The sequence below is a fragment of the Leptonychotes weddellii genome, chromosome X (genome assembly GCF_054177405.1).
Source record: "Leptonychotes weddellii isolate Sample4059 chromosome X, ASM5417740v2, whole genome shotgun sequence".
Classification (NCBI taxonomy): domain Eukaryota; kingdom Metazoa; phylum Chordata; class Mammalia; order Carnivora; family Phocidae; genus Leptonychotes; species Leptonychotes weddellii.
In genome coordinates, this window is record NC_138385.1 from 76305306 (window position 1) to 76376937 (window position 71632).

The 71632-nt window shown below is 48.6% G+C and overlaps 1 long non-coding RNA gene across 2 annotated transcripts; it reads left to right on the forward strand.

Annotated features, from left to right (window-relative positions):
- Window positions 1–23515: 23515 nt before the first annotated feature.
- Window positions 23516–50825, forward strand: LOC145717873 (uncharacterized). 2 transcript variants are annotated; one of them, XR_014141361.1, is made up of 4 exons: window positions 23516–23837; window positions 33076–33241; window positions 36547–36626; window positions 50518–50825. It is a non-coding gene; the product is annotated as an uncharacterized LOC145717873 (long non-coding RNA). The 2 variants fall into 2 exon arrangements; XR_014141360.1 differs by lacking the exon at window positions 50518–50825 and adding an exon at window positions 39505–40434.
- The last annotated feature ends 20807 nt before the right edge of the window (window positions 50826–71632 follow it).

A 71632-nucleotide genomic window follows, 5' to 3' on the forward strand; every position in this document is an offset into this window, starting at 1 on the left:
CTCAATTCAGGGGGTACAATTCACCAATGGCTGAGAGGAGATACCCGAGATGGATCTCCTGGGTCCTGTTTTCAACGAGAAGAGGGTTTCTGCTTTGGGTGTCCTGTTCTGCTCTCTTATTCGGGGATAAGCTGGGATTTCCATTCCTTATGGAAGAGGGGGCGAGGAAAACAGGTAAGGGGGTTAGGAAGAATCTGAGAGACTCCCACTGAAGAAGCCATCAGCAACCACAGAAATGACGGACTCCTGCAGAGAAGAGTTTTTCCCCTGGGGTGCCCCTGTGTAGACAAGGATGTCCCGTCATCAGAATGAGGAAGTTGGTCTAAGAGGTTACTGGAGACGGGAGGAAGACCTGGCCTTCACAAACCCTTGAATACCTTTTGTACTGGCTGAGCTTTGGTTTCACCATTTAAGGGAAACAAAATGTAATGCCTGTCTAAGCTCCTTCCCTCAGGGATGTGTCATGAGTAAAAGCGTGATAAGCTTCAATGTTTGTAGAATTTTACACTCAGCTAAAGGCTGTCATGTGTTTCTGTCCTGCCAGACCCATTGCCCTGAGATCTCTTCTTCAAGGAAGTCTTACCCTCCACCATCCCATAGGCCACTGCCAACTGGGGCAGAATTTGTGGTCCCTAAGTGGCAGGCTAAGTACAGAAATGGAATAAGCATTTAGAAACTTAATATGACAGAGTAATTTTTACTTTGATCAAATCCAATACTCTAACTTTGGGCTCGTAAAATTTTATTTTTTTCCCCTCAGGAATTCATTTTTCTTGTATTTGACCTAAGATTTGTCTGTGGCAGATTGGAAAAATGAAAAAAATCAACAACAGGTCCCTCACCACAGGAAGTCTGAGAAGCACTGCTCTGTGGGGTCCCATGGCCACCCTCCCACGGCATCCTCCTGCTGGAAGCTTTCTCAGTAAATTAAATTATGGATTCTCCGCACAGAGCCCTGCTCGGCGTCGCGGGTAGCTTGCTTAGGCCATCCATAGGGCTGCTGGTGCCGAACGTCAGGCCGCCCCGCTCTCTCGCTGTGCCAGGCCACACCTGGCTCCCCAGGGCCCCTCGGGACCCCTCCTCCCCATCCACCTCCCCATGCTTGGAAAGTGCAAAAAATGAGCCTTTCTCAGCCCCTCTTTTCTTTCTGTCCTAAGCGAACCTCAGCACATTGTGGAAGCTCTGGAACAGGCAAATGATATTTCATGATCGAGTTCATGAGGCTGTGAATTGACCTCACCTCCAAGATTGCCTAGAGCCAGTTTATTTTTAAAGTCCATGGACGGTCACTTTTACTCCCCGGGCCCCGCCATCCGCAGAGTCGCTGCTTCGGCTCGTGTCTCCTTGGGGACGCACTCGCTGCATTATACCGGTTAATACCATCCGCGCCCCCCAGGTACCCGGGCCCTGCACGGTCTCACTTACACCGTGGGTGCAGCCCTCCTACCTCTTGGGGCCGAAAACGGCCTCACGCTTCTTATCTGCACAGTGTGTGCCCTACTCTCCACGCAATGCGAGTGAACTTGGCGGGAGTACTTCCTGAGACTGTGTGAGCCCCCCCCAAAAAGATCAGTTATTGACGTCTGATTATTACTGTTTTCTAATTTTGATTATTATTGTCTTCTGATTATATATTGATTTTTGTGGTCTTGGGAAATTCGACCTAAAACTTCTCATTTTCTTTCTCGGCTGTAATACGGAGATTAGAAAGATCTCCTTCAAATGTTCCCAGGACTGGATGAGATGATTCCCCCCCCCCGGGGGGGGCGGGGTGGTCAGGAGAACATCCAGAGGAGAGTTTCTTCCCCCTCCTCCTCCAGAGTTGACCGCGTCCGGTTTTTCCCGTCCTGTTATCTTTCCAGATTTGCCCTCTTGGGGGAAGGAATCATTCCCCGGTGCACTCTTGCTCTCACCCCAGTCCTGCCCCATTGACTCACTTTATTGGGTCTAGGCAAGAGGGGTGTGTCCTTGCGGGGCAGGATGGGAAGGGAGTTCGCCCCTGGTGGGTGACTGCGGATCGGCAGGTCCCTGCCCGTCACCGCCCCCCCCCCCCCACGCCACGTGCGCCGGAGAAGCCAAAAACGTCTTTCTTTCCTCTGCGTGATGTCAGGCTTTTTAGCAAATGCAGGCCCCAGCTACCAGTTCTTACCTAAGAACACACCATCTGACCACCGACGTAATTCGGCCTTCGGTTTCTTGCATGTTTTTTTTTTTTTTTTTTTAATTGACCTCACCTCCAAGATTGCCTAGAGCCAGTTTATTTTTAAAGTCCATGGACGGTCACTTTTACTTAATGTCACTAATTTCATAAATTATGTTTTTCTCATTTTTTAATCTGGCAGAGCGTTCCCCACCATCCTTCACCTTAGCCAGCCTGCCTGGATGATTCAAACATGCTAAAATAATGAAATAAATATGATCCCGAGGAAGAGTAGCAGTAAATCAAGCCATTATATTAATTATTATCATGATTGGAATTCTCTAGAGCCGAAAGGCAATAGAGATGACACATATTTTAACACCTGTTTAATGTCAAACTTAGTGCTTTTAAATCTGCTCTGCATTTCATTTGACTCCTTCCTCTACAAAGTTGCCCATGCCACGGGTAGTTCTAGAACACGTAATTAAGAACTATCTACCAGTTGCTAAATGCTAGGCTCGGAGCATGTTACCAGCTGGTGTGTGCCCGGCAGTGCGCTAGAGGCTGGTAGCAAGTGGCTCTGGCTTAGCCCCGCCCCCATGCCCCAGCATGCATTGCAGCTCGGCCTCCTTTTCCTAAAGCTTGGATGCTTTGGGCCACGTTCTGTATATTGCAGGTATCATGGCTGCCAAACAAATTACCTTCAAACTTAGTGGCCTAAAACAACCATTTATTATGCTCACAAATTCTGTGGATCAGGAATTTGGACAGAGCACAGCGGAAATAACTTGTCTCCACTTCATAATGTCTGGAGTCTCAGCTGGAAGACTCAAAAGCTGGGGCCGGAATCCTCTGGAAGCTTGTGCACTCACATATCTGGTGGTCGATGCTGGCTGTTGGCTGAGAGATCAGCTGGCCCTGGCCTCTGCACGTGGCCTGGGCTGCCTCAGAGCATGGTGACTGAATTCCAAGGATGAGTGTCCCGAGAGAGAGCCAGGTGGAAGCTGTGTCCTTTTTATGACCTAGCCTGGAAGTCATGTACCATCACCCCTGCCGGACGCTATTGGGGAGAGCAGTCGTGGGACCGTAATATGGGCATCGTTTGGGAACATACAGTTGGCCACACCGGGGCTGTCCTTGGTGAGGTCCTGTTCTCTCCCTGGGTGGAGAGCTGTTGGTCATTGTCTTCTGGCTGGAAGGAAAAGACCCTTGAGCAATTGCCCTGGTTACATCCCATAGTGGCAGAAATACAGATCTTGATCACACAGCCAGACTTAAGGGAACTACCAGAACGATGGTTTACAAACTCAATTCGGACGAGAGCACTTTCCTGCTGTCTTAGTTTGGGCTACTATAACTGTACCATAGATGGGTGGCTCCTAAACCACAGAAATTTATTTCTCACAGTTCTGAGGGCTGGAAGTCCGAGGTCAGGGTGCCAACATGGTTGGGTTCTGGTGAGGGCTCCCACTGACTTCTTGTGTCCTCACCTGGTGGAGAGAGGATGAGAACTCTCTCAGGCCCCTCTTATAAGGCACCAACCCCACCGCGAGGGCTCCATCCTCATGACCTCATCACCTCCCTAAGTCCCCCTATTCCTAATACTATCACACTGAGGGTTAGGATTTCAACATATGAATTGGTGGGGGCACAAACATTCAGTCCATAGCACCTGCTTAAAATGCTTTTGATGCTTTCCCATTGGGCTTAGGAAAAAATGCAAGCTTCTTGGTGGGGCTTATGAGGCCTATATCTCCAACCCTCTCTCTTCCCACCCACTGTCCCCCCACTCTGAGCTCCACTTTGCATCTCAAACCCACCATCTTTCGCCTGTGGGCTTTGAGTAAAACATCGCTTCTACAGAATGGTGCCTAAATGAATCTTTCTCCACCAACTCCCTCCCTTGCCTAGATGTTCAATTCTCAGGCTCTTAAGCATCCAGGTCCTTGGATCCATTATTTCCCGAGAGTATTCCCCATGCCAGAAGAGCTGGGCCAGGAGAAGCTCGCAGCCTCAGCCACAGGCCAAGTCAGAACCAGCCCATCTTCCATGATTTCCTTTCTTTTTAAACATTTTTATTTAAATTCAATTAATTAATATATAGTGAATTATTAGTTTCAGAGGTAGAATTTAGTGATTTATCAGTTGCATATAACACCCAGTGCTCATTACATCAAGTGCACTCCTTAATGCCTATCACCCAGTTACCCCACCCTTCACCCTCCTCCCCTCCAGCAACCCTCAATTTGTTTCCTAGAGTTAAGAGTCTCTTATGGTTTGTCCTTCCTTGACTTTCTAGAACAGTGGTGTCCAATAGAAATATAAGGTGAGCCACAAATGTGAGCCAGGGAAGTGATTTAAAATTTCCTAATAGCCACATTAGAAAGAGAAAAATGAAACAGGTGAAATTTATTTTATTAATATCTTTAACCTAATGTATCCAAAATATTTGCCATTCTTTTTTCCACACCAAGTCTTTGAAATCTGATGTGTATTTTGTGCTTACAGCACATCTGCGTGAGGACTAGGCTCATTTCAAATGCTCAGTAGCCACACAGGGCCACTGGCTGTGGTATTGGACGGTGCCGATATAAGACATTTCTACCATCACAGAAACTTCCATTGAACAGTCCTGGTCTAGGGTGTATTTGCTATATATCAAAGATGGAAGGAATATAATCTCAGATGTGCTTGAATTTCAGGTATCAGAGTGATCCCTGAAAAGGTGAGTGTAAACGGAGTTTTGCAGGATTAAATGATGCTCAAACACTGGGAGGGATGACTGTTTGAAGAGAACTGAAGCCAATTTTGGAGGGCCACCTGGGTGGCTCAGTCGGTTGAGTGTCTGACTCTTGGTTTAGGCTCAGGTCATGATCTTGGGGTCGTGGGATTGAGCCCCACAGCGGGCGGCTGCTCTGTGCTCAGCAGGGAGTCTGCTTGAGATTCTCTCCCTCTCCCTCTACCCCTCCCTCCACTCTCGTGCTCGCTCAGGCTCTCTCTCAAATAAATAAATAAATAAATAAATAAATCTTTAAAAAAAAACTTAATTGGGAAGGATGTAAAACGGCAGAAATGTTGCAAGAATGATCACAGTACAAATAACAACCATATACTGTTTATCCGCTTCACCCATTTTTAACATTTCACATGCTACCACATTTGCCCTATTGCTTATGCTCCCTTTCTCTGCATCTACACGCCCATATATAGTTTTTCCTGTACTGGGAAAGTAGGTTGCACACGTCATGACCCTTTATTCTAAAATGCATCAGTATTTCTTAAGAATATTGTCTCATATAACCACAGTATAGTTATCAACAATATTGTACCAATTTCAGTAAATTTATCAATATGATATTTTGATCTAATTGACCATTCATATTCCCATTTTGTCGATTACTCCAGTAGCCTTTCCTCCCTAGTCTAGGATCTAGTATAGCATCAGACACTGTATTTGGTTGACATGTCTCTTTTTTCTCCTTTGTGGGACATTTCCAGGCCAATTACAGTTGACCCTTGAATAACACAGGTTTGAAGAGCGTGGGTCCACTTACATGTGGATTTTTTCGATAAATACAGTACAGTACTTAAATGTGCTTTCCTTAGGATTTTCTTTTTTTCAGATTTTATTATTTTTTAAGTAATCTCTACACGCAATGTGGGGCTCAAACTCACGACCCCGAGATCAAGTGTTGCATGGTCTTCCAACTGAGCCAGCCAGGCGCCCTTCCTTATGATTTTCTTAATAACATTTCCTTTCTCTAGCTTACTTTATTGTAAGAATACTGTAAATAATACACATAGCATACTAAATATGTGCTCATTGACCGTTTATGTTATGGCAGGGCTCCTGGTCAACAGTAAGCTCTTAGTAGTTACATTTTGGAGGAAGTCAAAAGTCACGCATGGATTTTCAGCTGTGCATGAGGGGTCGGTGCCCCTCACGCCCACATTGTCCAAGGGTCGACTCTACTTTAAAGTGAAGAATTCTTTATGAAGTGGATCTCCCTTTCCTGCTGCCTCCATCTAATTTACCTTGTAAATTCGGCTTTTCAGTATATTGGATTTTCTTAAAGGCAGAGCACTGCTGTCTTAGGTGGATATGACGTAAGAGACTCCACCAAAGCCCTCAGCTGCCCTTTCCCATTTGGGGGAAGGCCTCACACTCCAGTTCTGAGAAGGGACCTCAGATTCCAGCCCTTTCGAGTCTGGGAGACCGTCCCCGGAGCAGCTCACCTGCCAGAGGCGTCCGGCTCCTGCGTCACGTCTTGCACCAGCCACTGAGACCACAGGGCTGGCCGATCGATCCTCTCCTCTTTCCTTGCCTTCTTGGGCGCTTTCATGTGTATGCCAGTGAGCCCACCAGGAAGGCAGGCAGTGGCTGGCTGGAAAGCTGACTTTCCCACCCTGTGATTTGAAACCTGGCCTCTCCCCAAGTTCACATAACCTCTCTTGACTGTCTAGATTGCAAAACCAGGCCAGATTTCCCCGAACTCCCAGGAGACCCACAGGAGTCCTCTCGTTTGCTCCATTACAGCGATAGACAGATCACAATGGAAGGAAGCACTAAATTAACTGTGACAGCCATTAATATGACCTGCCTGGTGACAGTGACTGCGTTGGGGGATCACAGATCCGATGTCTATAACATATTGGTGATGGGGCCGCCCGCATTGGCTCCTTGGCGGGCCTTGAACTTGCTGGAAAAGACCAGGCCTGCACACAGGGCCCCGTAGCCATGGCAACGGGCTCTCGCTCAGCAAAACACATAAAGATGATTCATTTTGTTTTCCTTTCCTTTCTTTCCACCCAAATTTTCATGTGGGTTGGAATCTATTTTTAATTTCTTTCCTTGGAGGAGAGGCTATTTTTAATTTTGTTACCTCCCTCCTGGGGGCTTGCCAGGCCTGGATTTGAATGACCCAGGGAGGTGGGCCATACCAGGCCTGAAGTTCTGGAACTTTCCTGGGTTTTTCTGGAGTCGGGGGAAGGGGTGGGAAGGTACAGGCTGGGGTGGAAATGATGCTGGCGTGGCCTTGATATTAAAGGCTGGAACCTCGTGTCTTGGAATTTGCCTAAACTCTTTCTCCCATCCAGCTCTCTGCTGGAGGAAGGCGTGCCCTGTCATATCACTTCCATTTCTCATGAGTTGGCCATCAGAGAACCAAACTCTCTTCTGGTTTGGCAGGGTGCTTTCACCGCCATGTTCTTATTTGGTCTCGGAGGTAGCTAGGTGGGTGCTAGCTAGGTGCTCATGTGTCCCCCCATATCGGAGGGCCCTCCCTCTGGGCACAGTGCTGATGCTACTTCTCAGCCCCCTGGCGATGGCCCCACGGAGCGAGGGCCGAAGTACCATGCACACCACCACTTTCAGACCCGGCCCCTAAAACGTGCCTTGACACCCACTCCCCCCCCACTCATTCTGTGTTTGCTTGCTGCCTGGACCAGCAGGGTGAGGAGATCCCTGGGAGGGTGGGAGGCCCGGAGGCCCTCAGGAAACAGTGGAGCCACCCCACTCCACCAGAGGTTGCAAGCCTGTCAGGCTGTAAACTGGGATAGGGAAAAAAAAAAAATTGATCTTTATCTCCACTAACTTTCTAATGAGATTTAGCATTTCCTTCAATTATGAATGTAGGCAACAAACCACGGTGATATTAACAGTTCCTGAGACCTTGTCTCCCAAAGAAATCACAGACATTTCATATCACATTACCGTTGTTATGCATATCTCAAAATATCATTTCCACTTATCACTTCTTTGAAATTGCAAGTTATTAGACTTGCCACTCTATCTTATTAATTACTGCATTAATAAAGAAGCATATATATTATAATATCACAACTGTTTTTTTTTATTTTGGTAACTACATTTCGGTATAATTGGTTTTCTTTGTAATTTTATTTTATGCATTTATAAACCTTCTTGTGAGAAGCAGCCCACTGACATCACAGCCTGCCAAAAGAGTCCATGGCACAAAAGGACAGAAATCCTGGCACCGTGGCCCTGACTCGTCATATACAACTATGATGTGAATGAGTGATGACCTTTTATAGGGCTACACCAGAGGCATTTAGAGAATGTTTGTTAAAGCAACTAGTATTCCTTACTCTGACTGATACATCAGGACAGGGACAGCATACTACCCAATTGTATAGATGGGGAACTAAAGCTCACATGAGGCAGGTGGCTTACCCAGTGTCACACATTCATCAAAATGACACTGAGGTTCAAATCTCACCCTCCCGACCTCAGTCCAGCATTCTTTGAGATGCCCTATGTGGTCCCATCTTTTTCATACCTCAGCCTCAGAACGCTTCTATGTAGAAGCGAATGTGGTAAGAAAACTTCTTCTCCAGCCTACATGCTTGTTGGCTTTCTCTGTCCATGAGACAAGTTTCTGAACAAAGTTCTAGAACTTTCTGTAGTGATAGGAATGTTCTATGTCTGCACTGTCCAATATGGCAGCCCCTAGTCATAGGTGGCTACTGAGCACTTGCAATTGCTTTGTTGGAGTGAGGAACTGAATTTTAAATTTTATTTCATTTTACTTAATTTAAATAACTACATATTCATGAATACTGTACTGGATAGTGTAGCTCTAGAGCAGAGTTTCATAGCCTTTAGCGGGCATCAGAATCACGTGGAGGGATTGTGAAAGCATAGGGTGCTGGGCCTTACATGCAGAGCGTCTGATTCAGCGCGTCTTGGGGGGGGGTGGCCCACAAATCTGCCGTTCTAACTAGGTCCCAGCTGATGCTAATGCTGTTGGTCAATTCTAACCCTCAACATGGCTGCCACTGGGGGTCAGATACATTTTTGTTGTGGGGACCGTCCTGCATTTTATAGATTGTTTAGCAGCATCCTGGCCTCTACCTAGTTGATACCAATAACACCCCAACACTCCTCCCCCTCAGTTGTGACAACCACAGATGTCTCCGGACATGGCCAAAGTCTGCTGGGGAGAAAACTCCACTCCCAGGTGATAACCACTGGTCTAAACATACACAAAGACATTTTTTTTTAACATCAGAATTTGAACAGATCACACTTAAAAAATACAGTTGACCCTTGAGTAATGGGGGACTTAGGGGTGTCAACTCCCTGTGCAGTGGAAAATCCATGTATAACTTTGGATTCCCCCAAAACTTTACTAATAGCCTACAGTCAACCAGAAGCCTTAACGAGAACATAAACAATCAACGACCATATATTTTGTGTGTTCTATGTATTATATATTGTATTCTTACAATAAAGGAAGCTGGAGAAAAGAAAATGTTGTTAAGAAAACCATAAGGAAGAGAAAATACGTTTACAATACTGTATTGTTTTCACTGAAAAAAATCCACATGTAAGTGGTCCCGCACAGTTCAAGTCTATGTTGTTCAAGGGTCCACTGTAGCTTGAATTGAAATCTGAACTTAATTTCTTCTTACATCTGCCCTAAAAGTGCCAAAAACTTATTGTATTCCAACAACACACCAGACTAGGTTGGAATTTTTTTTTTTTTCCTTCAAAAATAAATCAATCGTGTCTACGGCTGGCATTCATTGGGCCCCAACTTCTCATGCCACCCTCTGTGCTGGCCGCTGCGCCTCGCGGCCCCCACCTTTCCCTTCCTCTTCCCTCCCCTCCTCTAGCTTCTCCCACACAGTCTTCCCCCTTGCCTTCCCTCATCTCCCTTTTTGATTTCCCAGGCTTCCCTATTTCCATATCTTTCTCTTCTTCTTCCCTCCACAGCCCTGGCTTCTCAGCCTCCCTCCCTGCTTCCCCTCCTCCCCGCATCCCCTCTCCCTGCAGCACAGACTTGCACTCCCAGTGCTCTGTGCTGTTTATTCTCCATTGCTGTTGTCTCTGCCGGCCCTGGCTGTGTTTCCCGCTTTCTTCCTTTTATCTCTAGTTTGTGTTTGTCTTGGGTTGGCCAAGTTTGGCCTCTGGCCCCAGACAGTCTTGGCTCCAACTCTGCACCCACTCCCTGCCCCCTTCCAGTCCCCTGCTCCCTCACAAAGCAGTAGCCCCCTAGTACCACCAAGGGTAACAGGCAGCTTGCAGACCGTATAGTAAGGAAAGCAAACGGGATAGGCTTTCTCGGCTTGATGCCAGAATCATGTTATGCCACTGATCAAGAGAGAGCCAAGGATTTAGTTGGTGCTTCTTTTAAAAAAGCATTTAGAAATTGTTGTCACCATCGTGGTTAAGAAGGGTAAGGAATAATCTGTGTCAGTGGGACAACTGCACGTGGCTTGGCATTTGTCCTGTGGAGAAGTCAAACATGTCAGAGGCTGACATTCTCGTATGGAGGTGACATTAAACAAACAAGGTGGCAGGGAACTCTTTAAATCACCTGCAATATTGCGAGCAGTCAATCAATAGAGCTGTGACAAGCTGGGGCCACAGACTTGCCCATGACCACTGAGTTTTGCTTCTCACAGAAGCATGCTTGACAGGAGCCATGCTGCTAATTTGGGGCTGTATGTCTGTCTCTTTACCTTGACTTTGTCCTACCGTTAGTGCATTTTTTAAAAATGACCTTTGAAAAGACACAGGCTGAAGATTATTTCTACTGACCACTCACTCACACTAGGTGGGATTACTTGGAAATATCAGATTGTTGACTAATGCTTTCTGTTTTCAGCTGCCTCTCTGGGCCCGTGCCTCACACATGGAGGGTACCAGTTACTTAAATACTTATTTATGAACATAAAGCTGGGAGCTGGAGGATCCCAAGCGAGGCTGGCTTCAAAGGAAAACCATGAGGCTACCGTAAATGCCTTGAACAAGACGCGAGGTTGACCATGCTTCAGTCTACAGCAAGAGATAACATTTCAAACTCAGGTGCTCCTGGGAGAGGGGAAAGTCTTGGGCTTGAATTCATGGTAACTTGGAAATCACTAATATTAGAAAGTCATTCTCAGCTAGTTTTTTATTGAGGAAAGCAGGCCTACCTGAGGGTTCTGACTGACCAAGGGTGGGGAGTGACATGAGAGGAGAGAGCATCACACCACTGACAATGGGAGAGGGGCTCACACAAAACGGGGATCCTCTGTGGTGTGAATCCAGGCCCGGGGAAAATCACAGGGGCCTCCCCCCCCAACGTGTGCCCCAGTGTGGTGAGTAACACTCTGCTGTCATCATGGCAACTGAGAACATAAATGTCAGGTGTGGCGGTGGGGAGGGCTGTTGGGGAGGAACTAAAACCACCCAAGGGTGGGGGTAGGGGTGCTGGGTGGCAGAGGCAGGAAGCCAGGGAGAGTGACAGGGGTATGAACACTTTAGTGAGACCAGTAGTGAGACAAAGGTTCTCGGGGTCAGGCGGTGGTCTCTCAAAGCATCGAAAAGTTGGAAGGCCCCTCCAGGTCTCTCTATTGTCCATTGTCCTCCACAATAAACCTGCCAAGGGGTCCTGTTGCCTCTACTTGAGTAACTCTAGCAAAGAGGAACTCGCAACTTCTGAAAACTTGTTCCTGTGCTAGGCAGATTTAATGATGGGATCTCCCTTTCTCTCAACAGGTCTTTGGACTCCAAGTGTTATGAAGAATTAATCCAGCTTCTCTTTTATAGGACAGCTTTTCAGCTGTTTGGTGACCATGTTCATGGTCTCCATGAGTCTCCTTCAGCATAAATAGTATCGCTGTCATCAACTGTTCCTTATATCCTGCGGCCTTGTGACCCTTCATGGTTCCCATTGCCCTCCCGTGGATGCATTTTAGTTTGTCATTGTCTCTCATCAGGTGTCACTCCGAACAGCATACAGTTCTTGTTTCGGTTAGCTAGTGCCGCAGAACAACCAGCCACAAAAAATCCCAACAGTGTGCAAAAATAAGCTCATGATTCTCTGGATTGGCTGGGATGCAGCTCATCTAGGCCAGGCTTACCTGGGCAATCTTGCTGATCTTGACTAGACTTGCTTACATTTCTGGGGCCAGCTGATCTAGGCCAGGCTTGGCTGGGCGGTTCATGTGTCTCTCATCCCCTGCTGGGACCAGTGGGCTAGCCCCAGAATGTTCTTCTCATGGAGATGGCAGATGTGTAAGAGAACAAGCCCAGTCATACAAGTGTTTTTCAAACCTTTGGTCATGTCCAGCTGGTTAACAGAACAAGTCACATGACCAAACCTAAAACCAAGAGAGGAGGGGAACTCTGGCTCCTTTGTGGGAGGAAATTCAAAGTGACATGGGAAAGGGCAGGGACAAGGGGAGGGCTGAAGAATTGGGGGCCACTGATACAGCCTACCGTAGATTTGATCTGGTCAGATCAAAGCGGAGCTAGATTATTCCCTCTCTTTTCCCAGATACCATGTTTCTATCAGTTCAAGTTAAGATTTAGTAACCTTTTCAGGTAGCCACACTGATAGCTTACACTGAACTCGCTGTCAAGTAGAAACTGAAAATGTTTTTACATATGCTTGCTGAGCTCTGGACCTGTGTGACTGACCTTTTAGACCCCCAGTGCAGGACAGTATATGTATTCCTATTAAATTTTTATCTTGACAGAATTGGGCCCCAAAATATTTAAGTAAGATGGAATCCATACCTCCTTTACTTTCAAGTCTCATGTCTGCACATTTCATCATGGCACCACCAGGGTTCTTATTGGTGTCAATGAATTGACCTGTCAAAGATAGATAGAGCTCTATGTCTCATTGCTAGAGACTGCCTTCTGGGTTGCCAGTGGTCCAGTGTTCTGCATTCTTTGGGTCTGGTATTTTAAACAGTAGGAATTCATCTGATTTCACCATCATCTGGCCTCCTTCCTCTGTCTTGTCTCAGGGATGTGAAGAGACTTTGTGGAATGCCTGTTATGATCATGTAAAGGTCGGGTAGGATTTAGAGAGGAGATGCCATCTCAGTCTGAGGGAGCAGGATGAGCTAGATCCCTCGATGGGAGTGAGCGGGCTATATTGGTGGGTATAGAGTCTTCAGACAGGCATGGAAGGCTCATGAGTGGGGCCGTTGGAGATGAGACCAGAAAGGGAAGTTGGCTTCATGGGTTGAGAAGTCTTGAGTACCAGGATAATGATATTGGAATTTTACCTCTGGGCACTGGTTTTCAAAAGCTTGCAGAGTATAATGGCTCCTTAGAGGTGCCCCTTAGGGCTGCCTTGCCTTGGTGGGTATGACAAAGACTGCTTGTCCCCAACGTCTGTTCTCTTCTTCTTCCTCAGTCGTAGCACCCATGATTTTTAGCAGGGCACACGGCTCTCCCAGAATAAAGACTGCATTTCCCAGCTTCCCTCACGTCTAGGTGTGGCCATGTGACCATGTTTTAGCCAATAGGGTTTACGTAGGAGCAGCATGAGTAACTTCTGGGAAATGTCCTCAAGGGATGAGGTGCAAGCTTCTTCATCCCTTCTAGCTGGCCAGATGCACATCTTTGGCCCTGAAGTGACATTGGAAGCCATGCATGGCAAAGTAATAAAATAGAAGTAACCCGAGTCCCTGACCACATGGAGTTCTACACCAATCATGTAATGACTATTAAGGATTTCTTTTATGTTAGGAAGAAATAAAAAATTTTATCTATGTATTATGTTGAATTTCACTTAAAGTAAACCCAATCCTGATCCTCCTAACTAATACAGAGGGACAGGAGACCGAGTAAATCTGGCTGTGATGTACACAAGAGAGCCAATGGTGCTGTGAGAACAGTTGGCTCCTGACTGTCCCTGTGCATGCTGGGAAGACAGCCATGATATAAATGATTGAGAACCGCAAATATCCCTCCTCCACCAACAAACCAGTTACACTTGGATTTATGGGCACGTGGAGCTCTGTGGCACTGTTCCTCTTTCCCTGCTCCACCCCTGAGTCACTGCTCTGCTTCAGCCACCTGGTCTCTGGGGTCCTGCTGCGGGGATCATCACCCCAGGTTAGGAGATGCAAGATTAAGCCTGGAGTACAAGGATATTGTCTGCATGAGCATTCTTCTTGAGGCAATGGCCAAACATGCCCACCATGTTAGTAATCAGAATGACTTTTATTTCCATTGCTTATAATGGCAATTATAGGTAGTAAATACCTATTTATCCCCCAAGGAGTAGCAAATGGTCCCTCTCCCAAGTCTAACAGTGAAGAGGGGATTAGGGAATGAGGCCAATTTTAGTATAAATTTCACAATCACTAAATTTAAGTGTATAACAGTTTTGATGTCTATGAAATTGAACTGAAATGGGCCTGGCACTCCATTTGACCAAATTACAGAAAACTTGACCTAGGCCTCCACATAATCGGAGCCACTTAGAGACTGTTAAAAACCTCAGTGAGTTCAGGCTGCTGCCCCCAACTTCCAGTGCTTCTAAGCTCTGGTGGGCTGACCATTTGTCTTGGCATGGGAGTGAGGCCTCTGGTATGAGGCTGGTTTCTGTCTTGTCCTGGTTGTTGGCCAGGCTGCGGGCTCCGTGTGTATTTGATCACCAACACCCACCCCACCACCTGTGCGTGGAAAACACCTGTATCCGTTCTGCACCTGCTGTCTGTACATGCTTCCTTGTCAGGCAGGGGAAGCTCTCCATGCCTTTCTGACTGCCTCTCAAGCATTCTGGGCCAAGCTGAGCTGGGAGCGCCTCTCTGAGATCATTCTCATTTCAAGCCCCAAGATGCGCGACCCACACATGCGCTGTAGCCCCTGGGCACTGTCTTGGCTCCACCGAGTGCTGCCCTGAAAGACTCCTCTGCTCAGGGATTCAGTGAAACTCATCTACCCTTTCCCCTGGAGTTCCTCTGATGCCAGCGCCAGGGGTCATCAGCCAGGCTTAGTTGGGGAGGAACTAGGGGTGCCTTTTAGATGATGGGCTCACCGGTATCTAAGTGTGAATCTCCTCCCCTCCAGTTCTCTCCTCTGGCCAGCTGGCTTAGCCTTGATCTACTTTGAGGCAGGAACACACCTTCCTTCCTGGTCTGCTGCTTGCAGCTCCAGTGTCTGTTCCAGGCCCCTTAGGCTCTTATTCTCTCGGCACACAGACACCTTTGCTCTCTCTTTCTCTCTCTCTCTCTCTCTCTCTCTCTCTCTCTCTCTCTCTCGAGCTCTGTGCTTGTCACCGGAAGTCCTGTCTTTCCAACTTTGGCCTCTGCTCTGAGTTTTCTAAAAGTCTATGCGGGAATGCCAATGGCTTTGTTTTCAGCTGTATTCTCACCACACACACACACACACACACACACACACACACACGCACGCACACACACACATGCCATGAATGCCACTGCCATCATGCACAAAGGCTTCTAGAGGCAAGGGCAAAAATGTAAGGAAAAAAATCTCGTTATTATTATTGTGATATTATACCATCACAATGGCTTTCTTTTCTATTATCAACCAAATGACCAAACCTCAAAAGAAAGCGGCTTGTGGGTGCTGTTTCTAGGTAGGCTCTGTGTGTTTATTGTACCTCCCTTTCTCCGTGGACATCAGCAGGAAGAATCTGCTAGAAGACTTCAGTGCTTTGGGTGGGGGGGGGGGGCTCCAGTGCTTTGCTGCCTTTCTTGCTTCTAATATGTGTATCACCCAGGATTGCTAGCATCCACTAGGCACAGCTCAGGGCCACAACTCGGGCCACATTGGACCAGCTCTGTATAACACATGGCATTCTTTTTTTTTTTTTTTTTAAGATTTTATTTATTTGCGAGAGAGAGAATGAGAGACAGAGAGCATGAGAGGGAGGAGGGTCAGAGGGAGGAGAAGAAGACTCCCCGCCGAGCAGGGAGCCCGATGCAGGACTCGATCCCGGGACTCCAGGATCATGACCTGAGCCGAAGGCAGTCGCTTAACCAACTGAACCACCCAGGCGCCCAACACATGGCATTCTTGTTTCTACTTGTCATATAACACTAGAACCATTCAAAAAATCTAGGGTGGGGTAAGATTTTGGCTAATTTGAATTTCTTTTTAAATGAGGTCCTTCCCCCCCATATATATATAGATTGCAAGAATCACCACAAATTCTTCCCCTCCCTTCAAGAGGAGGTAGAGATGCTTTCTTTCTTTCTTTCTTTCTTTCTTTCTTTCTTTCTTTCTTTCTTTCTTTCTTTCTTTCTTTTTAAGATTTTATTTATTTATTTGACAGAGAGAGAAAGAGAACACAAGCAGGCAGAGCAGCAGGGACAGAGGGAGAGAAAGAAACAGGCTCCCCGCCGAGCAGGGAGCCCGATGTGGGGCTCGATCCCAGGACCCTGGGATCAGGGCCTGAGCTGAAGGCAGACGCTTAACCAACTGAGCCACCCAGGTGCCCCTAGAGACACTTTCTCTGCCTCTCGACTCTGACCTTGATTGTGTGATTTGCTGTGACCAATGGGATCTTAGCAAACGTGACACAGTAGAAGCTTATAAAATGCTTCTGTGCTGGGGCTCATCCTCTCATGCTCTTGGGGTGGGGGGGGGGCTGCCACCACCACTGCGTAAATAAGCCCTGGACTAGCCTTCTGAGTGATGGGAGACCTGTGGCCTAGTCACCCCTGTGACCTCAGCTGTCTTGGCAGCTGACCACAGATGTGTGAGTGAGCCTGCCCAAGATCAGTGGAACTCCCCGGCCAAGCACAGCACAGACCACCAGCCCACTGATTCCTGAGCTAAATGAACTGTTATTGTTTTAAGCTCCTGAGTTATGGGGTAATTTGTTACTCAGAAAAAGCTAACTGCTACAGGATGCTAAACATAACTGAATGTTTGGTGAATCGGCATTTTGTAATTCTGGGGGTTATAGACCGAATATTAATTCTTTCCACACAGGAGTATAGATTTAAAGCACAGAGGCTGAATTTATACCGAGTCCAGGATGTACCTTATTTTTTTTTAAAAGCTAATCTACATATTATTATGTTTAAAATGCAAATGTTAGAAGAGTATGCTAAGCATGACTATTAGATTAATTAAGTTTATGCTGTATATATGCTTGTATGTCCATGGAAAATTCTAGAAGAACACAGAAGAAACTGTTAATAAGGCTATCTCTGGGCCTTGGACTAGAGGTGGGATACAGGTAAGAAGAACTTTAATTTATTGTTTATACCAGGTTTCTATCATGATTATCTGTTAATTTTATAATTAAAATAGTACTAAAATCTAAAAAATTAAGCCCATCACCAAATGGTTCAAGAGTACCAGCCTGGCCCCAGGAACTGTGCTGTTTATTTCATTTGTACTCTTTTTTTCTTAAAAGCTCAGTGTCCAAAATATATCGCATTACTTCAGGATTTTCATCAGCGTAGGCGCCAGTGAATTGAGTTTTTAATCTGGTAAGCATTTGCTGCATGTCAAAAATACTGGCTTTAGGGCGCCTGGGTGGCTCAGTTGGTTAAGCGACTGCCTTCGGCTCAGGTCATGATCCTGGAGTCCCGGGATCGAGTCCCGCATCGGGCTCCCTGCTCGGCAGGGAGTCTGCTTCTCCCTCTGACCCTCCCCCCTCTCATGTGCTCTCTCTCGTTCTCTCTCTCTCAAATAAATAAATAAAATCTTTAAAAAAAAAATACTGGCTTTAAAGAAAGAAAATGCTTATTTATTTAGTTTTGTATTAATTTCCCACCTACTTCCAAGAAATATTTGAAACTCCTAAGGTAATGCATTAATTAAACGCTGCTAAGGCAGAATTTCTGGCCAAATAAAAGACCTTGTATTACCATGGTGCTACATTTGCAAGTTGGAAAAATAAAACACGGCAAAAATCTGACTTCGTCGAGGACTCCTAGATCCACTGAGCACGGTCTGAATCGAGACTAGGATCAGGGTGTCTCAACGGGGAGATGAAGATCTTTAACAGGGGTTGTTGGCATTCACTGCTGTCCAAGCACGTGGCTGCCAGGGCCCGAGAAGCCAGACCACGGGCCGCAGGGTCCCCTTTGATTTGAGTCCCAGGACCCATCAAAGCAACGCAGTAAAGAGCCTATGGGAAAGTATAACTCAGCTCTGATGACCTTCTCCAGTTCTCCTGCGGGCTGGTTAACCACATGACCAAATGGCATCTAAAGATCATGCCATCAGCCTGCCCTATCACAGACTCACTGCAGAGAGGCAGTAGGAAACTGACCCTCGGTTTAGGCTGTGGAAAACATTCCAGGATCAGAGTTGGTGGTGGATTTCTCATATATGATGCATTGTATGGTGAATATCTTGGCTTGAGGTGCTTCGGATATTGTGAGTTATAAGCAATATATTTTGGTCATTTGAGTGACCAGAGAGAGAGAGCGCGCGAGAGCGATCACAGAAGGAGGGGGGAGGGAGAAGCAGACTCCCCGCTGAGCAGGGAGCCCCACACAAGGGCTCGATCCCAAGACTCTGAGATCATGACCTGAGCTGAAGGCAGGTGCTTAACAGACTGAGCCACCCAGGCGCCCCCAAAATATGTTTCTCATAGATATTTGGTCTTCATCCACGGTTCCTGGCTTACAGCTCCTAAAACCCTTGGCCTTTCCTGAGTGATAAGAGCAACTGGAGCACCTTTTGTCATATTTGGTCTTTTGTCCTCAGTTCCTGAAAATGCTTCAGAGCCATAAAAGTGAATGGGTGTCTTGTTATTCATAGCAAATCCCTTTCCACCACTGCTGGGTTTATGTTAAGGGGTGACTATTGGAAAGGGCCTAAGGATGGGGGCTGTTGCCAGGGAAACCAACCATGAATAGAGGGTTTGAACTTTCAGTGCTACCCCCTGATTTCTGGGCAGGGGAGAGGGGATGCGGGCTGAATCAATCCCCAATGGCCAATGATTTCATCAATCACGCTCATTTCATGAAACCTCCATAAAACCCCAAAAAGACAGGGTTGGGAGAGTTTCCGGGTTGGTGAGCACGCGGAGATGTGGGCAGAGTGGCGGGCCTGGAGAGGGCAGGGAAGCTTCTCATCCTTTCCCCAGACCTCGCCCTGTGCATCTCTTCCGTCTGGAGTTTCCTGAGTTATGTCCTTTTATGATAAACCAGTGATCTAGTAAGTAAAATGTTTCTCTGAGTTCTGTGAGCCGCTCTAACAAATGAATCAAACTTAAGGAGGAGGTAATGGAAACCTCTGATTCATGGCCAGTTGGTCAGGAGCACAGGTGACAATCTGGACTTTCAACTGGCCTCTGAAGTGTGTGTGTGTTGGGGAGACAGGGAGCAGTCTTGTAGGACTGAGCCCTTTCCCTGCGGGTCTGACGCTCTCTCCATGTGGATAGTGTCAGAATTGAGTTAAATTGTAGGACACCCAGCTGGTGTCCGGAGCATTGCTTGATGGTGTGGGGGGGAAATGCCCCCCCATCCGAATTGGTACCAGAACCCCTCTTGTGAGCTGTCACGGTGGGCTGCAGGTACCCAGGCAATGCTTCTCATAAGGACAGAGAAGAAGTACATTTGCAGTGAAACCTGTTGATCGGAGTCAAAAGGAAATGAACGGTTTTAGGAACAGCCCTACTGCCTTAGAAATCCATACACCTGTGTGCAGAGCATGAGCCCAAACAATAAATTTGAGATGTTGACAGAAGACTGCATATGTAGCCTTAGTCAAAGCTTTTTGGTTGGGCCGAACATAAGCCTAATTACGTTGGCTCAACTAAAGAGATCTGTTTTTTTTTTTTTTAAGATTTATTTATTTATTTTAGAGAGAGAGAGAGAAAAGAGAGAGGGGGAGAGAGAGAGTGCGAGCGGGTGGAGGTGCAGAGGGAGAGGGAGAGAGAGAGAATCTCAAGCAGGCTCCCCGCCAAGTACAGAGCGCCACCTGGGACTTGATACCACGACCCTGAGATCACGACCTGAGCTGAAATCAAGAGTCGGACGCTTAACCGACAGCCCCCCAGGCACCCCTAAAGAGATCTTTAATAAAGAGATGCAGGGCATCTTATGGAACCACGAACAGTGGTTTGGGGGCTGGCATTGCGAACAAGCTGATAGGGTCCAAGTTAGCCAGGCTCTTTTTCTCCTTGGGGGCCTCACGTTCTCTAATTTCTTCTTTTCTCCACTTATCTTCTCCATACGTTTGTAGGTAGATTTTTCTTTTTACTCATCAGCGTGCATATAGCTGAAAAAGGTTGCTCCGTCCCAGTTTGATGGGACCCGTCTTAATCCAAACAGACACGCTAAAGGACTATATCCAGTTTGGTGTCTCTTGGTTCAGGTTTTTGGTGACTCTGACACAGCTGTGTGTTTCCTTCAGCCAGAAGGCTCATGCCTGGTTAAATCAGATGTTGGCAGTGCCCCACCTGTGGTCTTTACCATCTCAGTGCATGCTGGCTGCATTTCCAACTGTCAGCCCCCACGTCTGTCTGGGGGCTTCTCTGGCCTTGGCAGGTGCGGCTGGCCAGCAGTGGCTAAACCCATGAATATGCCCTGGGACAGATGAGAGTGAGTGTGGAAAGACCCTGATTTCTTTGCCCCCTTGGTGGGATAACTCCAAGGCCTGTCTTCTAGACCATTCTCCAGCGGGACTGAGCTCCAGTTACCCACAGTGGTAACTTGCATGACAGTGGCCTCTTCCCTCTCTCACTTCTCCCCTCCACTCCTGGCGCATCTTGGAATCACCCCCTAAATAAACGACTTGCACATGAATCCTTGCCTCAGAGCCCACTTCTGGGGGAACCCAAGCTAACACACTCATTCAGTTAGGTGTGGCCAGAGTCACTTAAAGCACGAGGAGAGCAGAACAGTCTGTGGCGCAGACCTGGGAAGGTTTACCTTGTTAAAAAGAAACCATTATAAGGAGAGGGGGAGCATCAGCACATGATAAAAAGATTTACACCCACATGGCAATCCGCAGTGCTGAGGGTGGGGCTGTGCTGGAAACCATGTGGGTGGAGATCAAAGGCAAGGGGAACAGAAGTCATATTGTTGTAGGAGCGTATTACAGGCTGCCAAACCAGATGGGGGACGTTGATGATGGGTTCCTGACGGAGACCACACAACGGGCCTGAAGGCGAGACACCCACCGATGGGGGGCGCCACCAGCTGGACTGCGGCGCAGAGTCCCCGTCAGCTGGATGCAGAGCCTCTGAACAAACTCTTGGTTTGCCTTGCTGGCAGTTTCACCTCTTGTAAGATTGAACAGGAACAGGAAGGATCGCTACTCATGAGTTAATTCAAACCAGGAAGGAGGAGCTGTTGGTGAGGGAGCGGGACAGGAACTTGGGAGGTGAGTCTGTTCTCTTAGAAGAGGGGTCATGAAGAGTGGGCTGCTCAGACTTCAGAACGCCCGGAGCAGTGGTCCTCGGGCTTCAGAGCCATGCACATCCCATCCTCAAGGGCTGATACAGATCCCACCCCCGACCCTGGGCTCTGCTTCCAAGGTTCTGATTGGGTCATTTGGGAGGAGGGCCAGGGATCTCAGGGGTTCTTACTGCAAGGGGGGGGGGTGCCCAGAGGACCCTTTGAAGAATAGTGCTTTAGAGAAAACAGAGGTAGGGAGTCACGGCTTAAGATGTTTATAGGGACCATCCCAAAGGTTGGAAGAAGGCAAAAAATGAAATTCCAAGTCCACCACGACCAAGGAGTCCAAGGAGGAAGAAACGATGAATCTGACCAAGAGCTGGGGCTATGCTGGGAGCCCTGATGAGGATAATTTTTAGGAATCACACGGAAGAGTTGGCGTAGAGCCAATGACAAACACAAAAACAGTTGCAAGAACAGTAAGAGTGGTGGCAGGCAGGCTACAGAGTGGACTGGTGCTTCAACAATCCCAGGGCATCCGTGAGGGCTTTTTAAGTTAAATTCTGAGTCGGAAGGTGAACTAGAAAAGCGTCTGCTCACTGCTGGGGGGTCTGATGAGCCAAGGTTCACACACGATAAGGAAGCGGCCATTACTAGACGCTCTCTGTGCGGACACTACCTCATTTAGTCCTCGAAACAACACTGCAAGGTAGGCATTCCTTGTACCTGGTGGCTTTCTGCTCTTTTCAAGTGGGAGAAATCCAGCTCACACCAACTTAGACGCAAAGAGAATGTATTGGCCCCTGTACCTGGGAAGCTGGGCAATGGAGTTGATGGGAGGCATGAATGGGTCTAGGGCCACAAAGGATATGGGCCAGATTCTTCCTCATTCTCTCTCTCTCTTTTCTTGGCATGCGCCTCCCTTTTCGCTAGCAGACAGACATCCTACACATGGTGGGGAACATGGCCACAGCCAGGCATCTGCCTCACATCCTTCTAACTCCACAGATCTCAGGCAATGGACCTTCCCTGCTAGTTCCAGAAGGCCTCTGATTGGCCTGATTGTCTCAGTGCTGTTCCTGAGTGGGCATATTATCCTGAATAGGATATTCTGATCGGCTACCCTGTGTCACATGCCCCATGGCTGAGTCAGAAGTGGGTGGAGCCTGTTACCAGAAGAAGGGAGTGAGGAGTGGAGAGTCCTGGTTAATCCCAAACAATCACAACCCACGTTTCCATTCCCATTTTATCGATGTGGAAACTGAGTCTGAGAGAGATAAACGAAGACGCCCAGATGATATTACCTGGTATGCCCCGGAGCCAGGATTTGGCCCCCAACACTGTCACTTCTGCCAAACAGAGGTGTCTCTTATCCATGTGTGCAGGACTGGAGAAAGGAGACAGAGACCAGAGCTGGTTTTCTAGAAGGGTGTTAGAGAAGAAGCTACTCAAGGCCCAGGATCCCTTTCCAGGGCTGGTGCACCCGTCCCCCTAGGGGCTGTGAGGGTTGCCTGCTGACAGCTCATTCCCACCCCTTCTTCTGACAGTTGCCCCCAGCTGGATGGGGGCCACCCATAAGAAATGCCTGGGAGGTCCCCACATCCTGGGGTGGCCAGCAGCCAATGGCAGACTAAGGTAAGCAAGTCCTGTTGGTCCCCTCATAACGCAGAGGTCCCTGTAGGGCCAAGCCCAGGCAAGACTTCAGCTGAATCCACGGCTCTGTTCTCCCGCTTCTCTTACTCCCCTAGAGACTGTCCTCATTCATTCCCTTGCGTAAACCCCTGTCTCAGCTTCCGCCTCAAGGGAACCTGACCCAAGACAGGTATTAAAAGTCAAAATCCCAATCGCCAACTGGCTGTCAATCCACAGGTGCCAGGAGAGGAGTGGGAAACCGGCTGCCCTCAAGCAATCAGGAACACCATCCTCTAGGAGAGGTGGGAGGGATGCTGGAGGCATTTATTTAAATTCTGGCAGGTTGGGGGGCGCTGGGCCCCTCTCTGCCTTCGTGACGGCCATCAACACTGTGGGGGGTGAGGTGCTTTATTGGTTCAGGGTTTTAGATTTTCCTCACTCGTTCTCTAAATCCTTTTGCCTGTGGGTGCAGACAGAACCCCTCTGGGCTGGGGAAGAGGATTTTAGTGACAGATTGCTCTGTCCTCAGATACAGCTCTGTGCTCTGGCTCAGGGCCAGGTTGTTGCTTGTCAGTTCTCTCTTCTCCAAGGTTGACTCTCTCCAGAAGCACCGGAGACTTGGGGGTGGGGGTGGGCGGGAGTTCTCCAACCCCCTGGGGCTGCCCAGGCACCAGGAACCACAGCATGGACCCCGCCAAGCCCGCTGTGATTTCCCTCCGCCTGTTGCTCATGGTCTTAGGTTGAGTTCCCCTAAAAGCAGACCCCAAGAGCAGGATTTCAGTACCAGTCGTTGACGCGGGAAGTGAGCCCAAGAGGCACAGCGAGAGGAAGTGAGACGAGGCAGGAAGGAAGGCCAACGAAGGGCGCTTCATTGAGCGCGTTTCCACTGTGGCCAGTTCAGTGGGAGTTCAGTGCCGCAGGGCACCTTCTCAGAGACTGTCTGGAATACGGCTCAGAACTGCCCCATGGAGAGGTAAGGAAGCTGGACATTTGTCCCGGCCCTCATTCGGAGGGCTGTTCCGGAAGGTGCTTCCAGCCTGCCTGGACCTGGTGACAGCATGCCCCCGCAGCCAGAGATTGCCCTCAGACAGAGAGACAGAGAAAGCAGCTGGTGTGTGACCCCCGGGGTAGACTGAGGGGATAAAGGCAAGGCGCTGACAGCATCTGTGACATTTTCCTTGACATTAAAGGGTGTTGAGGAAGGCGCTGATGTCAACCTGGCAGCAGGTGGTAAGATCAGGATGGAGGGTGCGTTCCTCAGCCTGAAAGGGGTGAACAATTTCAGACTCTTAATTTTGAGTAGTAGTTACTGGGTCCCTACTTCATGCCAGGCACCAAACTAGGAGTTTTCCTCTATAGTATCGTAGTTAATCTTCATGACAACCTTGTGAAAGAAGAGATGAGTTGCGTGCAATTTTTTTTTTTTTAAATTAATTTAGAGAGAGCGCGAGTATACGAGGTGGGGGAGAGGGGCAGAGAGAAAATGTCAAGCCAACTCTCTGATGAGCATGGAGTCCGACTTGGGGCTCAATCTCACAATCCTGAGATCGTGACCTGAGCCGAAACCAAGAGTCAGCTGCTTAACCGACTGAGCCACGCAGGCTCCCCAGCTGCATGCGAATTTTTGCAGATGAAGAAAGACTCAGAGAGGTTAAGAATTTTCCAGAGGGTCACACAGGCCTGTCTTGGTATGTCTGATGTTCCACTGCTCCCCCCAACAAAGTTACCTTTACCGACTCTGAGGATGGCTTGGAACTGGGAGGGCTGGGAGTTCTGCTGGCTGATTTGGGATCCCCAAGTCGCGTCGCTCCTGTGTAGATGGGCAGCGCTGGCTGTGGTCAAAAGGATACTGCCCCGGGGGTAGGAAATTGGTGCAACCACTATGGAAAACAGTATAAAGCCTCCTCAAAATACTAAAAATAGAACTACCAGCAATCCCACTTTTGGGTATATATCTGAAGGAGATGAAATCAGTATCTTGAAGAGATATCTGCATGTTCCTGTTCATTGCAGCCTTATTCACAATAGCCAAGATATGGAAACAACCCGTGTCCATCAGCAGGTGAACAGGTAAAGGAGATGTGGTATATATACAATGGAATATTATCCAGCCAATAGAAAGAAGGAAATTCTGCCATTTGTGACAACCTGGATGGACCTTGAAGGCATTATGCTAAACGAGATAAATCAGACGGGAAGAGATAAATACTACATGGTATCATTTATATGCGGAATCTAAAAAAAAAAAAAAGAAGGCAAACTCATAGAAACAGAGAGTAGGAAAAGGGTTTGCGTGGGGGTGAGGCAGATAGGGAGGGGCTGGTAAAGGGTCCCGACTTTCAGCTGTAAGATGAATAGGTTCGGAGGATCTGATATATAACACGATAACTCTGTGTTGTGTGGTTGAAGTTTGCCCAAAAAAGGAAAAAAAAAGAAGGGGATAGATATGTCAGGCGATGCAAATGTTAATGAACTAGATGGGCGAGGGACCGTTTCACAACGTGTATATCTACACATGTGTGGGGTCACCAGCATGTGCATTAAAGATCTAACAATTTTGTTTGTCAATTGTTAAACTCAATAAAGCTGAAATTAAAAAACCAAACCGGACCCAGCCCTGGGGGAGCTTGTCATGAGCCATCCACTCTCTGAACACCCCTGGGCCACATAATTATCCAGCCTCTCTGAGCTCCAGCCCTCTCTCCCTTCAACTGAGGAGTCTGGACCAGGCTGCCTTGCGTCTAAGGCTCCATCCAGCTCTGTGAGTCGTGATGCTATGCGATGTCAAGGTGTGGCTCTGAGCTTTGCAGACTCAGAAACCCAGTCTCACGTTGGTCAGCGTGAGTCGGCTCTGGAACCGAGTTCACACGAGGATGCTGGAAGGAGCCAGAAGGTTAATGCCGTCTTTGACAAACAGAAACTGGTTGACTGGCTGCTGCCATTAGCTGGCCTCTGGCCCTGGACATTAGTCACAGGGCTGTCCAGTTGTCTGGGGCTAGGTACAGACTCTGAGCAGGCTCAGATGGTCCCTTCATAACCCCTGAGTGGGCCACATCTGTCAAAGGTGTGACTATTTGAGGCAGCCTGATGGAGGGCGGCATCTTCCCTGAACTGTGCTTCCATTGACACTCCCAACTCCTGTTTCTGCCTCGGTTTCCCCCAGGGTTCAAACAGCAAGCGGCGGGCGCACTCACATTAAGATGTTTTGAGGAAGGCTTATTTCAAAGGCTGTGTTCACAGAGGAGTGACTCAGAGCATTCGTAAGCCCAAAGCAGCGAGGGGGCTGAGGGGGTAGCCGAACCCAGCTGGAGAAGGAGCCTTCTGAGGGGCAGGGAGTGACTTTTGGTGGAGGGGTGTGGCCAGCCGGAGGTGTCCCTGAAGTAGGGGAAAAAGTAAGTTTACCCCACTCGCCTTCCTTCTGATCACCTTTGGGGGCTTCCATTGGCTCAACTCCCCACAGCCCGATGGAAACCATGGAGGTCAGCCTGCCCGGGACCAGCGCAGGTAGGGAGGGAGGAAGTGATTCTGGAGCGGAAAACGCAAGGTGTCCAGCCCGACCCTCCCAGCTCACCATCTGATGGGCACATTCTAATTTCCTAACAACTTAAATCAGGCTGCTGCCAAGTCTCGCTGGCCGGGGCACGCCATCCCTCCAAGGTCACTTTGCTGTCACATGCACAGTGTTGATGGCCTAGTTCACTTCTCAGGGGCAAGCTTACTTCCCTTATTTCCGACTTTGGGGTGAGGAGCCACTTTCCCGTCCCGGATGGAGAGATGAGTCTGACTGAGAGGGTATTTGCAAAGGACCCTGGGGAGGACATCAGGTACCTTTTTAAAAGATTTTATTTATTTATTTGTCAGAGAGAGAGAGCACAAGCAGGGGGAGTGGCAGGCAGAGGGAGAAGCAGGCTCCCCGCTGAGCAGGGAGCCCGATGCGGGACTCGATCCCAGGACCCTGGGATCCTGACCTGAGCCGAAGGCAGCCATTTCACCAACCGAGCCACCCAGGTGCCCCAGTTTTGCCCATTCTCAAACTTTATATAAGTGGAATCATAGAGTAAATACTCAAATATCTGACTTCTTTTGCTCAACAGCCTATCTGTGAGATTCACCATATCGTTGCTAAGAGCTTGATCTTTTTCATTGCTGGATAGTAGTCCATTATATGACCAACACCAGAATTCTCCCCTTCTCTGACTGATGGACACTTGGGTTGTTTCCAGTTTGGGGCTATCATGACTAAAGCTTCCATGAACATCCTTGTGTGTGTCTCTTGTTGGAACAGGACCTGATTTCTCTCACGACTCCCTACTTTAATGTGAAAGTAAGGCTATTAGGGAAGAACGCATTTTCTTTTCTCACTGCCTACAGGGTGACCTTCTGTCTCCTGTTCTTTCCTCTTTACCTGAAGGCTGGTGAGGAGATTACCCTCTTACACCAAGCCACCCCTCCCCCAGAGACCCACCTCACCCAACTCTCCTCTCACCTGTCCTTCCAATGCATTCTCTCTAGGATGGCTTTCCTGTCAACCCACTTCCATCTTAAATAAAAAACAAAGCAAAACAAGATAATACAAACAAAACAGCCTCCCTTGACTCTACATCACACTCTAGCTAAGAACCTCTATCTCTCTTATCCCTCAGTGTCAAGAGTCTTCAAAGTGTAGTCTGTCCCTGGCGATTCTACTTCCTTCTCTTTTATTCATTTCTTATCTCGCTGACATGCAGCTTTAGTCACCACCACATCTCAGAAACTGCTCAGTTCGAGGTCATTGTTGACCCCCTTTGCCAAAGCTGAGCCTGCACTTGTCTGTGCTTCTCTCATGTATTTAGACCTCTGTGCTGGGTCAGCCCACACAGTCCGGTCCTAGTTTAGGGATGGGTGAAAGTGATGATTGGGACCTGGTTCGAGGTTGCTTTTAGTTTGGTTGACTTCTAAAGCAACGCCTAAACCATGCAAAGGATTGAAACAAGACGTTGATACCAGTATTAGGTGGCTCCCCATGACCCCCGGGGTCAACTGAGGTGTGCCCACTCTTCAACTGGCCTAGCACTCCATGGGGACTGAGAGAATCTTCAGGACGATGAATGGTGAGCTCACTGCCTTCTATATCCACGGTCATGCCAACACCCTGAAACAGCTTAAACTACCCCATAAGGCAATTCTGCTCCCCAGAGAGCCAGAGCGTCTCCTCTGGACCCCAGGTCCTACCATTCTTGCTGTGCCTGCTCTGAGCCATTCTCCCTTTGTGGTCACCCGTACTGTGGGATCCAGGAGGTTTTATGATGTCTACAGGAGGGCTTTCTGCGGCCAGACCTGGCCCTGGCCTTCCCTGGCCGTCCTGCTCCATTTGGTGCTGTTTCTGAAGCAGACTGGGAGACGGGGACTCGGAGCAGGTAGCAGATACGGGAGGCGGCACCAGGAAGCCCAGGGGAGCACTCAGGATGGCAGCTGGTGGGGTGCACAGGAAGGAAGGCCGCCCAGGTGGGGGTGAGCGCAGGTGCCCAGGTGCAGGAGGTTCCCAGCTGTGGGAGGGCTGAAGGGCTAGGGGGAGGAGGGGCGAGCTGTCTCTTCTTCCCTCCTTGGAAGTCTGTCTTCCCACAGCCTCTGGGAACCATTCTGTCATGGTGTCCCGCTTGCTTGTCTGGCTGTTTGTTCTCAGCACACATTTTCAGACTCCCCTCTTTCCACCAACTTCATGCCGAAACGCCAAACTCGTACCTTCCTCAAGCCCACCTAGACCTCACTCTGCACTTCCTCCCTGAGGGACCTCACCTACGCCCAGCCCTTGGATCCCCACTGCTTTGCTGGCGACTCCTAAATCCATGTCCGAAGCACAGAGCCCTCAGGGGCAAGCCAGACCCTCACGTTTAATTTCTCCACTTAACATCTCTGTCTTTACATACTCTGCAAGCTTTTCAACTTAACATGTCCAAGACTGAACTCATCAACTGCCACCCCCCACAAAGCAAACCTGTTCCTCCTCTGTATTTCTTAGCAACGAAGATGGTGAGCCACTATCCCTTCAAACCCCAAAGCTTGAAAAACCCATCTATGGGAGACACCGTTGGTTGGCTGACCCAACCCCCCCTCTCCTGCTAATGAACCACATTGTGAAACCATGGGTCACAGTTCTGGCCAATGAACTGTAAGCAAACATCTGCTGTGGGTTCCTGGGAAAGCTTTTGTGTTCCTGATACAGGTTGTTGCCCCTTCCCTTTCTTCCTGCTTCCTGCTGGAATGCAGACATGAAGGCAAGAGCAGTGGCAGCCATCTTGTAACCATGAGGGCAGAGCCAAGAGAATTGCAGGCTAAGGTGCTGACATTCTCAGACCCATATTTGCCTACCCCCTCTCTTCTTGTCCTGTGAGCAAAATACATCTTACTTGTTTAAGCCACCGGAATGAGATTTTTTGATACATGTAGCACGAAGAGGATGCACTGCTCAGATTCTCCCTTTAAGATGGAGACACTCATTTCCCCAGCTGCAGACAGTGTTGAGTGCTGGATGTCACCCAGTCCAAAATATTTCATAATTTCCATCACTATTTCCAAGATTCCACATCCTGATTTAGCCTCCTCTCTTTCTCTGGTTTATGTGCTTATCTGATTTGCTTACTGGGTCGAAAGTTTCTGAAGGGCAGGACCATGTCTTCTGTGATTTTTGTCCTTTTGGTGCCCAATCCAGGGACTGGCCCATAGCCTACTATGTATGTTTCAGGCTTCACGATCTTTGACTCTCTTCTGAATGTGTCCAGTTTGCCAATGACCTCTCAAAGTCTGTCTTTCAGGGCTAAGCTGAATGTACCAGGAGTGAGGCAGAATGAGACTGTCCTTTCCCTCGTTATAGACATCTACATCTGTGACTATAGTCTAGGGCAGGATGCTTTTAGATTTGTTTGGCCACCATATTCCACTCTTTATTCAGTGTGAGTTTACTGCCCACTACATTTTCTTTTGCTAAAGCCGCATTTCTCACACCCTACACCAGGGCTCCTGCTTTCTAGGTCCAGGACAGAACTTTATGTTTTTTTTTTTTCCCCCTATGAAATGGCCCCATTTGCCCAGGCCTTGACTTGCAGTCCTAATTTATACTAGAACGGAACCTGATTCTCACCATTTCATTTTAATATTTGAATGGAGCCTTCTTTGAGTTCGGCATATCCCAGAAACCCTTTATGGAAGAGGATGAAGGGACATACAAATAAGTAAGTGAAGAGCATTTTGACAGACTCACTCTCTTGCAACAGTCTGTCGAAACATGATTGGAATCCAAGTGGATTATCCAGTCTTTAAATTACTGCACCAGCTTGGGGGCAACCTGGAATTGGATAGGTGTGTGCCTTTCACTGGTCCACCTGCTCCCCGCATAAAACTGTTGAAGGGGCCTGGAGGGGAGTGTGAAAGTGTATCACCTACTTCGGAGTTTATGAGATTGAACTCCAGCCTTCTTCCATCACCGCGCCGCCTGGCTCGAGCACGGCTGACAGTAGGCAAGGGCGAGGGATGGTCAGTTGGGGGCCAAAGAAGGCTTGTCTGTTATCGGTCCCTGCCCTTACACCAAATCCAAATCACTGGCCTACTCTTTAGCACGCTCAGTACCTCTTCTTCCCTCCACTAGTGCAGAAAATGGACAGCAGGCTGGTTCTGGGGTCCAGAAACAAGTTGCCGCTAGGCCTTCCCGGGGATGGCACCAGCCTTGCCCCTGCCAGCTCCGCGGGTGCTCCCTGCCAGGCGTGCCCTCTTGGTCCCGATGCATGGAGGACGGGTGCGCTTTTTTATGACTGTGCATTTTCTCTTTCTTCCAGCATTAAAATTTTATTCACCACATGTCAGCCTGCTTATTAAGAATCTCCCAGGTCCTCCTACCTCGGTGCCACGATGGCCTTCAGCTCGGGCCACTGCTGCTTTCTCGTGGACCCTGGCCACGTGCTAAAATGCCTTGCTCGGGTGTTGGAACAGGCCCAGCCGGCGGAGGAAGAGGTCCCAGCATGCAACAGACCCAACTTGCGTTGGAGTGTGGGTGGCACCCACTTACCCCGTCCCCTCTCTTTCCACCCTCCCCGCCAGACAAATTGAGCTATCCGCCCCCCCACCCGTGTTTACACCCAGCTTCTGAGACCTCCCCACTAACTCAAGCCATATGGTAATTTCTCTGTCCTGTAGTCCAGAGGCAAACGTCAGGGTTGACCCTCCACTCCCCCTTACAAATGGGCCTAAACTTCTCGGCCTTCGCTTTCCTTAACTGAGAGCAAGAGCTCTTAACCTTTTCTGTGCCATGGACCCCTGTGTCCTACTTCTCAAACTTCAACGTAAACAGGGAATTACCCCCAGAATCTCATTAAAAAGCAGATTCTGATTCAGTAGGTCTGGGTGGGGCGTGAGATTTGCATTTCTAACCAGCTCCCGGGTGATGTTGTTGGTCCAGAGACCACATTTTGAGTAGCAGAGGTTTTCAAACTGGGGGGGGGAGGCGGGCGGGGCGAGGGCTGGGCTCAAGCCTTCCTTCCTCCTCACCCGCCCTTCCCAAGCACCAGGGAAAATCTGTGGCCACATTGGACCCATAAACAGTCTCAGAGCATTACAGGTGCGCTTCCGGCCCGGCCCCAGCCCCGCCGCAATTCATCAGCTCCCAACAAATGCTTCTTTATCGTCGGGAAATAGAAACCCGCTCTGCCCGAGCTGGGAGCGCTGCCTGCGCTCCTCCCACCTTTCCGGGCCGCTGCGCAAGGGGCGGACTTTAGGCGGGGCGGCTTCATAAACCAGAAAAAAAGAGACGAAACAATTAAACCTAGCGAGCCAGGATTGCTCCAAGGAACAGGCTTTCAAAGGCAGCGGAGTCTGGCTTTTTTCCAGGCTGTGGGATCAGCCAAAGGGCGCGGGCCTCCTTCTCTTGGCGTGACAGGTGCGCCCCGGGGCAGGCACTGAGCTCGCCCTTTGCCCATACCCCTGCGTGGGTGAAGAATGACTCGCTGTTGGTAGGGTAACCGACCCCATGTAATAGGAAAACACAGAGAAAAGCCATATTCCTTTTTAGTCCAGCGGGGCTGTGCCCACTCCCAGACTTTTCAGAGCATAGATTTAGAATCACAGCTTCCAGAGATGTTCTGGAAGCTGCCCGTTCTAACCACGTTCCTTCCTTCCTTTCCTCCCTCCTTTCCCTCCCACTTTGAGGCCCTTACCTTTAACTTGAATAGTTATTTTGCTCATTGAATCCAGGGCTGGACGCCGGACAGAAATTTGTAAAATCAAATAAACAAATGCCATTAGGTTCCACTTTCCAACCTGAGACAGGCACTAATCGCAGCATTCAATTTGCGAATTTTTAAAAAAGAAAACATTGTCTTAGAGCAGCGTTTGTTCAAAGTGTGGTCCTGGGATCAGCAGGATCAGCATGGTCTGGGACCTTGTTAGAAATGCAGATTCTCTGACCCCACCCCAGATTTGCCCAATCCGACATTCTGAGGGTGGGGCCTGGCAATCTCTGTTTTAAATAAGCTCTCCAGGCTGCAGTTTGAGAAGCATTCCTCTAGAGCAAGAAATGCAGAGCCCATACCCCAAGGCCTATAGAATGTACAAGGCAGAGTGGGAGAGAAAACATGCTCTGTCTCCTGGGATGGAAGGAAGGAGGGACAATGATCTAGAAGATGCCATAAGGTTCTGGCTCCATATGCAGACTAGCCCGGGCCACCGCAAGGGAGAACAGAAGCTGCAGTGAGGTCATTGCTTCATTGGAGAGGTTTGAGGGGAAGCAAATTATGTGACCTTAAGTTTGCCACTTTGGCATGGAGATTATTTTGAGCTGAAGGCAATCAAGACCCAGCAGACTCAAGAAAAACTTTTATCTTTTCCTTAACTACCTAAAAGAATTTAGATAGGGGTCCTGGCCCAGAAAAGAGAGCTATTACCAAAGGTAACTTTTATCTGAAAGACCTATCTTTATGGCAGGGCAAACATCTAATTACCAAACATCTGCTCTTCTCATTGTTGTGTGAATTACCTTCCTCCCCTCTGAAGCCCCCAGGCTCCTATTCCATTCCTTAGGATGGCGTGTGAGACCCAACTGACCGACTTGTCCTTGGCTCTAATATTCTTATGCGGCTCCTGTACTTACATAATTAAATTAGTTTTTATCCTGTTAGTCTGTTGTATATCAGTTTACCAGCCAAAGAATCTAGAAGAGTAGAGAAAAAATTTTTCCTCCCCTACAGGGTTGGCAAGCCAGCCAGGAGGCTTTGCTGTCTGGACATCGCTGGCTCAGGGGCTACTACAGCTGAGAGATCCTGGGGCCTCTGACAAGAGCCAGCAGAAGGCAAGAATTCTTACCACGCCCGTCTCCTGGGTCTCTACCTGTAGGGTCTGGTGAAAATGAGAGTGGTGAGAGTTTTTTTTTTTTTTTTTTTAATTTTAAATTTAAATTAGCAAGAGAAAATATTTGTGTGAATTATTTCCTCGGGTATAGCAACTTTGGTAAAGATTTATTATGAATACTCTTAATTTCTACTGATCCTCTTCCTCCCAGAAATAGCCATTGTTTTCTTTTGCCTCTGTCTTTTGAGTCCTTTTATCATGGGAAAGAAAACCATAGGGCAGAACGCAGGAATAGACCCAATAAACCTGCTGTTTGAACTCACCTCACAGCCTGGTGAATTCTCGGTTCTCACCAGTCCAGCGTCTGTTTGGACAGACTTTGCTTTAGGCCCCCTGTGTAAAAACTGGGTGAGGTTTTCGGAAGGTGCATCTGGTAGCCAGTGGAATAGCCTGGGGTTTGAAGACACGAATCAGCATTCTCTTCGTCCAGCTGTACCAGCTCTCAGGGGAGTTTGTCAGAAGGGGTCCCAGTCCATAAGGAACCTTTGTTGTGTCAACCTTCATTGTCTCATTAGTGCTGGAAAAGTCCCATTCACGCAGTGCCTGCCCGGTGTTACAGATTAGCAGGTCTATGATGGGACGTGTCTCATGTTCCCACGAGAGAATGGATCTTGTGAGGGCCCCATCTTTTGCACTCTTCTGTGGGACACCTCTTATGTCTGTGGTTAAGCCATAAAAAAACATATTGGTTTGAGTTGCTTTTGAGATGGATAGGTCCTACTCATTAATTTCCACATGATGGATCTTTTGCATTGGAAAAACTTCTATATTTGAGCACTGTTTTTTTGTTTTGTTTTGTTTTTTTAGGGAGCTCCTATCCTAAACAATTGTCTTATTGGTACTTATGGAAAGACCTAATTGAAAAGTGGATACAAAGAAGTGTAACAGCTAACCTCAGGGACTCCCATAGCAAGATGAAAGAAGAGAAATTAAACTAAGAACAAAATTAAAGTTCATATCCAATGTAAATTCCCCTTCTTAAAATCCAGCCCCTCCTTAGCAAATTCCCTTGGCTCCCCAAACTCCTCCACTTTCCCCAGAAAATCCCTTACAAACTCAGCTGCTTGTTTTAACTTCCCTTTCCCTACAAGATTTACAGAGAGCACTCCAGCCTAATCTCGAGGCCCAGGGTGTACAGATTACTCATGGAAATGTTAAAAGCCAGGAAATAAATTTAAACAGAAGCACCCAGGATGGACAATAAGGTTCATTTTGCTGGGCTCTATAATCAGGCTCTGCCAGCTTCAGGTCTTCTTATGCAACATCCTTTGCAGATATATCCTAAACCCCCACCCGAAGAATTCATGTCCCCTGGACAGCAGCATATTTTTAAAATTATAAAGTCCTCTTTACCTTTCAGAGTATCCAATCAAATTTAGAGAAGAATTTAAAAAGATGAATTGTCACAGCCCCATTCATGGGGACCTCATTTGGCTGCTAAGGGTATTCTTCTCACCCATGATTATATTGTAGTTATCAGACAAGCCAAACAATCCCCTGAAAACCCCCCCATTCACAGAGGAAAAGACCAGAATTTTTCCTAGGCCCTTCTACAAATGATCAGCTGAGGGCTGATTGTCAGGGACTGATTGATAGAGGGGCTTTCCCCCTTAAGGTAAATTGGTCCAAAGTTGAATTGCATACTCAGAAAGAAGGCTTTTATCAGAAAGCTTGATACAGACTTTACAGAGACATATTGCATTAAACCCTGAAAATGTTTGCTGTTTGTCCCATCTGAGAACTGACAAGATATTTACAAGAATGTTCAATAGCTCTGAGGTCAGAGATTGGTTGGATTGGAAGCTGATATTCAGAGCCTGATAAGGAATTGTTTTGGAGGACTCCTCCCCTATAAAATGAAACTATGTACCCAGAGGGAAAGAAAAAAAATCTGAATTTTTGTAAAAGTATTCATATACACACGCACACACACACACACACACACACAAACGTGTGTGTGTGTGATGGGTGGATCAACCTATGATGTCATTTTGGCTGTGACCCAATTCTTTCAGGAATTGAGAGCAACTGTCCTTATCTTACAAATCTTTACAAAACTAAACACGCAGCTCGGGAGGCAGGTCAGAGTTCACCTATTCTTGTGTGTGTGTGTGTTTTTTTAATCAATCCCAAAAGGCTTGTAACTTGCATTCTTCCCTGTGCTTTTGACATGTAAATATTAAAGTACAAATTTCAGGAAAGCAATTCTTATCAGAAGAAAAACAAAACGGGAGCTAGGGCATTTGAAATTTAGGCTCATGAAAAATCATGTGTCTTCCGCACAAATATTTGTGCCAAAAGCTTTTGCTGTCTGAGCAGATAAACTGAACTTATTCCAACTGTTCCTTTATAACTAGTGAACTTCCCATTGTCATACCTATCTCATGGCTTAAATTGTAAGATGAAACCAGAAGGTCTCTGTGTCCGTCTGGATGTTTATCTGTGTCTGTATAAGTATATTATGCGTGTGCAGTATTTTCTGCCACCGGATAGAATCACTGAAATTAATTCATAAGAGGGTTCTCTTTCATTGGCTTAAAAATTAAGTGCTTAAAAAAAAATTAAGTGCTTATATATACCGAATACTCAGAAATAGAATCAAAACTAACCCAACTACTTTTTAGGTTCACATGACATAGGATAATCTTTGGCAAATAAAAGCTAGTTTAAGGTTGGTTTAAGTAAAATAAGCATGTCTTCGGAGTCACCAACACTAAATGGGATGCACACATACAACTTTTATTCTACCTAGGTTTACTAAAGTCAACTAAGCTCGTGTTACATCTGTTACAGACTTTGTCAGCAAGAAAGAGAACTTAAGATGATGGTTAGATATTTAATGCCTCGTGAAATTTTCATGACTAATCTAAACACAACTATTGAGACCAAACGAATTAAATGGATGCAAGTAAGATAAAAGCTTATAAATGAACTTTTCAACAATATTTATGCTTTATGTTATGTCTACCTAAACAGTTTCTCCAAATCCTTTTGGTGACTTAAAACCTTAGAGTTTTGCTAAGTTGAATTAGGTGTTGGGTAGTCATTAAATATCTAGATCACTTCCAAATAAGAGACAATATTGAAGCATCAATTACTGAACATAGGTTTATCTACTTTTGGCTTCTTATTGCAGAGAACCTGAAAGACACTTGGATGCGTCAGTGCTGCATTGATTGGAAAATTGAAAAAGGCATATGCTTCTAGAAAGTTGTGAAATGTATTTATTAATTTGCCAATCTAAAGGATGTGGATGTAACAGGTTACAATTGTTCACTTTTAAAAAAAAAGTTTCTTTGTTTGTTTTTCAGTAATCTCTACCCCCAACGTGGGGCTTGAACTCACGACCCCCAGATCGAGAGTCGCATGCTCTTCCAACTGCGTCAGCCAGGTATCCCTTTTTCCTTTTTAGTTTTCACTAGAAATTAATGTTTCCAAGAGTTAAGAATTCTAATCAGTGAAATTAAAAGGGTAACAATTCTGTATGCAAGAAATAATAAGGGTAACAATTCTGTACTCAAGGAAAGTAAGATGTGTTTTGGTACAAAAGGGTATGAGATATGAATGGTACAAAAGGGTATGAGATATGCATTTTTGTTAAGGGAAAAAAGTAAATTTGCCCTAAAGTAAAAATGGTATAGAAGTTTGGGCAGCGAAAGAGAATTTTACCTTGTGCAATCAAGCTGGCTAAAATTGAATTGTTTATTATGTAAAATAAACTTAATTTGCCTTCATCTGCTGAAAGGACAAGTTTTCTTGGATTGTTGGTCTGCTCTTAGTAAGAAATTATAAACAAAATTTTGGTTTATCTTTTACATAATGTGCCTAGAAAAGAAAGATTTTGTGTCTTGTCAAAATAATTTCCTATGTTTCATATCAGGTCTTTGATTACTTAAGAAAGCTGGGTCTTCTCTATCAAAAGAACCAACATTTTTTATCTTGTTTTTTTTTTTTTTTTACAACTATGTAACTTTCTGTATTTGCCTGGGAAATCTTTAATTGTCACTATGGCTACATGAATAACAATAGTTTCACAATGACCCAAGATCCTATTTGACTAAGTGTTTTAAAACCTCTTGGCATTTTTGACAAGTTTCCCCCAAATCAAATTCTAAGCAAAGTCTTTTCACCTCATACTAATACTGGAATTTTCCAGAGGTCCCTGGAAAATTGCCAAAGATTTGTTCTCTCTCCTTATATATAAAATATGGGAGATGTTAAACTAATTAGGCTTATTTGATAGGTTAAATTACATGGGAAGCATTGTCAAATAAGAAGTAATACCAAGCCTTCTTCACGTTGTACTGCATAGGTATACGATGGATGTAAATGTTCTACAAATTCCTAAAAATCTGGTATGTCTTGGTATAATGTTATCAATCATAATTCTAGTTACTATCTTAAAATCTATGTCACAAAGGGGCCCCTGGGTAGCTCAGGTTAAGCGTCCAACTCTTGATCTCAGCTCAGGTCTTGATTTCAGGGTCCTGAGTTCAAGCCCCTCGTTGGGCTCAACGCTGGGCATGGAACCCAGCATGGGTTCCTTGTATCTTAAAAACAAACAAACAAAAAAGGTGTCATCTAGTCACCTGTGCTAGATGTCATCAGCACAAAGATAACCAAATTTCCCTGTCAACTGCATTATGATGAGTTCCCATCACATCTTTAACCATGGCCATTTTTAAGTCTTTAGTCATTTACAGTTATTGTTTCACTGAATGCTTTTGCAAAAGTGTTTGTAGGAGTGCTTCATCTTCAAGGAGATTCATGGCAAATGCTGTCGAATACAGATTTCTGATAACTTTAAGATAAAAAAAAAACCAAAAACCTGAACTGGGTAAGAATTTCCAGAACTAATGAAAAAACTGGATTCAAGCAGAGCAAGAATTAAGCATGGAACTGAATGAACTGATGAGGATGACTGCACCTTTTATGACTTTTTGTTTAAAATATTGCTTGTTCTATTTTGTATTTCCAGATTTAAGGAAGTCTTTTCGTCTTCACTTAAGCTATCAATAATTTGGTAAGATATACCTTTGTGAACAAGGATGAAACAATTACTTTTTCTCCCTACCTGATTCCTCCAGGATTGGGAAACCCAGTGAGCATTCTTACTTTCATGGCAATATAGTTATTTGCATTAAGTACAATAAGAATCTGTTCTCCTCCTTGTAACAGGACACAATTGGACACATTGCTTATATTGCCAAGGCTTTGACTGGAATGTCATATTTGAGAGTGTGCACAGACTCAGATATGACCAGACAGCTTTTAAAAACTAAGGTTGACTTAATGGAGCCATTAAAGCCCCTTGGAAATCGCAGCCTGGTACCTGGGTCTACAGGTTTCCTGGCAGCCTTACCCAGTGAGTAAGAAAGGTCACTTCCTGGCAGGCTCAAGAACTTCAGGATATTTTGGGAATCTTGAGAAGAGAGGAATTTACCCAAATCTATAGATACTGCAGGCAAAGTCTGTTGGCAAGTCCTTGGCGTGGCTTCTTAGCCTCGAGAGGCTTTTGAAAGTTCAATCTGAGATTCTTTATGAAAAAGTCCAGCAACGCAGACTTAAAAGAGCCTATATGGTCGATCACTATTCTTGCTGCACTTAGGTAAATAAGCAGGCCAACTTTGTTGAAGCTAGACTTGGTTTTCAGGCAAATTAATCTTGCTGTGGTTTTCTTTGGAAAAAATGGGGTGACCATAGAGAGAAAAATAATGTCTCAGTAATATACTTTTGTGGATATCAAATTCCAGTGTTGTGTGCTTTTGAGGTTTTGTTTTTTACAATTATAAAATATTGTAACCTGGGCTAGATCCTGAATTCTTCTAGTTTCCTCCAGTATTTGGCTATAACTCTTCAAGGTAACATTTCTAATTTTCTCCCACCCTTCCAACTTGGAATCATTGAGAACTAAAACTTCCCTTCTTTTGAAGCCATGTAAGCTAACATTAGACAACTTGATATAAGCTTGAGTGAAATCACCACAACAGCTCATGTATATGGGCAGTCTTTTTACCTGTTGCTGTTTGGGCCATGAAGAAAGATCTCTAGAGACATTCACACTGCAGAGCAGGAAATCCTTTCAGATTGCCATGGCCTGCCCTCACTCTAAATGAAGAAGCTTCAAACTGGACATCTACGTATCTTCTTGACTGTCTGCCTTCACAGCTCAGAAACTGGGATTATAGTCTGCTCCAATCATTAACCATTGTTTTTCTTTGTTTCCATAAAAATGCTTTTTATTGAATATCTGATTGCTTGCACTATAGGCCTGACTTTGAGAGCCCACCTGCATCACCACCTCCTGAAGCAAGACACAACTGTTTAACTGAACTGATCTATTCTCAGTACTACATGACTGGTTCAATGAGATGGAGAAATCCACCAACTCGGCTTCTGGGCCATGAAACTTCTTAGGAAAGTTTCAAAGGTGGGACTGAGGGGGAGCAAAATACATGACCCCAAAATATGTGACTTTGGTATGTGGATTATTTTGAGCCAGAGGCAGTGAAGACCCAGCAGACTCAAGAAAAACTTTTACCTCTCCCTTAACTACCTGAAATAATTTAGGGGGCCTGACTCAGAGAGAGAGAGAGAGAGAGTTATTACCAGAGACAACTTATATCTGAATGACCCATCTGTATGGCAGGGTAAACATCTAATTACCAAACATCTGCTCTTCTTATCATCTTGTGAATTACCTTCTTCCCGTTTGAAGCTCCCAGGCCCCTACCCCATTCCTTGGCTCAGGATGGAATAGAAATATCAACTGTCCTTGGGTCTCATATTCTTAGGAGGTTCCCATATGTACATAATTAAATTTGTTTTCCTCCTGTCAATCTATTTTGTATCAATTTACCAGCCGAAGAACTTAGAAGGGTAGAGAAAAAATTTTTCCTCCCCTACAGGTTCCTAGTGCTCCATTTGGCAACCCACCTTCTCACACTCACTGGCCGGAAACAGGACCATCTACTTTGTGCTAATAAGTGGCCTCGGTTCTAATAGGTCGAAAACGATAAGAGTGTGGAGGGATGAAATATCTGGAGTAGTTAAGTAATCAAGGCAGGAATAATTAGGTAGACTAAATCCCAACAGAAATAATCCATCTTTTGGAAAGAAATGACATTTTGAAAAATTTAGAAATCTTCATCAAGCTATTATGTTGCTGAAATACATAAGCACTTCGCATTATGTTTTCTTTCCCCGAAACACACAACACATGCGAGAGTAATTAAGGGATTTCACTCTGTCCTGAGCACTTCATCTTCAAGATGGCAGCACTGGACACTGGAGACTAATATAAATAACCCATCAATTCTCTTTCCTAAATAAATTGTCTATCCTTTAAAGAGAATATTATTTTGTATCCAGGTATTGAAAAGAATTTTGCCAAATGTTACAAGCCTTTGGGAGGTTTTTATTTTTGCGTGAGCAGGGGAGGCAAAACAGGCCCCATTTCAAAAGTTTCCCCGGGGCCAAGACTTCCTTCTCGTCTCTGCCCTTCTTCCCACCTCATCAATTGATATTTGTGATTAACCCACTCTGTGAAATATGGGAGCTCTTACCCTGGAATGCAGGAGAAGATTTTAGCAGATTATATCCTCCCATGAAAAATGGCCTTTGTCATCAGTGACTCAGAGAGGATACTGTGGTGTGCACAGATACATGGATTAGCAAGGGGCACCGTGTTGTGATAGAAGAAAGAGAGTGCTGGGCTGTGCATGGGGAGTCCAGCGTTGTGCCCTTGAACCCAGCACGGAAGAAACGTGAACCTCGGTTTTCTCATCCGTAGAGCAAGCGGGGGTGGGGGGGGGGTTTGCTCAAAGTCCTCCCACTGCCTTTCACTCTTGATTCTACAGGGATGAATTTCAGGCATTCGAAATATCTCCAAAATGGCCCCAGAGGAAAAAATCGCAGGAATGAGGTCTCATGTTTCTACGGGGAGGGTGGGTGTGGGTGTATCGGGAGCCGACACTGCCGTGTCTGCTGTGGCACACCTTCTAGAAGTTTCACTATGCCTTTTCTTGGCTCCGGCCTCGCTCTTCCTGCCGGGAGTTTGAAATCACTGTGCAATGATCCACCTGGCCTTAGGAAGCCACTGTGCGCTGGAGCACATTTATTCCCAGTCATTGCTTGGAACAACTGGAGCACAGAGTTTAAATGACTTCCCCTAAGCTGCTGTAGGAATGTGGAGCGGAACAAGCAAGAGGACTGTGGACCTGGATTCTCCACTCTGGGAGGCCACCTGCTGCCTCCAGTCCCTGGCCCCCTCCCCTGCTCCATCTCCCCCCCCCCCCCAGCTCCCTGCAGCTCTGGGGCATCACCTGAGGTCAGAGATTCTCCCCCCTGAGGTGCCTCGTGGTGACTGGCTCTCCCTGGTGACCGGGGCGGAGGCATCTTGCTAAATCCCACACCAGCCGTCCACAAGTCGGGTAATTCTCACAAGAGACCTAGTGGTCTCAGCCCACCTTTCAGCAAGATTTAATAGCACAAGACTGTTGTGGGGCCTCAAGCTACCGGGAAGAGAAGTGTTTGCAAATCTGTGGTTTGGAGAAAGCTGCGCTCAAAACAACAATTCAGATCTTAATTTACAGCCTGCGGATTTGCAGGGAAGAGGATTTCTGGTAAGATGGCAATTAATGGGGCTTTATCCCAAAGCCTAGTTCATTTCCTGCCTTTTAACTCCTTTGCTGCTGTCTCTAGGAGCCACTGCTTCGGCTGGCAAAATCATTTCACGAATGAGCGAGAGCACTTATGCATTCATTCATTGAACAAACATGTGCAAAACAAAGACCACGGACAAGGGTGGTACTAGGTTCCTGGAATGACAGATGAATATCACTTCGGTCCCTTGAAGACCCTTTCAGTCCTTGAGGAATGGTGAGCCCAGTGGGAAGAGGCGGGCGGTGTAAACACAGGTTCCTGCTACGTACGTAGCATGACAGATGCTACGAAAGAATTGGACAAAGGAATACTGGTTTTGCAAACAACTGAGTGTTCAAGGACCAAATCTCAGCCCGAAGACTGGCTTTCCTTGGCCTGCAGGACATTTAAAAAAAAAATGTATCCAACATTTAGACACTGAAGGATTTCACAAAATAAGTCATGCTTCTTGGCTTCTCCGGAATCATTTGAACACCAGGCAATTTGGGGACAACAGTCTAGCAGCTCATGCTGAGTAGTGGCTGCCCCCTTTCGATGGGACTCGTACTGTCCGGCCGGACGCAGTGCCTCAGACGGCCGTGACGTGCATCCGTGTCCTTTCTCACCCCATCTCCCCTGGCAGCTGGCTGCATTTGGGCTTGCAACTCTTGGAATCGAGAACAGTGGGGCGAGGGGCGGAGATGAGACGAGTTGACTTCACTGCGGGGAGGGGGGTGTCTATGTGTCACTGTGAGGGTGAGTGACCCAGCCATGCTCGCGAGCTTCTCTGCGAGCTGGTCTCTCTTTTTTTTTTTTTTTCCTGGCTGTTTCCAGTAGCCGCTTCCGGTACCCCAAGCTTCTGCTTCCACTGGCACTTCTGGGAATAGGCCCTGTTGTTTTGTGCCTCAGGAGCTGTGCTGTTCCACTCCAGTAGCCGCTAGCCACGTGTGCATATTCAAGTTTCCGTTAGAATGACTCAAAATGAAATAAAACTTAAAATCCTGTTTCTCAGTTGCACCAGCCACATTTCAAGTGCTCATTAGGAATCGACTACCGTCTTGGACAGTGCAGATGCAGAGCATTATCATCGTCACAGAAAGTCCTGGTGGACAGCGCTGCTCCGGGGTTTTGCTGAAATCGACCCTCTCTTCTGCGGAGGAAATCTCACACCTTGCCTGCAAGCAGCCACCCTTCTTTTTAGAGACCATGGAAGCATCCCCCCTTCTTTGGAAGCCTCCCCAGACATTTCCTTCTAGGTGAACTGGTCCAAAGCCATCTTTCTGTCCCCAGTGTTTCTCCCTTACGAACCCGTCACGGCACAGAGCACACCTGCTTTTGACATCTGCGAGCTCCTTTCGGTTGGGACTACGTTATTCATGGCTTGTTTCAGCCGGAACTTACACCAGAGGTAGTTCCATTGGCACATGGTAGATGCTCAGCCAAGGTCTGGGGAATGAATGAGGGCATGGCATTCCGGGCAGTGGGAAGGGCGTGGTACTGGGGCTGGGACCTTGATTGAAGAAGCAAGAGCTAGGGGAGACAGGGAGCGAGACAGGACCATTCACTGATGATCAGTCTAGTGGTCAGGAGCTTGGGGGGGGGGGGCTGCTGGGGCTCAGACTCAGCCACCCCTCAGCGGAGCACCTGCTGTCCCAGACCTGTCAGCGAGGCAAGGATGCCAGAGAACTCTTTTTACAAGCTCAGCCTCGGGTAGAATGCACATTCACAGCCATTTCCAGCTCGAGCGAGCTGTTACTGCAAACCTCTAAGAAGTCAGTGTCTCGCAACATTGAGCAATGAGCAGCCAGCCTTGTGGGGATGAACTCGGAGTCCTTATTTATCAACTCGCTTTTTTTTTCCCTTTCCCTTCTCTGTTTCCTGGTCTGTCTCACGGGCTCGTTCCTGCCAACCCGCTGACCCTCGCTCCCCACCAAACACAGGCAAATGATACCACCGGTGTCTCTACCTCAAGGTATCTGGGCTTGTCAGGCGAAAGAATTATGAAAAATAGCACAGAGCAGAAACATCTATTAACAGAGGAACTTATAATTAAAAATGATGAGAAATGGTAGGATGTGCCTCTGTAACTCTGCTTCATGTGGGCAGGGATTCAGGCACTTTTCCTTATGAGAAGGAGTTCTAGTCAGTGCTGGGTCCTAGAACCCATGTTGGTGAAGGTGTTGGTGGTGATGGCTGGGGTATAAAGGGGGAGAACTTGGAAGGGGTATGTTTGTGTGTGTGTCCACTTGGGCACACTTTGGGGCTTTTCATCTTGAAACTGCCATTTCCCCAAATTTGGCTAGGGACAAAAAGTAATAGGCATTTCTGTTCAAATGCAGTGTGTGTTGCCTTTGATTGGGTTTCATGGAAACACAGCTTGAGATGGAGATACGTAGCAGAAGGTTTTTTATTAAATAAGCTTTATTGAACTATGATTTACATTCTGTAAAGTTCACCTGCTTCAAGCATACAGTTCAAAGATTCTTAGTCAATTCGCCAAGTTGTGCAACCATCACCACAATCCAACTTTAAAACATTTCCATCACCCCAAGAAACACCTTGCGTCCATTAGCAGGTACTGCCCATTTCTGCCTCCAACCCCAGACTATCATTAATCTGCTTCCTGTCTCTATAGAATTTTCCTTTTCTGGATATTTCATGTAAGTGGAATTATACAGTATGTGGTCTTTGTGTCTGGTTTCTTTTAAGCTTCATCCACGCTGTGACACATATCAGGGTTTTTTTCCTTTTTATGGCTGGATAATATTCCATCATATGGATATACCACAGTGTATTTATCTATTTATCTGTTGCTAGGTATTTGGGTTATTTTCCCTGTGTGGCTGTTACAAATAATGCTGTTACAGACAACTCATGTGTAAGTCTTTGTGTAGGCGTATGTTTTCATTTCTCTTGGGAGTGAATTGTTTGGTTGCGGGTTTGATTTGCACTTCCCTAGTGACTAATGATGTTGGACATCTTTCCATGTGCTTACTAGCCATTTATATATCCTCTCTGATGAAATGGCTTTTTAAAATTGTTTACCTATTTTTTAAAAATTGCATTGTCTGTATTCTAATATATATTATTAACTTTTCAGAGTTTTTTAAAAAGATATTTTCTGGAGGCAAGACCTTTATCAGATATAGGATTTGCAAATATTTTCTCCTAGTCTGTAGTTGGTCTTTTCATTCTCTTAATGGTGGTTTTTGAAGTGCAACAGTTTTGAAATTTGGTGTTGTTTAATTGAAAAGTTTTTTATTTCATGGATTGCGCTTTTGGTGTCCTATCTAAGACTAAACCAAGTGCACAAAGATTTTATCATATCTTTTCCCCTGGAAGTTTATAGTTTTAGCTCTAGCATTTGGAACTATGATCCATTTTGAGTTAATTTTTGTGTATGGTGAAAGGTAAAGATCCAAATTAGTTTGTTTTTGCATGTGTGTATCCAGTCGTCCCAGCATCATTTATTGAGAAGATAGATTATCCTCTCCCACTGAATAGTCTGAGCACCACTGTTGAAAATTAATTAGCCATAAATGTAAGGGTTTCTTTCTGGACTCTGAATTCTGTTTCATTGGTCTGTATGTCTATGGTTATGCTAGTAACACATGATCCTGATTACGATAGCTTTGTAGTATGTTTTAAATCAGGGAGTATGAGTCTTCCACTTTTATTCTTCTTTTCAAAATTGTCTTGGCTCTTTTGGTTCCTGCGCATCTTCATATAAATACAAAGATCAGCTTGTCAGCTTCTGTGTGCAGAAGGTCGATTGGGAGTGTCTCGAAAGATACGCCTGTTGGGGGGTGCAGAGGGGGAGGCGGGATGGGAAGCTGGCCTATAAAGCGGTTGCACTTGAGGCTCCAGCAGATATGGGGAATGTTGGAGCTGGGATGGCCCATCAGAATTGTGCCCAGTTGAAGTGAGGGGCCAGGCCCCTGTAGTTTGTATCAGCCAGGGGTGTCTGAGGGCCATTTCCTGGGAGGGGAACAAAAACTGTGGCAGGGCAGTTTCTTGTGACTGAGGGCAGTGCCCAGTGAGAGACACGGCCATGAGCGGTCAGCAGCTGACATTCCCAGCCGCTGAGGGGTGGGTGTGTTGGCCCTGACATGGACTGTCCCACGTCCACCATGTCCACTAAGTCTATCCTTACACTGCTCCTATTCATTTGCTTCTTAGGTAAGCGTGCTTCCCCATTTGGGAAGACCCTCTCCAGGCTTTTGAATGGTCTTATTTCCTGGGAAACTTATAGAAGAAGGGTCAGTTGATCTTGTGGCCTCAACTGATATTCATCATTCCCCGCCCCTATCATTTACTTGAGACTCCCCTCCCGCTTAGCTACCGCCCCTGCTGGTCTAGGCAGTTTCCTGGTCGGGGGAGCCACACTCTCATTATCTATGGGCCCAGGCCTCTGGTTACCACATTCTTCTCAGGCTATGGCTGCCATATTCATCCGTTTACCATTAAAACTGGACGTGGGAGCACCAAGATGAGATTGTAGGGGAGGGACTTAAGTGCTAGATGGGCCAACCCCCGAGTTCTAGGACATGACGGTGCTGGTCCTTCTGCACGCCTGGGCTGTCCACAGTCAGCACTGTCCCTGCTGGTGCACTGGACCTTCCCGATCTCTCCCACCGACTTCTGCTCCCACTGGTGACAGAGGTGGGAGACAGGAGGTCCAGGGGCATGCGGAGCTGCAGCCAGCCGTCTCCAGTGGGAACTCATAAGGAACCCGCCGCACAGAATCCAGAACATTCTCCACCTGACCCAGAAAGTCAGTGCTTCAGTGAAAGTGAAATAAAACTAAGCGACAACCATGACCCAAACCTTACTTTGATTTTTAAAACTTCAAATCAATCACCTGGGTTGCATCAAGGGTTGCATAATACCCGTAAAGTTCTGTCCTCAGCCTCAGGTGGAAAAGAAAGCACTCTGCAGCTCACTTTCCAACTCTTGAGGGCTGTAGTTTACGGTAGCAGTTGGCAAACCCGCGACCCACAAGACAGATCTGGCCGCTGGTAGGGACAGAGACCATGTGGCCCAGGAAGCTGACAATGTCTACAATCCGGTCCTCTGCAGAAAAATGTCACCAGCTTCTGGCTCAGGAGGCTAGGCGTGCAGCTAATCAGATAGCAGCTGCTGTAACAAACAAATCCCAAGTCTCAGTGGCTTCATGCTGGAAACAATAAAGGATGACCTCTTGTTTAGGTCACAGCCGAATGCGGCTGGGGGGCTGTGCCCCAAGCAATCACGCAGGGAGCCATTGTAGGGGATGCCACAGTATTAGGTCCTTTCTCCGTCCCCCTTTATCAGGCCGGTGCTCCCGTCCCGCAACTGTTGTAAATGTTGGCTGCTAATCGCTTACCCTCGCATCATGATCCAGCTGTTTGCCCCGAGCTGACAGGCAGCCACTCTAGCTCGAAAGGATAGACAGCCCTGGGGAGGGGGGGGCACAGCCAATGACCAGCTAGCCCAGGGTACAGATGCCTGGCTCCTTGACCTCCAGTGGACAAGGCTCTGCGAGGCCGTGCGTGCTCCAGAGCTCCCCGGGGGATCTGAGACTAAACTTTATCTCAAATGACCTGTTGGCTTAGATTCTTCCCTTCCCTTAGCCTGCCCCTCTCACTCCTCTGCTGGTCTCACCTGGGAGCTTTCTGTCACTAAATCCCACGCATAGGAACTGTCATATGGAGCTCTGCTTTTAGGAAAACGGACCTAGCTCCTAACGGTTAGATGTGCCATCTGCAAAACATGCCTTCAAGGTCAGTCCAGCATTATCCGGCTAGCAGACAGGAGAGAGAGAGGGAGAGAGAGAGAGAGAGAGAAAGAAGACACCCTCATTCTGAACTATTTCAGCCCCTCTGCTCACATTGGATGGGTGAAAGCTAGTCTCTCATCAAGATGAAAGGTGGCTTCCAAATTAGTTTAACTGTGTGCCCAGGAAGAGGAACCAGTTTTGGTGAGCATCTGGCCCGTCTCTGTCCCAAGGCATCTGTCTGAAACGATTGCAGAGTGAAATCTCAGATCCAGACGACACTGCAGAGTGGGTCACACGGCAGAACACAGTTACGTTCTCCATGAGTGGAGGAGCCACGGAAGCCCCCACTTCCTCGTGGCGTCCCTTTCCATGCCACTGTCCCTCGCTCTCCTTTCAGGGCAGTGACCGGCAGAGACTCATCTCCCCAGCTCCTCGCTGGTGCCATGCATGGGGCATAAAAGGAACGGAATAAATGCTTGGCGAATGAGACCGCCGTGGGTCAGGGCAGTCCTGCAGAGGGCAGGAATCAGCGCCGGCCTTGGAGTGGCGGAGTGGCTTTGGAGAGGGGTGGTGGGTGGCTGGGAGGCATCAACCCTGGGCAGGGAGAATTGTTCCAGGCAGAGGGGCAGCTGATTCTCAAAGATGGGCTCCCTGAGTAAGCAGAGCCTCCAGGGCACAAATCTACCCCTCTGTGGCCTGCACGTTCTCTCCCCGATGGGTGGAAGCCATACCTCCAAGACCTCCCAATAAACAGCTCCCTCAACTGCGAGCAACTGCAAGCACTCGGATAGAATTACAGTTGATCTCTCCTCTTGATGCCGCTCCTAAGGTTGTCTTGGTGGCCTCTCTCCCCAGTGCTGCGCTCCACATTCCTAGTCTGTGTTGGTCTCTCTGCCAGCTCATTAGTTTCTGAGTCTGGATGTTTCTTGGCTTGATAATCAGCAGCCCCCTTGGCTAGGGGCCTGCCTGGCTCTCATTAGCAGCTCCAGTCCTTGTAGAGATCACAGGGAACCCCCATAGAAGTCATATTTGTAAGTATCTGCTGGAATGATAACAACAAGACCATACAGAAAGGGAACGGGAACACGGTAATTAAAAACATCGCCTGGTCGCCAATGATGGCTTGCCCTTAATGAATGACATTAAGACAAGATTCAAAGGAGATTTAGGTTTGTGTTGAGAGCTAGCAAGGGGGTTGAGTAGGTTCTTAATGCAAACCAGGCGCTTTGGGGTTAAATCCGGCATTATCTTCTTCAGGATCTTGTACTTAATTTCACCAAAACCTCTGCGCATGTTGTCTTATTTGTCAGAGACAACATGCCTCGCATTCTGGATGTCAGGTATCACAATTTGCGTGGTTGGGATCAGCTCACATTTGTCTAACTATTGGCAACATGTTTTCATTGCCGTCTTGGAGATTCCTGGTGGAAAAAGTCTTACTGCCTTGGAGATGTCTCCTCTGTATATTCTCAGAAACAGAGCAATAGACAAGGACACTTGGAAAAAAAGGGCAACTTTTCCTGATTGCCAAGTGAAATACAACTTTGTTATTGAAGTTTCTTGCTCCGCCTTTGGAAAAGCTGGGATTACATGTTCTTTTCTCCAGTGTATTAAAAAAAAAAGTAAGACGCTGGCTTCAAATTAATCTGCAGGACTTTGAACTAAAATGAGGTTCCTTTCTCGAATAGAAACACTAGAAAACAACACAGCAGGCCGCCAGAGGCCGGGGTAGGGGAAATCAGAAGGGCCGTAGTTGGGGCGCCTGGGTGGCTCAGTTGGTTAAGCGACTGCCTTCGGCTCAGGTCATGATCCTGGAGTCCTGGGGTCGAGTCCCACATCGGGCTCCCTGCTCAGCGGGGGGTCTGCTTCCCCCTCTGCCCTCTCCCTCTCGTGCTCTCTGTCTCTCATTCTCTCTCTCTCAAATAAATAAATAAAATCTTAAAAAAAAAAAAAAAAGAAGGGCCGTAGTTACTGCAAGGAGGAGCTTTGCGTGGCCATACTGTCCCATTTCTCAAACCCGGGGTCCCCGGCGCTGGCCTCTGTCAGCCTGCCAGAGGTGACTCACTCTCCAGGATGTCTTGGGGGACCATACCCGGTGCCTCACAGTCAAGGTACCTCTTGGAGTTCCTGAGGAAGATTCAGATTCAGTTACTCTGTCTTCGCCTCAGCCACTTGTCACTTTCTTAGGTATGGGCCACTGGGAAAGACTAAGCAAGGTCCAGTTTGCTGTCATTTTGAACAGACACATCTGCCTGAAGGGGGTTCTGAAAGGAGAATGAAGGAGAAAGAAGATTCTAGAACGTTGCATGGTCATGGGTTATAATGTAGTACCCACTGTTCTCATTTGAGCTCAGAGCTGGTCCTACGAGGCTTGTTTGGGAACAATTTGAGCCACGATTATCTTCTTGGGTGGCCTACAGGCCCCTGCTTCCCTAAAGAAAGCCCCTGAGGAGTCACCATTCATGAACCTCACTTCCTCACCCCCTTCCCGCTAAATAAAAACTGGGGTGGAGAACCTCTGTCTTCTGTTCACTGAGGAGCAGGCTGTGGGACTTTGGGGTGTGTGGGCAGTAGGAGTCCGCTGGAATCCCCCCCTCTGGCCTTGTTAAGCTCTCTGTGAATCTCCTGCCAGCATTCTTCCTCCCCCGTGATGCCTGTGCCCATCACCCCACAACAGTGGAGTGGACATGTAAGGGGACGGGGGTCAGCGAGGCTTCAGGAAGGCGGGGAGAAGGAGGGAAGGAGGCTGCGAATCACATGCTTTCAGTTCCAGCCTCCCTCCTCCTACCCAGTGGCCGGGTGGCAGTGTTCTTAATGATAATTTTTAAAAGTGTCAGGCCTCTGCTCATTTGCAAATCATTGTGTCTGATTTGCATACCAGATCTAGGAGGCCCCCCGCTCCGCATATGGAAAATGGAACACGGTACAAATAAGATAAATGGATTAGGTCAGCTGACTGCAACCGAAGCCACGGCCGACCCACGGGCACCGCGCGCACCAACTACACAGGAGGTTTGTCAATCAGGCAATTTATTCTGATCCTGAAAGTGGAGAAGCAGGATGAGCATGCAGACTCGCCGACCACCCCTGCCGGGAAATAGGCCATCAGGCAGTCTCCACACAGGGCCCCCGGTGGGGGTGAGGGGAAGCTCGGGGACAGCGCCTGGCCTCAAGGACCACCGTCAGAAACAAGGTTTGTGCCTGCAGACCGTGGGTGGGCCAATCGAGAGCCAGTCTCCTTGAACTTGCTGACTTAGTGAGAAAACATTTTGTTCGAAGGAGGGGGCTGGGGTTCATGCAGGCTTTCTCACCTGGGCCTGTCCTCAGATGCCCTGCCACCCCGGGGCCCCAGGGAGTCTTGGCTCCTTCTCAGCCGGAGGCAGTTGTCCTGGCAGCTAGCCTCTCGCTCGGGCTCCCGCCCACCTGCCAACCCCCCTTCTTCGGCCTGACGCCCGAGTCTCCGCAGCTGACCCACACCTCTTCGGGCTGCGGGCCATCCGTCACAGCGGTGCCATCCAGGCCAGGAGCAGGCGCCTCGTCCTTTTTATCAGCACAACTCAGGAAGCCAGGCCCGGGAGGCGGGCTGCCACCATGGGATTATGACGATGGGATACGTGTACCCTTTGCAATTAGTTAATGGCTTGGCTACGTGGGGTAGGCTTCTTTGGCCTTCTGTTTTGGGATTAATGACCTAGGATGACAGATGGAAACTTAAAACCGCGCAGGAAAGGAAAACAAGCCTGGGGTGGGGGGAGAAGTGGGAAAAGTGGTCCAACTTCCGGGATGGGGGCTGGGGTGGCTGTGGGGAGACGGAAGATGGCATTGAGTCCGTGAGCAGGGAAGGGGTTTGGTCCAGGAAGCATCCCAGCGTTTGCTTTAGGAGCTGGGATATTACCGAAGCGACAGGCAGGTGTGTGAGTGGGCGTGCACAGGCAGGCTGGGGCATGTCCTATGCGACTGCGAGTGTGTGTGCAGGGGCCTGTGTGTGCTCGTGGGGTGAGTGTGTGTGTGTGTCTGCCTGTGTAGTATGCCTGGTATGTGTGTTTGTGCACGGTGTGTCTGTGGTATGTGTTTCTGGGGAGTGTGCAAGTGTGGGGTGTGTGTGGATGTACGTGTGCCCAGGCTGGGTCTGGGCACGCCCAGGCTAGGCAGGCTCTGACGAGGGGTTGAACCCCTGGGCCCCTCTGGGCAGGCCACCCTCTTGCCTCAGGGCCCCTTTCTGTCTACCAGGGGACCATCCATGTGTTGTCTCTCTCTCTCTCCCAGCCTCCTGGGGCTCAGCCCACTGCCCTCTCCCCATGGTGGGGCACCCTCCTTCTCCCGCCCAGCCCGGGGTTCGGGATGAGCCACAGTCTCACCTCTTCCTTCTCCCTCCTAGAAGGAGCACCTGCAGAAACTTCTGGCGTCAGGGTTTCCAGGCCAATCAGAAATGGGAGAAAAGATGGGAGGGGAGGGGCGGTAGCTACCATGTGGCAAAAGAGGGGGATATTCATGATCAGGAAAAAGATTGGGGGAGTGACCCAGAACAACACAAGTAGACACTTCAGAAAGGGTCAGGGGTTCTCAAGAGTCTAACAGCTCCCGCGCCGTTGGGGCTGGGATTACGCAGGAGGGAGGGGCTTAAGCCCAGAGGGAGGGGCTTAACAGGTGGCCTCTCCGGCGGGGGGCGGAGGCTGCCAGTAGCTGGGAGCCACCGTAGTGCCCCCGGGACACAGGTTCTGTCATGCCCTCTCTCAGCTACAGAGACAGGGCTTTAAGCGCTATATCGGGGTCTCCCGTGACTCGCTGGCCCCGCTCCTCCTCAGAGGCCTGGTGTGCGACCTCCCGGCCGGAAGGGAGCTATAGGGGAGGAAACATTATTTTCCCTCTAATCCTTCTAGGTTCTTGGCTGAGATCCAGCGCCCCCCCGCCCGCCCCCCGTAATAGAAGACTACAGGAGAAAAACAAATAGACGTTTGATAATATGCATGCCTTCCATGTACATGGGAAACACCCAGGAAAACAGACTAACTCCAAACTGGCCTTAGCCACCCCTTAAATACCATCTCCAGCTAAAGACCAGAGAAGATGCTGGGGTAGGGGAGGCCAGCTCTGGGGGGTTTCCCGTCAAAGCTCAGTAAACAGGGTAAGGGTGTTAGGCAGATTTAGGTCATTGCCTTCACCACCGATAAGAGTTTCTAGAGGTTTCCTTGTCATCGTCCTCTTCTTGGTACAGAGAGGGAGACACCCTTACAAATGGAGAGTTCCCTTGTACATGGAAATGTCTCTACAAAAGGGTAGCTTCTACTTGGTTTTCAGAGCTTCTCCTGTGTCTACTGTTCCTTAAAAATCATCAGCCTAAAATAATCCTTATGCCAAAGAGGCATATCTTGGGGTGGCAGAGTCTGCTCCCCCACAGGGCCAGTTGTAAACACTTGCACCCTAAAATTCACCATAATGGAAGCCAGAAGGGTCCAACCTCAGTTTCGTGATAGTGACAGTGGGGGTGGGGAATTCTCTGAGCTGGTCGCCTAACCCCCGGGGTGCCCCCCCCAACCGGCTGGAGTTGTGAGTCTTAACCCTGAAGAGACACACCCTAGATGCCATGCATCCTGCTTGGCAGGGGCTGATCAGGCTCCATCTCCCTCCACCCTGGAACCATGAGAAGACTGACCCCTTTTTGGACGGAGCAAGTTTGCCCTTTTGTTGATGACCATCTCAGGAATTCCCAAGTGGAAAATAATTTCTCCCAAGCCCCATTTCAGGCAGTGCTCTTCAGGTTGCTTGAGGGAAAAACCCAATTCAAATGAGCTAATGCGGGCACCTGGGTGGCTCAGTCGTTAAGCGTCTGCCTTCAGCTCGGGTCATGATCCCAGGGTCCTGGGATCGAGTCCCGCATCGGGCTCCCTGCTCGGCGGGAAGCCCGCTTCTCCCTCTCCCACTCCCCCTGCTTGTGTTCCTGCTCTCGCTATCTCTCTGTCAAATACATAAATAAAATCTTTAAAAAAAAAAATGAGCTAATGCAAAACAGGCAATTTTAGTTTTATATACCTGGGGTAGTTTGGGGTTTAGGCATGGCTGGATCCAGGGGCACACACCATAATGTCAGCTCTCTCGCTCTCTTTCACTCTCTCTCTCCCATTATTCTTGCCTCTGCTTCTCCCTGCATTGCGGTCATTCTCTGTTGCTGCTCATAGCTCTCTCTGGGTAGAACAGGAAGTTCCTGCCTTCACAGCCTCTCAGTTTAGCCACCTCATGGAAACAGAGCTCCTTCCCCTGCAGTTATGTGCTTGTAAATGTTTCAACGATGGGCTCTTAGAATAAAAAAGCTCTGATTTGTAGCATTTGCCTATTTCTCCATGGCACCTGTATTCCCACGGGTGGGCAATTTCAAGTCATCCGAGAGTTGCGCATCTTTGGCTCTCCTAAGCTCCTGCTCCGGGATCTGCACACTGGTGCCAGGAAATCAGTCTGATTGTCCCTGTCTGGAGTTCAGACCCAGCCCAGGACTGAGCCCCGTGTCCAGGGGAAAGGCTGTGTTGATTGGCCGGGACTTGGTCTCTTGTGGCTCTGTGGCTGGGGTTGGGGAGGGGGCACAGGATGGTGAGCCCAAGAGCCAAACTGTAACTGCAGGGAATGGGGGTGGGGACCACCAGAAGAAGGCCCCCCCCGCCCCCCGCAACAGCATGCGCTCCCCGGAGGCCTTTCCCACTGCTGATGCTCTGTGGGGCGCCTCATATGTGACTTTAGCAGCTGCTTAGTGACAATGGAAGACAAGAGCTTCTGGCAGAGTGACACTCTCCAAGCAGGAAGCTGAGGCAAGGCATGGGTCAGACAAGGAGCCAGGTGAGAACAAGAAGTGGGGGAACAGCTCTCCGATGGGTCCCAGCCCACCGGGGGACCCTGGAAGGGGGCATGGTTGACCCAGTTTGGCGGGGACCCAGCCGCCTTCTGTGTTCATTTCCCCTAAAACAAAGATGTCAGGGGAAGCCGCAGACTGGGAGGGCTGCCTGCAGAGAGGCAATGTCGCGTGACCAGGAGTTGTGACCTCCTGGCCCGAGCACAGGATGTCGCATGGCCCCGAGGAGTGGTTGACTCATCTTCCCCTAGGAAACGGGCCAGGCATCCAGGTGCAGCTAATCAGTGTGTGTGTGTGTGTGTGTGTGTGTGTGTGTGTGTGTGTGAACTGGCCTGCTGGGCAGGCAGGGCAGGGAGCTTTAACAAGGATCAGGCAGAAGACAAGGTCTGGAGGGAGCAAGGGCAGGGCGCGTGAGGGCCAGGTGAGGGCAGCCCGGCCGCGGGGTCCGGGCCTGGGGCTGTCAGCTGAGGGGAGCTGCAGATGGCTGTCCGTGGTCCTGCAGGCCGTGGAGCTGTCCTGGGGTCCAGGAAGAGCCGGTTCAATGCTAAGTACAGGCGAAGGGGCAGCTGCTTTCCAGAGATGCCGTGTTATAAAGCAGCGGATCTCCAGGTGTGGTCCTCAGATGGGCAGCATCAACATCATGTGGGAACGGGATAGAAATACCAATTCTCAGGCCCCACCTTGGCCACTCTGGGGGTGATTTGCAGGTCCGCTCCAGCGGGAGAACCACAGTTGTCCAGAAACAGCTGATGCTTAGCAGGGTCTCAAGAGCCAACATCACGGTATAGGTGTGTGCTCTTTGTCTTCCAAGATCCATCTTTCACTACTTTGCACGACGTTCTGTGTCCCAGAGCCCCAGCTCTGTGGACTGACGTCACCAGGCTTCTCGCCAGCTGACTTTCTTTTGGGCTTGGCCAGTTGCGAGCAACAGATCGCAGGTGGGAGGAGGGAGAGGTCAGGGTGTTTCTCCTTCGCCCCCTCCCTGCTACAAGGAAGCCTGTGTCCATCATCCCCTCCTCGCATCCCCAGCACTGCAGCTCCTGCTCGAGGCCCCCCTTCAAGGGCCCACCTCCCCCTGGGCTCTCCTAGCACGCTGTTCCCTCTCCTTGTCCCTAAGCGTGCTAACGGCTTCCAGCCGCTCCTAGTTTCCGGGTACCTCGGCATCCCTGCGTGGTTCCTGTCACCTGCCGGCGCATGTACATCAAAGTGTGTTTATCTGCCTCTCCTGGCAGCACCTGACAGATAGCAGGCAGGGCATAAACAGATGCCACCGGCTGCTGCCAGGGCTGATGCTGTCACCAGCGGGCCTTCTGGAGATGACAATCCATTCCTCTGCTGCCCCGAGGAGAAGAGAAGGAACTGTGATAGGCACAGCTCCCACTAGCTATGGGGAATGTTCTCGGTGCTAGTGTCCTTCAACCCTTTCCCCAGCCCACCATCGTAGGTACTGGTTAAAGATTTGACTTATTTATTTGAGAGAGGAGAGAGAGAGAGAGAGAGAGAGAGAGAGAGAATGAGTGAGCAGGGGGAGGAGCAGAGGGAGAGGGAGAGAATCTCTAGCAGACTCCTTGCTGAGTGCAGAGCCCAACGCGGGACTTGATCCCATGACCCTGAGATCATGACCTGAGTAGAAACCAAGAGCCAGACGCTTCCCTGACGGAGCCACCCAGACGCCCCTGTAATTTTCAGTTTAACAACAATGAAGTGAAGGCTCCAGTTCTGACAACTGGTAGACCTGGAGTCAGGATTGGAATTCATGTCTGTCTGTCTGGTTCCTAAGTCTGCATTTCCCACAGTACAAAGTGCCTCCACCTAGATTACAACAAATGCTTGGAATCTTCTGACGGTAAAAATGATGCTTTTGAGATAAATACAGACCAAAAAGACCAGGGGCATTCTGAGGTGCTACAAGGAAGATGCTTCTCCTGAACACTGGTCAGCTGGTTCTTGTCGGTATTGGCAGGGACTGGGGAGGGCACATCCATTGAGGTCCTCTAGGGCCTAGTCACTTTATCTACACTATCTAGAGTAATTATCAAGGGAATCCAACGAGAGGGAGATTATTACCCATTTCACAGATGAGAAAGTCGAGGCTCAGAAAGGTGAAGTCATTTTTCTAACAGCAACCCCCTCCCCCAGCCCCTGTGGCTTTTCCCTATTAATTTTTTTTTTCATGACACTTACCAATATCTGACATTATATCTTTTATTGGTTTAGCATCTATCTATTACCCACTGGAATGTAACTCAAGGATCAGCTATTTTTTTCCACAGCTGTATCCCTGGAACTAGAAGGATGCCTGGCACATAGTAGGTGCTCAAGAAATCGTTATTGGCTGTGCCTATGAAGGTACGAGATAGAGCCAGTAAACTGCTAGTGGGGGATTGGAATCCAAGACTCAGAAGGCAAGTTTTAAGTCTTTTGTATTTTCATCACTCTGCTTACGCCCAAACTGATACTTAGACGTGTACATTTATTGAGCATCGACTGTGCGTCTGGCTCTATTGTTGGTGTGTTTGCAAGCACACCTGTGATACATGTTCTTTATGTTCTTCTAGAACTTAAATTGTTTTTCCTAAAATATTTCAGAGTTGAATTTCTTTTTTCTAATTGATTTTAATGTGGTTATACCTGCTGTGCATGTTGGGCGGTGTTTTCCCTTCTGTGCTCCCCCCAAAGGTAACCCCCTGCCCATACCCATTTGCCTCAGATCTCATGGGGACCCTTGCTACCTCTTGTGCCGTGATGGCGGCCACTGCCCTGGCCTACTGCTTCAGGCATAGCTCAGTGCTGCCCAGCTCGTTTTCCTTAAATGTCCATAAGGGGAGGGGCCCTGTCTGTGTAGCAGACGTATAATGGGTACTCAATAAACCATGGCCAAAAATGACTTAATAACATATATTATTGAACGATCACAGTGACATTATGCATTATTATCATGCCCATTTTGTAGATGGGGCAACTGAGGCCCAGTGAGTGAACCAGAAGCCTACTGACTTCCTGGCCCCCATCTTCAACCTCCAGCATAGACTTTCTACACATTTTGAAAATTTTGGTTTAAGATTGGAACAAAGGATCCCAGCAACTTCTTTCTACTCCAGTGTGGCGTTGGAACCACCTTCCAATGTAACTAGCTGATGGCAGCTTTTGCTACAAGAGGCTCTCAACTGGAGAAAATAAAAAACATAACTTGGCAACTCATTTGTAGAAGTAGGTGCTCCTAGCCCTCCCACACTGGCCAGATGCAAGGGGGCAGCCCGGGGAATGGGAAGTGGCCACCTTCGGCTTGAGGACTTTGCTGGAACACGCTGCAGGATGGGCCACCTGCCATGTGGCCACTTCAGCTGTGAAAAGGTGCTGCCCACCTCTTAAGTTCAGATGTGGGAGACTGGGTCCCATCTCCTCAGACCACCTGGGCAGAATCGTGGTGAGCCGGAAGTTCGGGGGCTAAGGGCAGAACAGAGTGCTAAATTCTTGTCTCCGTCACAAACAATATGTGTCTCCATCACTACCCTGGTCATTTGAGGAAGGAAGAAACTTAAAACCACCAAACCTCTTTACAGAGGGCCTTAAGGAGACCCGATAAAGTCAGAATCTACCAGCTGAGTGAATTAGGGTATAATTCCTCACATTCCATTGTAGCGGGTCTAATCTCAGGATTTCTTTAATTGACAAAGCTTACCACTCCCACTCCACCCACCCGCCATTAAAAATATAATTGCTCATTTATTCATTCGACATTGACTAAGCTCTTATTATATGACAGGCACTGGGCTAGGTGCTGAGGATTCAAAAATGAAAGAAAATGTAATTTACACCATTTAAAAAAAGATATCTCTGATGGTTAATTGTAGGTGTCAACTTGAATGACCACGGGATACCCAAATGTGTGGTCAAACATGATTCTTGGGGGCCCCTGGGTGGCTCAGTCGCTTGAGCGGCTGCCTTTGGCTCAGGTCATGAACCCAGGGTTCTGGGATCGAGCCCCGCATCGGGCTCCCTGCTCAGTGGGGGGCCTGCTTCTCCCTCTCCCAGTCCTCCTGCTTGTGTTCCCTCTCTCGCTGTCTCTCTCTCTCTGTCAAATAAATAAATAAAAATCTTAAAAAAAAAACCCCACATGATGATTCTGGGTGTCTCTGTGGGGGTATTTCTGGATGAGATTGACATTTAAATCAGTAAACTTTGGCTAAAGCAGATTATCCTTCCTAATGTGGGCGGGCCATACCAAAATAGTTGAAGGTCTGAATAGAAGAAAAAGATTAGCTTCCTTGAGCAAGAGAGGATTTTATAGCAGGTGGCCTTGAACTTCATCTGCAACACTGGCTTTTTCTGCCCGATGGCCTTCAAATTGGAACATTGTCTCTCCCCACGTCTCTAGCCTGTGGCCCCACCTTACAGATTTGACTAGGCAGTCTCCATAATCACACCAGCCAATTCTTCATATGAGAGCTACAGTCCCCCAAACTCAAGCCAATCCTACTGCAGGGCAGCCATTCGGTACAAGAGGGCCCTACCCCTGCCCTGATTGGGTCAAGCAGAGCTGTTTTTCACCTGGAGGAGGAGCAAGCATCAGGTCAGCCGATGGGAGAAGAAGAAGTAAAGCTCAGGAGCCACTGGTTACCATGTTCCCACCCTGGGAAGAAAGCCAGGCAGTAGCAAGAGAGAGCAATGAAGAGGAAGTGGAAAGCCAAGGTGACAAGCCGGGGGATCGAGAGTGGTCCCTCCCTCCAGCTGTTCCTGGGCCTGACCACATTCCTCTTTCATGGGACACTCCAGTATTCTTGTCATCAATCTTCCTTTTTTTTTTTTTTTTGCTCAACATAGGTCAAGTTGGTTTCTGTCACTTTGAACCAAATCATTTTTTAGACCGAAGGGAAAACAGAAATGAGAGTAAAAAATGAAGCTAAGGTTAAGGTTAGTGGATGAACTTGAGGCTCTGTGGCTCTGCAGACATATGACGGAACGGGGCCACATGCTTAGCCCTGAGCTTTCCAGAGGCCAGCCCAAAGTGGGAGACATGATAGATAAGATTCAGTGTCCATACAAATCAAAAGAAACCAATCGGTCAGAAGCAACACTCATGGTAGATTAATACGGAGACCAGACAGAGATTTCTCTGGGGTCTTTTTAGAGGGGGCACTAGGCAATTTGACAGTACGCCTCAAAGTCTGGACCAGCATCACCACCTTGCTAGGCGAACTTGTTAGAAATGCACTTTCCGGCATTGGTACTCTGGGGGTGGGGCCCAGCAATCCATGTTTAAATAAGCCCTCCAGGTGATTCGGAAGTTTGAGAAACACTCCAGCACGATAAGCCATGTTCCCACGACATCCCATCCCAGCAGCTAGCATAGCAATGAGCTTTATGGGGCGCTCTATCTGGTCACAGCGCCCAATAATCGCAGTGATGCCTGCTGGTTCCGCCTGCCCTGCTCCACTCTCTAAGCTACACAACCCCTCCTCCACCATTCCCGGCCATTTTGGGGGGAGACGGTCGGTCCCAAGGCCCCACCGGCGCTTGGGCCACGGAGTAGTCATGTGACCCTGGCCTGGCCAACCATCGGGCCCAAATCAATTGAACCAAGGGGATCATATGACCCAACCAGGGCCAATCAGGAGCCCTTCATAAGATTTGAAAAATGAATGCCGGTGGAGAATGGAGAGGGGTTTTCTTTTCTGTTAGCAGGCTGAGAGGCGGGAGGGATAGAGAGGTTGAGAGAGAGAACGAGAGGGAGAAGAGATTGATTTGATCATTTTTCTGCTCCTGGCTCTAGAATCTACAACTTTAACGACTCTACTTTACTTCTCACTGCAGAAATGTCCTAAGACTTTCCCAACTGGACTCAGGCCAGAAATGAATCATTCGGAATCTCTGGCTTCCTGGGGCAACTGACATTACCGCGGCCGGTCCCCTCTAGCTGGCTGTGGGAGAGCAGTGGTAGAAGTGTGGGCTTCCGGGCACATCCTTAGAGTAGCTAGGATGAGGCTGGAATAGAGGGGCAGAGGCTTCTTCTTTATAGAAGACCCCCCCTCTTGACTTGGAATCCAGCCAGGGGTGTATTTTGCTTCAAGTTGTTCTGGAAAGGGATGGCCGGAATTTGCGTGGTTCAAAGTTGAACAGCCAATGAGCTCCTTACTGAAATTTGTAGGCCTGAAAAGGACATCTGCTTTGGAAATTGTCCAGCTTAAAACTGTTACAGCCCCACCTATTGCCGGTAGGACGGGTGGGAGGGTCCTTCATTTTCATCAGTTCTCCAAGGGTCTGTGACCCCGAAAAGTTTAAGAGGCAGTACTCCATGGTAGGCAACTCTGGGATTGCTTTTTCTCCTCTGCACTAAAAGGACCAAACCAATTTTCTGCATGAAACCTCCGCTCGGCCTGAGGTGCTGCTTTCCTACCCCTCCTCTGCAATCCCCAACCCCCACAGCAGGAAGAGAAACCTTCCTATCAGGCTATGTCCTCACCAGGCTCTTCAGCTTCCCCACATGTCAAAACCCAGTGCGGCTAATTGTCAAAGCATGTGGCTCCACATCCAAATAACACTTAATTCCCAAGCTCTGGGGTATTTGACTAAGAGTCTAACCTTGAATGCACTGTGGCTTAATGCCTGCCAAAGGCTGGAAGAAAAAAAGTATTTATGGAGGATTTCCTGAAGGAGACACAGTCCATATATCCCATACTCTTAGATTTATCTTTGGATTAAGCTAGAGCTAAGAAGTGAAATGGTGAAGGGGAGCTGGTAAGAGCAGATGTTCTGAGGTCAAGTTCTGGATACACCGACTACTAGCTGGGCTGCCTTGGGCAAGTATCTTAAATTTTCTGTGCTCCGCTTTCTTATTTGTAAAATGGGCTTAATGGTAGTACCTGCTTCTTTGTGGTAGATTACCTTATTGGTCCCGATTCTTCTGTCTTCCCCGAATCTATGCCCTCTGTCCTGTAACTTTTCACTGCCCTCCTGCTGTAGCAGATTGGTCTGCTCATGCTTCCCCCGCCCCTGCCCCCAACACCACCCTCACCTCCTTGATTCTGGGCTCAGCTATGTGACATGCTTTGGCCAACGGGACGGTAGCAGATGAGATGCAGCTGATGCTGGAAGATTGTGCTGGAGGCTTGCTTTCTTGTGCCTCTGCCACTGCCTTAAGGACATGCCTACCGGACAGCGAGGCAGGCGGAACAGAGCTGAGTCGCCCCGGAGGACGTCAGCCTAAATCAGCTCACCCCTGCTGTCCTCCACTCCCCCCCCCCCACCCGGCACACAGGCAAGTGCAGTCAAGATCAGCAAAGTTGCTCAGCCCAGCCCGCATCAGCTGAATCCTGCAGATGCACAAAGAGTGTTAATTGTTGTATGTTACTACAGTTTTGTGATTGTCTGTTACACAGCCAAGACTGGCTGATACAGTCACGGTGTTGTTGTGAAGACTAAATGAGTTCGTACGCGTGAAATGCTCAGAACAGTGACTAGGACGTATGTTTTGGAAGTCCTGGGCGTGGCACGCACATATGCCTCGCACGTCTTGGGTTCCTTTCCCAGGAGCCTGATGCCTGTTCTATTCTGCCTTGCATGTTGCCGCGAGCCGCCATGTGTGGAGAGAGCGCTGGGGGCTGTGAGTAACTGAGACGGGAGAGACTTCACGTCGCCCACCTCAGTGCTCAGGATTTGAATGCTTTCCCACCTCTCCTCTGGGGTAGCTCTTGGCTCCTGCTTTCTCTGGCTTCAGTGTCTTTGGCTCAGACATTAGAATGGGAGCACCACAAGAACAGACTTTGTTTGTCTTGCTCACTGATCTATCCCTAGTGTCTGAGGCAGTTACAGACACATAATCATTTTGGGACGTGTCCAGTTGGTTGACTGATTACGGTCCAGTTTGACTTTGGTCTCACTTGGTCTCACCCGATTCCAGTGCTTAACTCCTGCTAGCTCTTTCTATCTTTTCCTAAGCGTGCTTGGAGCCAGTGGGATGGAGCAGTCCAGAGCTCCATGGGTGACTAATAAAGACCTGGGAAATGGGGCAACACCCATCAGCCACCCCGTCACCCCAGGAGCCTCAGACAGGCAGCCATACTTGCAAGTGGAGTTGAAAGTTGTCTAATGGTGCCATTTGAGGAATATGGGAGAGATCTTCTTTTCTGAAACAGCCACCCATCAAAGATTCCTAAAATTCTACCCAGAACTTCTATTTATGCTAAGCAGTGCCCTTTGCCTGCCATTAGCTTAAAAATGCAAATACTCTTGTGAGGCATGCCATTTTGATTATTTAACTCTTTAGTAGGAAGGTATTTCTAGAAGTAGTCCTTCTTATAAAATTATATAACTATACTTACACAATTCATCCAGAAAGCATTTTTTGAGCACCTACTACCTTGCTGGGCACCCCAAAATGCAAAGATATCCTGCCCTCAGGGAGCTCTGGGCTAGTTAGAGAGGTGTTTCACGTCCCTAGCTTTATAGAAGGTGGGATACGATAAGCACTTGAAAAGAAATAATGACGCTAATAATGGCCATTTGCAAAAGTGGCCACAGATTCCTCCCCTCCTTGAGTCTATGTCCTTGCATGGTGAATTCACGTATCAGGAGGTGAAACTTTCCTCCACCCCTTGAATCTGAGCTGTCCTTGCATCTCACTCCGGCAGATGGGGGGCTTAGCAAATGTGCCGCAAGCAGGAACTTGAATAATGTTTGCACACTGAGGCTTGTCCTCTCGCTACACCCGGACTCCACCGTGTCACTGGCTTGGGAGAGTCTGCTGGGAGCTGAGAGACACATGGCCCTGTCACTGCCGTCGCCAATGGCCAGCCAACCTCTGGACACATCAGCAGGGCCACTCCGGACTATCCAGCCTGCAGCTGACCGCCTGACCACAAATGCCCTTGTGAACCTAGCCGAGGTCTGCAGACTCCGGTCCAGCCCCAAGGAAATGGCCACCAGAACCACCACCGTTTTAAGGCGCTTATTGCCAGTATGCCGATGAAAGCCCTTTCCTCGTGAAGGGGCCAGAGTTACAGAGAGCAGAGGAGGTGGGGTGCCCCCTCTGCCTACCTTTTAATTTTGCCCAGGGCAGGCTGATGTTGCAGAAGAGTAGCCCCCATCCAGAGGAAAGGCGGGGCAACCTGTCCTGACTCCCTTCTCCCAGTGACGAATGTCCTCCTGTCTCCCCTTGCCATGCATAATCAGCTCCCTTCTGGAATTTTACCTGAGCACGCCCCAGTCCCTGGCTGTTTCTCCAGGCCCCGGTTGGCCCGACATCTTTCAGCTGCCAATCCTTTGTGACGAGCTCCCCACCCCAACCCCCAACGGCCGTTAGGGTGATTTGTCAATAATAAATTCTGAAGCAAATTGAAATATTTTGCGACAGCATAAAAACAAATGGGAGAAAACGGTTCCCATCCCCAAATGCTGATTGAATCAAATATTGCAATATCGATTGTATGATACATTTTCATATTTAATTCAATGAAAACCATGGGGTTCGAATGCTTTCCATTACCCTACAGAATTTTTCAGTTTGCTGGAGAATTTATTATTGGTGTGCCACCAAATCAGATTACTATTGAATCAAAACCCTGCCATGTTATTCAATCAAAGACCGTGATTCTAACCCCAAGAGTCGATCATTACCACTTTTCCCGAAGTGTATTTCCTTTTTCCTGTTTGACACCAGAACGGCGGGCCCTCTTCCCTGTCTGTACATTGCCCGCCCCCCCCCCCCCCACACACCCCCGCCGCCCCCGCTCTCCAAGCCACCGCTGGTGAAAACCTAGCAGAAACAACTGGCTTTTCAATATCGATCTAGGCTTTTCTGGGAGCGAATGCTCTCATCTCTCCGGTTTTGTCTCCCCTCCAGGCCCTGGGGTGGGCATGTGTCCACCATCTGCGGGAGACAGCATAACAAAGAGGCAATGAGTGACCTTTGGCAGAGAAGGAACTTGAAGGCTCATGGCAGATGCTGCTAGTGCTTTCCATGCCTCCTTGAAATCCTTCTTCTGCTCCTGCGCACACCACCTTCCAGGGGCCTTGCTTCCCGACAGCCAGCGTCCTTGGGATCTGGGCTCAGGGAGGGCTGGGAGTGCCTGGGAACTGACGGCCTTCTGGGGGTTTCCTTTCACAGATACCCTGACTCCTTTGTTTCCTGGTCGGTCGGGCATGTCCGAAGGTGACCTCCCTCCCTGGTCCCCAGGAATGCCTTGCAGGGTTGAGCCCAAGTTCCCCACTGGGGGACTTCCTGTGACACTTCACCCTGCCTTGGTCCCCTTCCTTTCTTCTTCACTTCCCTGCCTCCCATTAAGGGTTGCCTTGTGACCGCCCCCCCCAATTCATACACTGAAGTCTTTTTTTTTTTTTTTTAAAGATTTTATTTATTTATTTGAGAGAGAGAATGCGATAGAGCATGAGAAGGGGGAGGGTCAGAGGGAGAAGCAGACTCCCCGCTGAGCAGGGAGCCCGACGCGGGACTCGATCCCGGGACTCCGGGATCATGACCTGAGCCGAAGGCAGCTGCTCAACCAACTGAGCCACCCAGGCGCCCCATACACTGAAGTCTTAACCCCAGTACCTCAGAATCAGACCTTATAGAGAGATAGGATCTTTAAAGAGGTCAGCAGGTTTAAATGGTGTCGTTTCGGGGACCCTGGTCCAATATGGCCCGAGTCCTTCTAAAAAGACGAAATTTGGACAGAGGCACGCATGCAGGGAGAACACCGCATGAACGTGAGGGCAGACACGGGGGTGATGCTTCTACAAGCCGGGGGACACCAAAGACGGCCAGCAAACCACCAGAAGCTAGAGGAGAGGCCTGGAGCCGACGCCCCCTCACAGCCCTCAGAAGGAACCAACCCTCCAACACCTTGATCTTGGACTTCTGGCCTCCAGGACAGTGAGACAGCGCGTTTCTGTTGTTTTAAGCCCCCCAGCATGTGGTGCTTTGTTACAGCAACCCTAGCTGGTGGAATTTCTTAATGAAATCCCTCTCACATGAATCCTCGTCCTACGGTTGGCCATGGAACCCAGTGCCCCGATTTGTCCATGCATTTTACATGCCTGCTTGAGATGGAATTTCCGAAATCAGATTAGAAACCCCGCCCCCCCCACCTTAAACCGAAAGCCGGCGCAGGCCAGCATGTCTGAGTGGCGGGCGGTATCTGGCCAGGATCGCCCGGCCGTGGGGGCTGGCTGGCTCCCTCCCCTCACCCATCTTTCTTCCGTGCCCCTCACAGCTGTGGCCCTGGCTGCTTCACCAAAGTTGAATTGAGTGTCCCTGAAAAATATAGCGTAGCATCCTTTCCCTGCTGCGAGACACTAAACCAATAAATTATAAATCAGCCAGCAGCCCCGTGACATGCGGATGTAATGAGAAATGCAAAATAAGAAAAGACACGGGGAGGAGAACATGCAACTCTCTCTCCCGCAGCTAGGCTCCCGAGCACTGGGGCTGCTTCCTTTGGGGCTCAGAGAAAACCATTGTTTTCTTTTCACTGTGAGTCTCTGTTGTTACATAGGCAACACACACACACATGCACACACACATGCACACACACACGCGCGCACACACACACACAGTGTTGCTACTAAAGATCCACCAGAGGCTGCCATCAGGAACCTGGGAACAAAACCCAGGATAATAGAACTATTTGCTTCCTGGGGTTTATGAAAGTCCTGAGAGAAAGGGCCGAATTGCTCCCCCCAAATGCCAGTGTCCTTGGCAAAAGGGTCATCCCATCCCGGCTCTGCTCCCTTCTGGCCCACGGCGAGCGGCAGGTGAATACTCAGCTTGACCAGCACCTCCAGCCCGGGCGTCACCAGTGGTCCTTCAGGGCACCTTCTGGAATGCCCAGGAGAAAGGGGTGTCTGGCTCATCTACCTCTCCTCAGGGTGTGGACCCCAGCCGCTCTCCTCTCTCCTCTCTCTTTGTTTATTTATTCATTGCCTTGCATCCATTTATTCAGCTATTCAGTGGCTGATAGAGGGGGTCTGGGAATGAATATTTTCTAGGCCTCTGGGGAGCCAAATGATGCTACTCGAAATGCAGGAACCGTCTGTCTTCCTTTCCCACCACCCTCTGCCTGGTGGCTGGTTTCCCATTCGCCTTCATCCTCTCTCTGCCCCTGGAGAGTGGTCGTTAAGCCCCAAACAGAAGAGGCCTCTGGGCAACCCCCGCTGCCCTCCCCACCCCCTTCCCTGCTCTGGCGGTCTCCGTCTCCTCTTCTGTGGTCTGAATGCTTGTAACCTGCTAATATACCCATTTATCCACAGTGCTAACATCCCCAAAGCCCTGAAAACAAAGGTTTGGCAAAAACTCATCTGATGGCAAAACCTGGCCTGAATGCATGTGAGGCTGTTTAAAGCCTTATTCCATCCCAGTGAATGTGAATATTCATACATTTTGCTGCAAGAAACGTTAGTGTGTTTGACTGTGAGGTATGCGGTTTCATGTACCATATGGTGAACGCACCGTAAGACCTTCCTAAAAAATGAAAAATTCAGAATTCTGAACCTGTCCATCCCTGTGATTTGGCTAAGGGATTGTGGACCCATGCTAGCTCCCATCTACTGAGTCAATGCCAAGTGCCAAGAGCAGGACCGACCTTTTTCTAAAGTGCATCACATTGGGTATTATCAACAACTCTGCGTGCGTGCGTGTGTGTGTGTGTGTGCATGGGTATAGTGTTATTATTCCAACTTTACAGATGAAAAAACTGAGGCCTGAAGAGTTCAACAACCTGCCCTAGGTCCCAGCTAGTAAGTGGTGGAGCCAGGAATTGATCTTCCCTATATTTGACTCCAAAGCCTGGCCTCTAACCACTGTGTTAGTCATTGAGCCTCTCGGTGGCCGCCCGACATGAAGTCTGTGCAAACAGTCCCAGTAACTAAGGACTCCAAACTCCTGATGCTCACCACAGGCCCCAGCAGCCACTCAGACTCAAGAGAGACTGCTCAAATGGAGAGCTGGTGGGGAGGACTGTTTTCCAATCTACATGAGGTGGGGGACCAGCAGGTCGGAGACTCGCGGGAGGGGGGTGGGGATCCGGGTAGAGAAAGAGCAAAATGCCTTCCATCCAGCCCAGGGTGGGGTCAGGAGGTGGGCATGTTCCTGTTAGAACACTGTGCTGTTTTGCTTTCACTGGGCCGTCTGCATGTCAGGAGTGATGAGCGTATCTGTGCTTCTGCCCATTTACCAGACAACTTCCTCCCGCCTCCTCCCCCTCAACCCCCAGCCACCTGTACTGCTTTTCTCTGTTTTATATAAGAATTCTATTCCTGGAAAACCTCATAGGGTGACTTCTCATTGGCCTAAGTCATAGTTACCAAAGGAGAAAAAAAAATTGAGGGCATTCCTGAGCCCCTAAACTAAAACCACCTTAGGCTAAAACAGTACAAAAATCCTATTAAAATGGATAAAATAATCTCAGCACTTGTCATTAGTTATTATAACATAACCTAATGAGGAATTTTCTTATCATTAATTACTCTCCAGTGTGGCTCTTTAATTCATCTGCTTCATAAGTAATATGCAGCATACCCTTAACACTGTGTTCCAAGAACAAAACATACATAGGACACTCAATGCTTAGTTAATTCTACATTTAATAACAAAATAGTGAAGATGGAAGAAATTAATGAGAAGTATGCACTCGATATGATACTCACTGTGCGAGTTACCATCATAAGGGTCAGAAGAGTTGAGGTAGTCACTCTTCAAAGCAGGAGGCTGTCATGTGACTTTTTGGTAGCCCTCACAAGATTAGGCAGCCATGTACTTCCCTGCGTCTTGGTAAGCCCGTGCTGGGCTTAGCCATGTGGCCTGCTTTGTTCAATGATATGTAGGTAGGAGTGGCAGGGGGCCAGTCTTGTGTTTCTGCTCAGACCGTTTGCACTTCTGCTATCTACAGGTCTGTAGCCACCAAGTAGCCACTGGTCCAAGGAGAGTGAGATCATATTTGGAGCACCCCCCACCCCGGGCCCTAACCCACTCCAGAGGCTGAAGCAGAACTTCCTCAGATGACCTGTAGACCTAGAAGCAAGGCAGAATAAGTTTGTTTGGTAAACTACTGAGTTTGGGGATGATTTGTTATGCAGCACTATTATAGAAATAGCTGACAAATACACATAGTAAAGTAGAATGCTTGAATCTGAATGAGCCCACATTAGGCATGTTTGAAATCTCTTTGCAGGACCACAAGTGTCCCTTGAGTTGTTTAGCCAGCTAAAGTCTTGGTTAATCTTGGAGAGTCTGAGCAAATCCCTTCCTGAGTCGGTGGGTTGGTTTGAGCCCGGAGTACATGTAGAATTGGTTTACTTTACTGCCCCACCTCCTAACGCCTTCTGAGTCATCAAAATGTCTGCATCTCAATATTCGAAGAGTGTGTGTCAGTTTTCCAATCCTTTTGACATCAATTGTTGATACGATTAGCAAGACCAAGGCAAGAATTCCTGCCACATCCATGGCATTCTCCAGAGAGAATCTGGCATTCCAGATCCCAGAAGATCTCTTTTGAGATGTTTCCAGGCCAGGGCCACAGGATGCTGTCACTCTTGCATGTACTGACCGGACCAAGGCTGGACGGACACTTGCCCAAGGACGACCAAGTCACAGACTGGCCAGTGGCCTATGAGGTGACCTGCTTCCAAAGCGCCACCAAACAGAGGCATAAGCGACAGCTTTCTGGGCCCACAGTGGAGAGAGTGTGAACCTGAAGGCTGAGGTTTATAAGAACCAAGTCATGGCAGATGAACACAGGCCTGTCTGGCATTTTCCCTCTCTGGCCCTTCTATGAAAGCTGCATCAGCATCATGAGGGAGCCCGTTAGAAACACAGACTCTCAGGCCCCACCCTCGGCCTCGCAGAGAATTGCAAGTCCTGTTCAAATGGGCTGGGGGGACTCAGAATCAGGCTGGTGGAGACCGAGAGCCATGGAGCCGCGAGAAGGCAGCATAAAGGTGTTTAAGGCACCTGCTTCAAGAAGGGGGCGGCCCCCAGCCGCAGCCCCTGTGGACGCCCCACCCACATCCGGTCCAGACACCTGAGTTCACCTGCTGCTCTGGGGGGAGTAATTCACATGCTAACAGCTTCCCACCTCCACCACCTGCCTGCCTCCCGGGGCTCCTCTGTCTCAGGGCAGCCTCCAGAATCGGGGGCAGAGCCAGCTCCGTAATTTGCCAGGCACACTGCAGAATGAAAATGCGGGGCCCCTTCTTCCAAAAATAGAACACAAGTTTTTTTTTTTTTTTTCTCTCTCTCTTCTACAGCATCCCTCTCTCTTGACCCGTCGTGGTGATTTTCATCTGCTAGGTAATATCGCACTCCCTCGGGCAGGGGATTATTCACAGGACAAGGGCAGGCCCCTCACAGGAGCCCCCCCCCCCACCACCTTGGCCCACGCCCAGCCCTGCCAGCACTGTTGCTCAGTGCAGCCTGCAGCTGGGACCCCAGGGTTGGCAGAGGGCTCCCACATGCGGTGGCGTGGGCTGGGCGTGGCTGGGAGAGGGGCAGGCAGGATGGAGCAAAGGGAACGTGGGTGGGGAAGGTGTGGAGGGGATGGGACTGAGATGAGGGAGGAGGGGTGGGCAGTGGGGAGGCTATTCGTTGCTCCTGTTGGTGAGGGCAGAAGGGGCCAGCTGGGTGCCCTAGGTCTCGTGGTGCGTACGACCAGCATGAGGACCAGCAGGGCCTGGCCTGCCAGAGGCCATGGTTGCAAGTCCCGGTTTCATCCCCACGGCCCCGGCAGGCCCACAGTCACTTCCATCAGCCAGGCCTGACTACAGCCACAAGCCACACAGGCAGGGAGACCAGGTACCCGGTCAGAGCATGCAACTGGGAGTCGGCCTGCCTGGGTGCCAATCCCAGCTCCACCGTTAGTCGCTGTGTGACCTCGGGCAAGTTTCGGAACTCCTCTGTGCTTGTAAAGTGAGGGTACGAGTAATACCTACCTCGGGGAGGTGGTACAGGGCCCCCGTTAGTTAACACAAAGTGTTTTGAACGGTGTCCGGAATATAGCCCATTGTGTATTAGAGTGTGAGGTAGCACTTCGGAGTGGGATGACAGATCGTGCTAATGAGGCTCGTCAGCCAACAGCTTCCTAGGAGTTGGCCTAGGAGACCATTGTGCGGACTATTTGCTGCCTGGGGCCCTGGGATTTAAATGTCCCACACTGGCATGGCCCTTGGGGGTCCCGTCGTCCAGGGGTTGGATGCAGGGGCAGAGGAAGAAGGAAAAGGCGTGGGGCAGTCTTCTCAACATAAGTAGGCATGGGCCTGCCCAAAAAGTGGTGGGGTGGGGGGTGGCCACTGCTGGGTCAGGCCGAGCGAGGGCAGGGGCTTGGCTAATTCTCTGAGTTACGGCTGGAAGGAGGGTGCCTGGAGGCCAGACCTTGAATATTCTTGTCTACCACGTGAAGGGCTTTGGACCCTGTCTTCAAGGCAGTGGGGGAGCACTGGGGGAATCGTAATGAAATGATGTATAGGAGGCGCGATCAGTCATTCATTCATCAAGTACTCACTGAGCAACAAGCATGTGCCGTGTTCCGTTCTAGAGCCTGTCGACAGAGTGCTGAGCAAGACAAGCGTGTCCTGGCCTTCAGGGAGCTGACGGGCAGTCTACTTGGGGAGCCACGGGCGGGGTAAACCTTCCAGTGATAACAAGCCCCAGCCCTGTTGGGACACAGGCCCTAATCCCACAGTAGCCGAGCCTGGGGACTACGGGTTCCTTGTGCTGCTTCACCGAGTTGCCAGATGCTAGGCCTGTGCTGACAATTTGGGAGCCCCCTTTTGAAAGAGCTCCCCACCTTCATGCGGGGGTCTGCCCCCAGTTGTTCAAAAGAGCTGGTCCAGCGCTCTCCCTTGGCTGCTGAAACTCCCTGATGTTCCTGGTCCTCAGCAAGGCACCTAATATATTTGCATTGAATAATCACCAAACAGATGCCTGTCGAGCTCTAAAAAGCCATCTCGTGGCAAAAGGGTGGTCTCAGGTTGAGTGGTCCGGGGAGCAGCTGCTGAGATGGAGTTAGTGATTTTTGAGAGCTGCCTTAATCCTTCCGCCACTCGCAGGCAGGCCTATATTGAACCGGGCACAAAATAATAAGCCAGGAGCAGCGCCCATGAAAGGAAGGGGGAGGCGGCAGGAGGCGACGCAGCTCTGAGAAGTCTCTGCCTGTCCAGCGGGATGCCT